This window comes from Bos grunniens, chromosome 24 (genome assembly GCF_055505025.1).
Source record: "Bos grunniens cultivar Pamir isolate PY7600 chromosome 24, Bosgru_T2T1.0, whole genome shotgun sequence".
NCBI lineage: Eukaryota > Metazoa > Chordata > Mammalia > Artiodactyla > Bovidae > Bos > Bos grunniens.
The window spans coordinates 23,166,999-23,238,508 of record NC_141188.1 but is presented as its reverse complement, the minus strand read 5'-3'; the positions used below and the strand labels follow the sequence as shown (position 1 = coordinate 23,238,508).

General features: G+C 46.7%; 1 protein-coding gene and 1 long non-coding RNA gene across 6 annotated transcripts; one reads left to right on the top strand and one right to left on the bottom strand.

Annotated features, from left to right (window-relative positions):
- Positions 1 to 29,008: 29,008 nt before the first annotated feature.
- On the bottom strand, positions 29,009 to 54,077 carry INO80C (INO80 complex subunit C). 4 transcript variants are annotated; one of them, XM_086372743.1, is made up of 6 exons: positions 53,856 to 54,045; positions 52,107 to 52,154; positions 38,610 to 38,720; positions 37,283 to 37,394; positions 36,286 to 36,353; positions 29,009 to 29,394 (listed from the first exon to the last, which is right to left on the bottom strand). In XM_086372743.1, the coding sequence occupies exons 3-6, from the start codon at positions 38,709 to 38,711 to the stop codon at positions 29,263 to 29,265; spliced, it is 414 nt and encodes a 137-aa protein (XP_086228869.1). In that variant the 5' UTR covers positions 38,712 to 38,720; positions 52,107 to 52,154; positions 53,856 to 54,045; the 3' UTR covers positions 29,009 to 29,262. The 4 variants fall into 4 exon arrangements, with proteins under 4 accessions (XP_086228869.1, XP_086228868.1, XP_086228871.1 ...); XM_086372742.1 differs by lacking the exon at positions 52,107 to 52,154 and having other exon boundaries at positions 53,856 to 54,077; XM_086372745.1 differs by lacking the exon at positions 53,856 to 54,045 and having other exon boundaries at positions 51,876 to 52,154.
- Positions 54,078 to 54,219: 142 nt separating this feature from the next.
- On the top strand, positions 54,220 to 64,719 carry LOC147345937 (uncharacterized). Of its 2 annotated transcripts, XR_015153743.1 has the most exons (3): positions 54,220 to 54,381; positions 57,302 to 57,541; positions 61,505 to 64,719. It is a non-coding gene; the product is annotated as an uncharacterized LOC147345937 (long non-coding RNA). The 2 variants fall into 2 exon arrangements; XR_015153742.1 differs by having other exon boundaries at positions 57,302 to 62,030.
- Positions 64,720 to 71,510: the final 6,791 nt, after the last annotated feature.

Sequence of the window (71,510 nt, the reverse complement as noted above, 5' to 3'; positions counted from 1 at the left end):
CGCATGAGGTGGCCAAAGTACTGGAGTTTCAGCTTTAGCATCATTCCTTCCAAAGAAATCCCAGGGCTGATCTCCTTCAGAATGGACTGGTTGGATCTCCTTGCAGTCCAAGGGACTCTCAAGAGTCTTCTCCAACACCGCAGTTCAAAAGCATCAATTCTTCGGATCTCAGCCTTCTTCACAGTCCAACTCTCACATCCATACATGACCACAGGAAAAACCATAGCCTTGACTAGACGAACCTTTGTTGGCAAAGTAATGTCTCTGCTTTTTTTTTTTTTTAGAGGCAAAGGATATTTTGCCTTTATTCAGAAAGCCGGCAGACCAATAAAATGGCAGACTAATGTCTCAAAATGCCAGCTTATTTTATAGAGCAGAGATGGGGGAATGTGAAGAAATTAAGTAAAAAGGGCAGAATAGTTAAGGAAAGGTAGTGAGAAAGTAAAGTAAAAAGGGCCATCAGAATTACAAAATGTCTCTGTGAAGGGCTAGCCTATGGACTCTGCTTTTGAATATGCTATCTAGGTTGGTCATAACTTTCCTTCCAAGGAGTAAGCGTCTTTTAATTTCATGGCTGCAGTCACCATCTGCAGTGATTTTGGAGCCCAGAAAAATAAAGTCTGACACTGTTTCCACTGTTTCCCCATCTATTTCCTATGAAGTGATGGGACCGGATGCCATGATCTTTGTTTTCTGAATGTTGAGCTTTAAGCCAACTTTTTCACTCTCCACTTTCACTTTCATCAAGAGGCTTTTGAGTTCCTCTTCACTTTCTGCCATAAGGGTGGTGTCATCTGCATATCTGAGGTTATTGACATTTCTCCCAGCAATCTTGATTCCAGCTTGTGTTTCTTCCAGTCCAGCGTTTCTCATGATGTACTCTGCATATAAGTTAAATAAACAGGGTGACAATATACAGCCTTGACATACTCCTTTTCCTATTTGGAACCAGTCTGTTGTTCCATGTCCAGTTCTAACTGTTGCTTCCTGACCTGCATACAAATTTCTCAAGAGGCAGATCAAGTGGTCTGGTATCCCCATCTCTTTCAGAATTTTCCACAGTTTATTGTGATCCACACAGTCAAAGGCTTTGGCATAGTCAATAAAGCAGAAATAGATGTTTTTCTGGAACTCTCTTGCTTTTTCCATGATCCAGCAGATGTTGGCAATTTGATCTCTGGTTCCTTTGCCTTTTCTAAAACCAGCTTGAACATCAGGAAGTTCACGGTTCACACATTGCTGAAGCCTGGCTTGGAGAATTTTGAGCATTACTTTACTAGCGTGTGAGATGAGTGCAATTGTGCGGTAGTTTGAGCATTCTTTGGCATTGCCTTTCTTTGGGATTGGAATGAAAACTGACCTTTTCCATTCCTGTGGCCACTGCTGAGTTTTCCAAATTTGCTGGCATATTGAGTGCAGCACTTTCACAGCATCATCTTTCAGGATTTGGAATAGCTCAACTGGAATTCTATCACCTCCATTAGTTTTGTTCATAGTGGTGCTTTCTAAGGCCCACTTGACTTCACATTCCAGGATGTCTGGCTCTAGGTCATCTAGATTGCATATTAATTGCATGTTTAAATTTTAAAGAAACTGGCATTCTATCCTGATCTATAAGCTTCCCTTCTCACACCCAAAACACCCAACACCTTTTATCCCTGCTTTGTTTCTATCTTTTCCACCGCACTTCTCTTTCTAATGTAACATTTGCTGTTGTTTATTTGCTCAGTCATGTCTGACTCTTTGCGACCCTGTGGACTGTAGCCCATCAGACTCCTCTGTCCATGAGTTTTCCCAGGCAAGAACACTGGAGTGGGTTACCATTTCCTTCTCCAGGGGATCTTCCCGACCTAGGGATGGAACCGGCATCTCCTGCATTGCAGGAGGATTTTTTAACAGCTGAGCCACCAGGGCTTCCCAGGTAGTATAATGGGCGTATTTATTTATTAGATGTATTGCATTTGATCTGTCTTACCCATCCCCTTCCCCACAGCGTCGTTCTGGGCCTGAGCAGACACAAGAAGCGCCCATGTGGGTAAAGACCTGAAGTCAGCTCTCTGGCCATCTCCACTGGGAAAGCTCACTAACATCTTGAGGGCATACAGAGGCCAGTGAGCCCACGAACCGCATAATGTGGCTGTGATGACGAGGCCGACTGGGTGGACGTTCCCCAGCTGAAGCAGTCCACTGGGTTTGCAAGCAAATCACATTGAACTCAAAAAACAAATTAGGGCTCTCCAGAAGTAAAACTTTCTTGCAGTCAAAGTTTTAACTCAGAAACTCTTGTTGATTTATGACCAGACCTGCAGTCCACACAGGCCCTGGCCCCCCCAGCTGCGCTTCTCGGCATCCCCAGTCCCAGGGGAAGGAGTCTTTCTGCAAATGAGCAGAAAGGAGTCTAGTTAGAAACATCAGAGAGCTCGAAAGGCAGGAGAAGCAAGACAGAACTATATTTCAGCCTGAAAAGTGAAAACCAAATATACAAAGCTGCCTGTGATGGCAGCGGGCCAGCTCAGCTGTGTAAGTGAACAGCAAAAACATTCCTCTGCCCTGTGGAAGCCCCTGGAAGAAGTCCAGAACCTTGTGTACTTAGCCGGACCGGGAGGTTGTTGTTATTATTATCATCACCACAAATTCATTTCATTCTTACTACATTGGTTTCTTTCATTTTGAACCTTAGCTTGACATCTGTACTGATCAAGTGAATGCTGGAAGAAATGATTAAGTTCTATTGTAAAATAATGATTTGGCTTGACTTGAAGTGCAAATGTTTATAGTGTTCTCATTAACACCAGATGATGTCAGCCTGACTATTGTGCCTCTTTCTCAAAAACACACGGGGCTGGAAAAAAAAAAAAAAAAAAACACCTCACAAACAATCCAAAATGAGTCCAGGCTCTCAAAGACTTTTCCTCCATAAATATCCTTCTACATGACTAGATTCATGAAGGGGTTGGGAGTGCAGCAGCTCTTGAGTTTTGGGAACTCGTGTCTCGGCATCCAAAGTGTCACCCGGAGAGGTGACTCTGGTGTCACTTGTCCACGAGCTGCCTCTGTCCCCTCCCTGCCTGGCTCTGCAGGATCTGACATCTCTGCTTTGATCCTGCAACTCCTAGTCCCCACTTTTCTTCCTGACCCTTTTCCTCCTCCATTTTATCCTTCCTTTTCTTCAGTCTCTTCCCCACTGCTGCTGCTGCTGCTGCTAAGTCGCTTCAGTCGTGTCCAACTCTGTGCAACCCCATGGACTGCAGCCCACCAGGCTCCCCCATCCCTGGGATTCTCCAGGCAAGAACACCGGAGTGGGTTGCTATTTCCTTCTCCAATGCATGAAAGTGAAAAGTGAAAGTGAAGTCGTTCAGTCGTGTCCGACTCTTCGAGACCCCATGGACTTCAGCCTACCAAGCTCCTTCATCCATGGGATTTTCCAAGCAAGAGTATTGGAGTGGGGTGCCATCGCCTTCTCTGCTCTTCCCCCCAGTATAGGTTAAATCAACTCAGTTAACCAACTGACCCAACTCGGCCTCAGCCCCGGTGTCTATAATGGAAATACAGCTGCAGATAATTTGCCTTCATCACCTGGGAACTGCGACTCCGCAGTTGCCCTGGGCAATAGGAAGGAGGTATGGAGGCCCTGGGCATGGCTTGTGCCAGGGGGCAGTCCTCAGTGTTCTTCTCCAAGCAGACCAGCCTGCCCCTGCCCAAGCCCACCCCCTGAAAGTTCCACCTGGTCACCCCGAGCTTGGGTCCCCAAGGGACTGTGGAAACCACAGGAGACAAGCACTGTGGTCTCCTGACAGTGTCCTGGGGGTGGAGGAGGGGTTCTGAGGAAGGTATTATTGCAGGCTGCAACGTGATCTCTAGGGAAGATTATCAGCTTGTGGGAGAAAAGCAAAACTCATCTCCAGAGAGTCTCCAAAGACCAAAATATAAATTCTCAGTGAACACAGCAAGTGATGGAAAGGAGAATAGGCAAGTGCCTGCCCAGGCCTGCAGCGGTAGGTCAGGGAACCACAGGAAGGACCACTGTCCTCAGAGTCAGAGGCCCCAGGGCCTGGATCCATGGATCAGGCTATACTGGGGCAATCTCATGGCGGCTCCTGTATTAGTCTGCCCAGGCTGCCATAACAGAAACTCAGCATGTGGATGACTTACACACAAGAAATTTATTTTGTCACAGTTCTGGAGGCCAGTTATCCAAGGTCAAAGTCCAGCAGGGCCAGTTTCTGGTGAGGGCTCTCTTCCTGGCTTACAGACAGCCACCTTCCTGCTGTGACCTCACATGGCCCTTCCTCGGTGCATGCACACAGAAACCACTCTCTAGTGTGTCTCCGTATAGGAAACCAGTCCTGTGGGATCAGGACCCACCCTCTTGACCTCATGTAACCTTAATACCTTCCCATAGGCCCCATCTCTGAATACAATCACATGACAGGTTAGGATTTCAACATATGAATTTGGGGTGGGGGGCAGTCACAGATCAGTTCACAGCCGCACCCAAGGAACTGGTGTCTCACTTTGCTACCTGGAGGGAGGTCAGGACTCCCCAGCATCAGCTTGGCTCATGTCTGCTCAGGAAGCGTGTCTGCTGCTCTGGGTAGGGGCTGGGGCCCTAACGGGATCAGCATGCCCTGACTGGCCTGTCAAGACAGAAGCTCAACTGACAAGCGGGGAAAGTTATGGTGCATGAGTTCCTTCCAAACTGAGCTAAAGTGCAGATGCAGGAGCTGTGTGCTGGTCCCCAGCTGAGAGAGCTGGATGGGAGGGAGGCGCGAGCCATGGTGCATCTCAGACAGCAGACTGGCCTGCTTGTGAGAAGCCAGGCGTCCCCTCCCCACTTCCCACGCGCATACAAGGAGGATATACAGTGAGCGCTGGGCACCCATGGGGTTGTGTGCTGTTTGCACGTGCTCATATGGGTGGAGCCCCGAGAAGGAGGGAGGAGCTCTCAGCAGGAAAGGGCGCGAGGAGACTCCCCACCTTCCTGTGTGCCTCCAGAAGCCAGCCCTTGGATTAGCCGGCCCCCTGGGGTAGCCGGCCCCTGGGGTAGCCGGTCCCCGGAGTAGCTGGTCCCTGGGTTGGCCACCCCGCAGCCATCTCTCTCTGGCACTATGCCTTCCTGGTATTTGTCTCTAAATCTAGACTCTAAAAGAGTCATCAAGTGCCTTGTGACAAAAATTAGAGGCCTGCTGCCCTTGCCCCTCTGCAGCCAGCTCTCCCAGCCACAGGAGCGGACCTCTGCTTCCACCCCTGGCGGGACAGGGGCAAGAGGAGTCACACAAGGGAGAAGGTCACGGTATTTTAAAAGGAGATTAAAAATTACATAGCTGGAGGCCACAAATAGGCATCAGGATGCTCCCATTTAGTGTTGGCAGCCCTAATGTGTGTTATATAAGGCAGAGCTGGGCCCTAAATGACCTGTTACTTGGAATATGCTATTGCCAACAGGATAATATTTGGAAATGTCCTTTTCCCCCATGTGGAAGTGGACATGTTAGTCTCAGTCATGTCTGACTCTTTGCGACCCCATGGACTGTGGCCCTGCAGGCTCCTCTGTCCATAGAATTCTCCAGGCAAGAATACTGGAGAGGGTTGCCATTCCCTTCTCCATGGGGGTCTTCCAACCCAGGGATCGAACTGCATTGCAAGCAGATTCTTCACCATCTGAGCCACCAGGGAGGCCCCTTGCATCCATGTAACAGGTATCCGTAGAACCTGCAGCTGCACTGGGCCAGAACATCACTAGAGATGCATCAGTAAGCCAATCAGACAGAGTTCCATCCATGGAATTCACATTTAAGCAGGAGGAAATAGACCATGAGCCGCTAATAGAGTAAATCAGTAAATTGCGCTGTGTACCAGATGTCAGATAGGTGTCAAAGAAGGAAAAAAAGAAAGAAAATGAGAGAAGGGCAGTAACAGGATGGGTAGAGCAGGTTACAACTGTGGTCAGAGAAGGCTTCGTGGGGGAAGGGACGTTGAGAAAAGGCAGAAGAGCAGGAGTGGGTCAAGTCGAAACTGGGGCAAGAGCCTTCCCACCACAGAGAAGAACCAGTGCAAAGGCCCTGAGGCAGATAAGACAAGCAAGAGTTCATGGGTGACGTTTTCAGGGACCCACAAGCAGAGTGGAGAGACGAAAGATGCCCACAGGGATCAGGGTCCTCCTCCAAGTCATCTTCAGGAAGTCCCCTCAACTCTGGTTCTCTGAGCCCCAGGCCAGGAGACCAGCACTTCATGAAAATGGGCTTTATTGCACCAGGTGCCGCATTCAGTCTCCAGGCTGGATTCCAGCTTCCTATCTTTGGTCCTGAGCATCATTTTCTCAGTGGCTCATCCCCTCTCCATCACGGTGGTGCTCTGCCTTTGTGTCTGTTTTACCCTTCACTCCCCTTTGAGGGTCTTGGTTCACACTCTTCTAGCTACGCCCTGCTTGGCTGCCTTCAACCCCATCTCTAGGAAAGGTCTCTAGACTCAATCCAGATCCTTGAATTTTTCACTTCAGAAACTAGAAAATGCACTCTCACCCCTGGGTTCCTTCTGGACCCAGAGTTAGTGTCAAGATCATCCATCCCTCACAGGGCATTAGATTGAATGTTTCACTAGATATTTTCAAGGCCTGGTATTCCTTGACCCTAAGAGAAATATCTAAAAATATAATACACTCCTTATGGCCTTAGAAACTGATGTCCTTAGAAACTGACGTAGTAGACACATTTCATCCTTTCTGCAAACTGCAGTCATAATTTACATTACACAGTATAGAATCCTAACATTTTGGAATTGCTCTTAGGGAATATTTGTTGTCCTTGTCTACAGACAAGCAAAGGGATTATCAGATTATATGTGTGCGGGTCCCAGTAGAGACCCTAAAACATACCTGCTTGCAGAAGCCTATGCTTTCCGCTTGTGTTTTGTTTTTGCCCTTGTCATTTGGTTCTTACAAAAGCAGAGTGAAGACCTCAGCTCTCTCTGCCTCTGAACAGCATCATCCAGCAAAACTCATTACTGATTCCAAGAGGCTATATTCTCTCCACCAGTGTTCTTCCCCCATAGTCACCTTTCTTTGCTCTTGCCAAAACTCCCCGAAGTACACTTGCAGTCACACCTTGTATTGTCCCCTGGGTTTCCCGCCTATAGAGATTTTCCTTTCAATTACTCTCTGTTGGAGAAACCACAGAGCATTCTGAACCTCTGTGTGTGTCCTCTGTATTTGAGGAGCCAGGACATAACTAGGCCCTCAGCAGAACTAACTCGAAACCATTCCTGACGTTCCCGTCGGAGTAGCCCCAATATTTCATCACTTCTCGGGGCCTAAACTCACAGGCGCCACTGAAAAAACTTTTCAAGTCCCACAGCAAAACCATACAGTGTTACATTCTTTAAGTGGGATTGGTCCTGACACATAGCTCTGCTGTAAAAGTAGATATCTGCAAACACTCTGAGGCTTAAAAGGACCGAATTTTACTTCTTGCTCATTCTCCAGGCATGCCGTGATCAGCTGGGGCTCTGCTGTGCTCTGCGTCACTCACTCAGAAAAGCAGGCTGACAGCCTCCTCAACTTGGAGCGTTACTGTAGTTGGGACAGAATGTATTTGTTTCCTGGAATATGGAAGTTGCTCAGTCTGCCTCTTTGTGACCCCATGGACTATACAGTCCATGGAATTCTCCAGGTCAGAATACTGGAGTAGGTAGCCTTTCCCTTTTCCAGGAGATCTTCCCAACCCAGGGATTGAACCCAGGTCTCCCGCATTGCAGGCAGATTGTTCACCAGCTAAGCCACCAGGGAAGCCCAAGAATACTGGAGTGGGTAGCCTATCCCTTCTCCAGCAGATCTTCCTGACTCAGGAATCAAACCGGGGTCTCCTGCACTGCAGGCGGATTCTTTACCAACTGAGCTATCAGAGAATTGCTGCTATAACCAGCTACCAGAAACTTAAGTGGCTGAAAGCAATGCAAATTTGTCTTACAGCGATGAAGGTCATAGTTTGAAATGGGTCTCACTGGGCTAAAAATCAAGGGGTTGGTAGGACTGTTTATCTTCCCAAAACTCTAGGAGGACAAGCATCTTCTTCCTTCCCTTCCAGCTCCTCAAGGCTTCCTGTGCGCTTTCCTCTGTCTTCTGAGTCAGCAGTGGGGCATTTTCAAGTCTGTTACCTCAACCCCATCATCACATCTTCTCCCATTCTGCCTCTCCTGCCTCCCTCTTGTCAGGATCCTGTGATTACATTGTGATAATCTCCTTATCTCATAATCCTTACCTTAATCACACTTGCAAGGTCTTTTCTGTCCTGTGAGGTAACATATTCACACGTCTCAGGCATTCTTTACCCTGGTAGTCAGTGGTCACGAATCCGCCTCAATGCAGGAGACACAGGAGCCGAGAGTTTGATCCCTGAGCCAGGAAGATCCCCTGGAGAAGAGAATAGCAACCCACTCCGGTATTCTTGCCTGGAGAATCCCATGGACAGAGGAGTCTGGCAGGCTGCAGTCCATGGGGTTGCACAGTCAGACAGGACTGAAGGGACTGAGCACAGCACACTTACAGGCACTAAGAGGACAGCTTTGGGGGGAGGGGCATTATTCAACTTACCATACAGAGGGCAGTGACCATGTCCAGTCACACATAAACTTTAATGCGTTACCCAGAAAGTCACATTTCACATTTAATTGGTCAATCAAGTCACATGGCCACATGTCACTTCAGTGAGGCAGGAAGTACAATCACTCCTGTATTAATATATAGAATGAGGGAATAGGAATAAATACCCTGAATTTTATTTTAGGATTATGATGAATGAGAAGGCAAAAGGCCTTCATTACCATGGTAAGAGCAAAATAAATCTACATGAGTGAAGAATCATTTGGTGAATAGGTTGTAGATGCAAGGAAGCCCTGATTCACTGAATTTCAGGTAGGAATGAACCCCTCCCCCAACTTTTGAACCAATAGCCCCAGCTGAGGCAGACACCTAGTCTGGTGTCGGAGATAGAAAAGCAGAACTGTAATAGAGGAAGACGATGTGGGCAGGAGGCAGCCAAGCTTTAAATGACTGAACAAAAGAAAAAAAAAAATATAAACCCACAGCCCCAAGAACTGAGCAAGTCATAAGCAAAATGAATATAAAAAAGTCACACCCAGTCACTTTGTAGTCAAAGTGCTGATTACAAATTAAAGGAAAAAAAAAAAATCTCAACAGGAGCCAGAAGAAAAAAGACACATGATACACATACACAATTAAGCTGTACATCTCATCAGAAATAGTGAAGGCCAAAAGATAAAGGAACAAGATCTTTTAAGTGTTGAAAGAAAAATGCCTGCAATTTAGAATTATAAACTATACTAAAATATCCTGTAAAATTAAAGCAAGATAAAAGCATTTTTTCAATAAATAAGAGCTGAGTCATCTCTAGCAAATTCACACTACAGGAAATGCTAAACAATTTCCTTGAGGCTGATAGAAAATAACACCAGATTGAGTAGGGTAACAAGAGAGAAAACAAACATTTCAAACAATAGGAATAAAGAGGGGCTATCACTAGCAAATACTAAGTTAGATTAAAAGGAAAAAATTTCTTGAAAAACACAATTTACCAAAACTGACACAGGAAGAAATAGAAAATCTGATGTTGATTTAAAAAATTGAATGTGCAATTAAAAACCTTTTGTAAAGAAAACTTCAGTCAAAGATGGTTTCACTGGTAAATTCTATCAAACTTGTAAGGAAGAAATTATGCCAACTATACACAAACTGTTTCAGAGAATAGAGGAGAAAATCATTTCTCAATTTTTAAAAATTTTGGCCAGCCAGCTCTAATACCAAAACCAGACAAAGACATTACAAGAAGAGAAAGCCACAGACCAATATTCCTCTTGAACATAGACACAAACATCCTTAACAAAATATTAGCAAACTGAACCCAGCATTTTTTAAAGGATAATACAGCATGACCAAAAACTAGGATTTTTCCTCCCAGGAATGTAAGTTTATTTATTTTTTAAATATTAATCAATATAATTCATCATATTATCAGAATAAAATGGAAAAATCATATGACTGACTCAGTAGATACAGGAAAAGGGGTCTAAAAAATTCAATATCTATTCATAATAAAAACTCTCAGCATACTAGGAACAAAAGAAAACTCAGCCTGATGTGCGTGCGTGCTGTTGTCTCAGTCGTGTCCGACTCTTTGTAGCCTGCCAGGCTCCTCTGTCCATGGATTCTCCAGGCAAGAATACTGGAGTGGGTTGCCATGCCCGCCTCCAGGGAATCTTCCTGACTCAGGGATCGAACCCATGTCTCTCGAGTCACCTGCACTGGCAGGAGGGTTCTTTACCACTATCGCCACCAGAAGTCCTATACCTAACACCATACATAGTGATGAAATATTGGAATTTTCACATTAAGAGGGGAAGCAAGGCAAAGCTGTCCACTCTCACCACTTCTCTTCAACATGGCACTGGAGATGGCTATTCACTGGGACAATGGGGCAAAAAAATAACAGGCATATAAACTGGAAAGAAAGAATTAAAGCTGTCAAGAACTAGTGAGTGAATTTGGCAAGGTCAAATTAATAATTTAATAATAAGCTACTAATAAATAATAAACCTGTACACCACAATAAATTAATAATAAACTAATTTGACAAGGTCAGACATAAATTCTAGTTTTATATGGTGCAAAAATTTAAAAATGAAATTAAATATACCATTTGACAAAATGGGTCAGATTGAGGGATGTTGGAATTATGTTTATGAGGGTATTGGAATCATGTTTATGATGGTAATAATGAATGATCTGAAAATAAAACGAAGAAAGCAATTTCATTAAAGTAGCATAAAATGGAATAACATACTTAGAAATAAATTTAACCAAGGAGGCAAAAGACTTGCAGGCTGAAAACTACAAAACATTGTTGAAAGAAAGGAAAAACTTAAATAAGGAAAGATATCTCATTTTCATGTATTGGAAGACTTAATATTGTTGAGATAACTGTACTCCCCAAAAGCAACATAGTTTCAATGCAATCCCTATTAAAATCCCAATGGCATTTTCTTTTTTTACAGGAATAGAAATGCAGCTGAATGTTTAGATGGTTCTTAAGGAATTCCAACTCACTAAAATAATCTTGAAAATAGTCAAGTCGCTGGACCCACATTTCCTGGTTTCAAAACCTCATGAAAAGCCATTGAAATAAAAAGTGTTGCTCTGACGTGAGAATAGATATGCACACCAATGGATGGAGTAGAGAGTTCAGAAATAAACCCTTGCATGTATGGTCAGTTGATTTTCAACAAGGGTCAGGACACTTTAATGTGGAAAGGACAGGCTTTTTAACAATTGTTGTTTAGTCACTAAGTCATGTCTGATTTTGCAACCCCATGGACCGTAGCCCACCAGGCTCCTCTGTCCATGGGATTTTCCAGGCAAGAATACTGGAGTGGGTTGCCTTTTCCTCCTCCAGGCAATCTTCCCAACCCAGGGATTGAACCTGCATCTCCTGCATTGGCAGGCGGATTCTTTACCGCTGAGCCACCAGGGAAGCCCTTTTAACAGTTAGTGACAGAAAAACCGTATATCCAAATACAAAGGAATAAAGTTGGGCCTTTACCTCACATCATATACAAAATTTAATTCAAAATGGATTAAAGGCCTAAATGTCAGAGGTGAAACTTTACAACTCTTAGAAGAGAACATATAGGAAATGTTTCATGATGCTGGATTTGGCAGTGATTTCTTGGATATGACACCAAAACACAGGCAACAACAACAAAAGAGATAAAGTGAACTTCATCAACATTCTGTAAGTTCTGTGCCCCAAAGAACATTATCAAGAGAGGAAAAATGCCATCTACAGAATGGGAGGAAATGTTTGCAAATCATATATCTGATAAAAGTCTAGCAACCTGAATATCTAAAGAACTTTATAACTCAACAACAAAAAGATAAGAAGCCAAATTTTCAAATGGGCAAAGGAATTGAACAGATGTTTCCCAACAAAGGTATACAGTTGGCCAATGGGCGAATGAAGAAGTGCTCAGCATCATTAGTCATTAGAGCAACGCAAACCAAAACCACAATGAGGTATCACTTCACACCCACTAGGATGGCTAAATAATTTTTTACAAAAGCCTATGTGCAGCAAAAAAAAAAGAGAACCTGTACACCGCAATGAAGACTTAGCTCAGCCAAAAAAAAAAAAAAAAAAAAATGACATGGAGGAATCTTAAATGCATATTAGTAAGTGAAACAAGCCAACCTGGAAAAGGCTACATAATGCATGTGAGTCCATCTGTATGACATTCTAGCAAAGGCAAAACTGTGGAGACATTGAAAAAGACCAGTGGTTGCCAGGGGTTGTGGGGGAGGGGAGGGGCAAATAGAGAGTCCAGAGGGGTTTTAGGGCATCGAAGATACTCTGTGTGATACCATAATGATGGATACATGTCATTTATCTAAACCCCAACATCATCCTCAAAATAATTAATTCAAGATGATAACAAATCTAAATAAAAAAGGGAACCAAAATGCGTTTAGCAGAGAGCATAGGAAAATATCTTCATGACCTCAAGGTAGGCAAAGATTTCTAAGGACACACACACACACAAAACCCCACTAACTGTACAAGAAAAATAGTGATCAATAAAAGCAAAATTTAAGCTCAGTTCATTGAAAGATACCATTCAGAGAATGAAAAGACTGAACAGCTCTGGTGACAACCACAGACTGGTTAGTGGCAGAGGGCCCCAGCCACTTCTACCAGCTTCCCACTCTCCTGCCCCAAAGTCTTGGACCTTTGAAAGAGCTTGTCAAGCCCTACCCATCTTTTCTCTCTCTTAGATGGATAGGTGGACAGCTTGTGAAGTTTGCATCTGGCCCTGACCAATTCAAGAGCTTTCTTGCCTAACTGTGAAGCCTACATCTCCAGTAACATTTCTGCAAATGCCAATCAGCCATGGTTTTCTCAACCTCCTTTTTAATATTCAATTGGTAGCCAAGTGGCACAAAAGGCCTGAAGAATTACATTTTTAATATCATGATGGAAGTGACAGTTCTGAGACTGCTTGCACCTTACCTCAGCTTGCTCAGGAAGCATCTTGTGTAGACTTTATACTGTGAAGACTAAAGGCATTTCATATCTGTAGCCCTTCACAAAGCACAATTACGTAAAATTGCGCACAAGCTCCGCAACACACAGGGATTATAACCGTCATTTTCTGATGAGCACATTGAGGTTTCTGAGAATTCCTGTAACCTGTCCTTCCCCTGTCTAGTAAGTAAAGGTGTGAAGCTCAGACCCCGACCCTCAGCCTCCAAGTCTAGACATTTCACTTCCTTGTCAGGCCTGGCACTGAGACATGGCAGAAATAGTCTCACTCACTCTGCTTGATCACCATAGGAGTGAATCTGTGTGTAAACATTTGGCAGAATTTACAGAACAGTGGTGGAACCAAGCAGACAATTTGCCTCTCTCAGGATGACCTTGTGTCGTGTGAGCAGCCAACCTGGAGCTGCCGAAGGCTTTGGGCAACTGAAGATTTTGTTTGGGTAAGCAGTGCTAAGAACTCCAAGTATGAGCAGACCAGTCAGATTTTACTTAAACTGGGACTCCTTTGATCACTAGTTACCAGCAGAGGTGGAGAAGGAAATGGCAACCCATTCCAGTACTCTTGCCTGGAGAATCCCATGGATGGAGGAGCCTGGTGGGCTACAGTCCATGGGGTCGCAAATAGTCGGACACGACTGAGCGACTTCCCTTCCCTTTCCCTTTACCAGTGGAGGGGACGTGAGCAAACTGCTCAAAAGACAAGAGAGCTGAAAAGATGGCAGGTAAAACAAAACCAGCAGATGCTGGGATTTCAGTGGTGGGGCAGGACTGTATGACAGGCTTCATGGTACATACTACAGTTTTCAAAGGCATTTGCCAGCCCATTTATTTTCTATTTTGCAGAGCCTTTCATAACTTGATCTCATGGTGGTATCATAATGTGTTTTGTGCCACACATAGGCAAGCAGCTCAGTCGCTCAGTCATGTTTGACTCTTTGCGACTCCATGGACTGCAGCATGCCAGGCTTCCCCGTCCATCGCCAATTTCTGGAGCTTGCTCAAACTCATGTCCATCAAGTTGGTGATGCCATCCAGTCATCTCCTCCTCTGTTGCCTTCTTCTCCTCCTGCCTTCAATTTTTCCCAGCTTCGGGGTCTTTTCCAATGAGTCAGTTCTTCACATCAGGTGGCCAAAGTATTGGAATTTCAGCTTCAACATCAGTCCTTCCAATGAATATTCAGGACTGATTTCCTTTAGGATTGACTGGTTTGATCTCCTTGCTGTCCAAGGGACTCTCAAGCAAACCAAGGCACTAATACTATGTTCGAGATATTTCTTCAGAGAACAAGAAAAGTCTCTCCCCAAATTTCTACTTGATAACACCTCTCTCCCCTTCTCAAATCCTCTCATTCTCCATAAGACAACATCAGCAAAAAAAAATATATGATGGATGAAATCAGAATAACATGCTTTCATAACTTCACAAATTGCTCCAAGAAAGAAGAGAACAGATTTCAAATTTGCACAATAAGATATGGAATCATCTTATTGGGATGTAAGCCACCTAGCTATTACTGGAAATTACTGCTTCGTTATCACAGTTTCTACAAGGTAGAATGTGGTGGAGTCAGGAAGCATTCTGAGTCATTTCCAAAAATACTTTTAAGAGAAGTTTGCAAATAGTACTATTTTTTATGGGAGGAACAATTTTGCCAACAGTTTCTTTTCAAGTCTTACCAAGTAATATATTACTTTCTGAATCAGAAATAAGTCTAACCAGAATTTTTAAAGGACATAGTAATAATAGTTCTTTTGGAGTGTATAGTAGATACTTAAAATAGAAGTAAAGAAAGCTAAGGGCTTCCCTGGTGGCTCAGAGGTAAAGAATCTGCCTACCAATGCAGAAGATGCAGGTTTGAACCCTGGGTCAGGAAGATCCCCTGGAGAAGGAAATGGCAGCCCACTCCTGTTTTCTTGCCTGGGAAATCCCATGAGTAGGCTAAGTAGGGCAGAGTAGGCTGGCAGGCTACTGTCCATGGGGTCATAAAACAGTCGAATACAACTTGGCGACTAAACAAAAAATAAGGCTAAAGTGGGTGAGTTTTCATTTAGTACTAGTGATACGTTCAGTTCAGTTCAGTCTCTCAGTCTTGTCTGACTTTGCGGCCCCATGGACTGCAGTACACCAGGCTTCCCTGTCCATCACCAACTCCCGGAGCTTGCTCAAACTCATGCCCATTGAGTCGGTGATGCCATCCAAACACTCAACCTTGTCATCCCCTTCTCCTGCCTTCAATCATTCCCAGTATCAGGGTCTTTTCCAATGAGTCAGCTCTTCCCATCAGGTGGCCAAAGTATTGCTGTTTCAGCTTCAGCATCAGTCCTTCCAATGAATATTCAGGACTGATTTACTTTAGGATGGACTGGTTGGATCTCTTTGCAGTTCAAGGGACTCTCAAGAGTCTTCTCCAACACCACAGTTCAAAAGCATCAATTCTTTGGCGCTCAGCTTTCTTTATGGTCCAACTCTCACATCCATACGTGACTACTGGAAAAACCATACCTTTGATACAGGCATGATAAAGTGATACTTTATCATGGCTATAGTTTGAAAGGCAGCATTTAGGATCTGTAAGTAAGATTTACTTTAGTAATAAAGGATTCAGCAGCTGCTGCTGTATTAGGGGTTGTATAATGACTTTTCAAAAAAGCCTTTGTTTTTTTTAAATGAACTTTTTCTTTTAGAACAGTCTTAGATTCACATAAAAAATGCAAAGATCGTACATGGAGTTCCCACACAGCCACACCCTGTTTCCCTGATTGTTAACTTTGTATGTTATACCTTTATATATTTGCTAGAATTAATGAACCTATATTGATGAATTATTATTAACTAAACCCCATATTCACAAGGCTTCCCTGGTGGCTCAGACAGTAAAGCGTCTGCCTACAATGCAGGAGACCCAGGTTTGATCCCTGGGTTGGGAATATTCTCTGGAGAAGGAAATGGCAACCCACTCCAGTACTCTTGCCTGGAAAATCCCATGGATGGAGGAGCCTGGTAGGCTACTGTCTATGGGGTCAAAAAGAGTCAGACATGACTGAATGACTTCACTTTCACTTTCACTTTCAAACCCCATATAAGAGCCAAACCATTGGAAAAGACCGGGATGCTGGGCAAGACTGAAAGCAAAAGGAGAGGAAGGCGACAGAGGATGAGATGGTTAGATAGCATCATCAGCTCAATGGACATGAATTTGAACAAACTTAAGAGAGATAGTGAAGGACAGGGAAGCCTGGTGCGCTGCAGTCCATGGGGTTGCAAAGAGTCAGACACGACTTAGTGACTGAACAGCAAAACCTTATTCAGGTTTCCCTAATTTTTTGCTTAATGTCCTTTTCTGCTCCAGGATCCCATTTAGGACACCATGTTACATTTCATCCTCATGTCTCCTTTGGCTCCTCCTGACTGTGACAATTTCTCAGACTTCCTTTGTTTTTAATGACCTTGACAGTTTTGAGGAATGCTGGGTAAGTTATTTTGGAGACTGTTGCTCAGTTGGGATTTGTCTGAGGTTTTGCTCATAATTAGACTGAACTTATTGGGTTTTGGAAGGAAGATGACAGAGGTGAAGTGTTATTCTCATCACGTACATCAAGATGTACACTACCAACATGACTTACTACCATGGGTGTTAACATGTTGATGTTTTCTTTTACTGGGGAAGCAGGGAACTTGCTGAAGGATGGGCCAGAACTCGAAACTCCAGGCATTTGTAGGAGAGGTTGAAGGGGAAGGGGCCTGAGTGTCAGAGTTCATGACAGAAGGAAAAAAACAGAGAAACCTGACAAAGCAGGGACCTATGGGTGGTTTGCATGCATGCTAAGTCGCTACAGTCGTGTCCAACTCTTTGTGACCCTATGGACAGTGGCCCTCCAGGCTCCTATGTCCATGGGATTCTCCAGCAAGAATACTGGAGTGGGTTGCCATGCCCTCCTCCAGGGGATCTTCCTGACCCAGAGATCGAACCTGTGTCTCTTTTGTCTCCTGCACTGGCAGGTGGGTTCCTTACCACTAGCACCACCTGGGAAGCCCCCCTAAGTGGTTTAAACTGCCTACTAATGAGAGCACTTCCTAGGGAGAAGAAGTTGCACCCTGTGCCTGGTCTCACCAGCGGTCTGGTGAGTGGATGCCCAAGAAGGATTTTGATCATGCTGCAAAGAAGCCCCGGAATCCTCTGTGTGGAGTTGGAGGGTAGACAGGGAAGGAGAGGTGGTTCAGGTGGGAGTAATTTACGAACAAGGGTATTTGTTTAGCAGGCAGAGGCCATGTTTAAAATGGGAGCCCACTAAAGGGAGTAAATTAAGGCACAAGCATTACAAAGATGTGGCACAAACCTGGCTGGTAGGAGAAACAGGCCTGAGATTTGAATCCAAGGGTTAGAAGGCGCAGAGCAGGGGGACATCTGAGGGCAGGCTAAAAGGGTCTAGGGCAGCTCAGGGGCTGCAGGGCTGGAAGGTGGAGCCAGCGAGTCTGTAAGGAAGCTGTGGGCACGGCACACCAGGCCTCAGCCACGCTTCCCTCCCTTTGTCCACTGCAGCTGGGTGATGGATGGTTCCATCACCCTCCAGGACTCTGCCTGGCAGGCCAGCCAGAATTCTCCTGGGCCCTGGGCTTGTGCCTGTGCTCCCGATTGGAAGGTCCCCCAGGCTGCTCCAGGATGTCCCCTACGTGCCCCATCCTGTCCTCCTTATCACAGCTGCAGGCGGCCTGAGCGGCATTCCTCTTGCCTGAGTCACGGCCCCAGGCCCCTGGCTGCCTTTCCTTCAGCTTGGCCTAGGGGCCAGCCCCTGTCCATCCCACCTTGTTGCTTGTCCCTTTACTTGTCAAGAATACTGCAGATGTATTCTTACTGCCTATATGGAATGGCAGTTATTAGCCAAAGCAAATCTCCCATACTTAAGGTAGCCCTTTTCCCTTCTGCCTCCTTCTCAAGATCTAGCCTATCCCATCCCTATTGGGCCCCACCCCTGATCATAGCATTATCTGTATTGTTGTTAATAACCTAGGTTTCCTTGACTGTTACAGCGCCATTTGATCAGAAGTCTGTTTTTAGCTTTGGTTGGTGCACGCTATCCACCCGCTGTCGACTTCTGAATTTCTGAGGTGAGAGATCCCATACAGGCCATCAGTGTATGTGAACTCAGCTGTGTCCGACTTTTGTGACCCCATGGACTGTAGCCTACCAGGCTCCTCTGTCCGTGGGATTTTCCTGGCAAGAATACTGAAGTGGGTTGTCATTTCCTACTCCAGGGGATCTTCCTGACCCAGGGATCAAACCTGTATCTCTTGCGTCTCCTGCATTGGCAGGTGGATTCTTTACCACTGAGCCATCAGAGAAGTCCTCTGACCCTCTCCTCCTTGCTTATTGATGTCTTATCTCCCTGACCACCTTGAACCCTCCTACAACAGGGGCCTTCCATTCCCCACGGGAGCGGATGAATGAATGAAAAGGGAACAAGCATGATGTTGCCTAATGTGTAAACCAAGTGATTTTGAATTTGTTGAATTAACTGGAAAATTTGAGACCAGCTGGATCTTATTTTTCTAGATAATTGGCAGACCCCTGGAATCCTGCCATATTGAATTTCAAGTTGAAAATATCTCTAATACCCCCTAATTTGGGGCTAAATTTTGTGCTAATTACTAGATTGTAGATAAGCAACAAGGTATTATGGTGGTTTTAGAAAATGTATGGAAGGAAAACTTAAAATTGAAAGCATTCTCTCCATGGCCATTGATGTTTTTACCCAGAAATGACAGTGAGACTGCCTATTATCACCACAGCACAGCTGATGTCAGGGGCTATTTATTCTGAGCATAACCTTCTCATGTTTGAGAATTATTCTATAAACACTGAATGCCCATTATGTATCAGGCAAGATGAGTAGGAATTTCTAGTCATTTTTCCCTAAAAGGAAATATTTCCTAGTGTATTTATTTCTTCAATCCCCATGGTTTAGTCAATAGATGTTTACCAAGCTCTACCATGTGTCAGATGCTCTCAGTGTCAGCCTTCATGCCCTGAAAGGGCTCAACCTATGGGCTGCCAGGACTCCAAGGGGCACTTGTGGGGGGTGGGGGCAGGGAAGGCACAAGGAAGTTTTCTGGTGGAGGTAACTGCTAAGCTGAGTGCAGAGGGATAAGGGAACTCTCTAAGCCATAGGGTAGGACTTCCCAACCTCCAGGATCTTACATCTGAAGATCTGAGGTGGAGCTGATGCAATAATAATAGAAATCAAATGGACAATAAGTGTTACATGCTTGAATCATCCCGAAACCATCTCCAACCCTGGTGCCTGGAAAAACTGGCACAGTCCCTGGTCCCCAAACTACTGGGGACCACTGCCATAGGGGGCAAGAAATGAGCTCCCCATGTTGTGGGAAATGAAGTGTGGTGTTGGACTCCACTTTTTTGAAAGGAGACACTAGGCCGGAAATTCAAGTGAGAATTAAGAAGCACTCTTTCATATCTGGGTCACAGCTCTGAGGAGAAGCCAGGATGCCAGTCTCCATCCCTCCATCAGGCTCTGCTCCTTGAGAAGGGGTGAGGCTTGGTGAGTGGCGATTCCAGAGAAGCCAGGGCACATCCTCCCAGACCCCTTTCTTCTTCCCAGCAGCCCCACGACCAGCTCAGACCATGACTCCCACGCAGCCCTGGGCAGATAGCCCAATGTCCCTGGGCCTCAGTTTCCACCACAATTAAAATGGAAGCAGTGATGCTCTCCTATTAGGAGCTATTTCTGGGTTCTTCTTCCAACTCTCATAAAATGCAAACCATGCTAGGCACCTAAATGAGTTCATGCTGGTCTCAGCATTGTGCATATGGTGACAGGAAGCCTCTGCCGGCGGTGAGGGGTGTGTAGACAGAAGGGGTTGGGCCCTTCCTTACAGAAAGGACCTGAGCCTAGGACGGGAGGTGAAAGGAAACAGTGCCAGCCTTGGAGCTCTGTTGCTGGCCCTACCAGTCCCTGTTGACTCTGATTTATAAGACAGAACAGAAGCTATAGTTTCTGGAATAATCCTGGGTCACAGACTTTTCAGAAAAGGAAGGCACCTCACCTCTCATCACTCCTACCCACCCACCCTTGATTTAATCAAGATGAACTGTTCTTTTTCATGAGATTCAGTGACTGAGACAGGAACAAAACAACAGTTTAAATAAATATCCTATCCGGCGAAGCCATAGAGCATTTTCAGCCTAGCTGGTGGTTTTCACTCAATCACTTATGAAGCATATGAGTCTCAGAAGCCTCACTGCCCGGTGTGGTGATGCCCGTGGAGGGTAGTTTAGAAGGCATGTGTTCACCCAGTCTCCTTTAGAGAAAGTGTGTTGGTCAGAGTTCTCCAGAGACACAGAGCCAGTGGGATATGTGTATATACATGTAGAGAGAGATTGATTTTAAGGAATTGACTCATATGATTGGGCTTCCCTGGTGGCTCAGCTGGTCAAGAATCCGCCTGCAATGCGGGAGACCTGGGTTCAATCCCTGGGTTTGGAAGATCCCCTGGAGAAGGGAACGGTTACCTATTCCAGTATTCTGGCCTGGCGAATTCCATGGACTGTATAGTCCATAGGGTCGCAAAGAGTCAGACACGACTGAGCGACTTTCACTTTCACATGATTGTGGGGCTGGCCATTCTGCAATTTTTTTTTTTTTTTTTCATTCTGCTATTTGAAGGGCAGGCCCGCAGGCTGGAGACCCAAGGAAGAGCTGAGCTTGCAACTTGACTCCAAAGGCAGCCTGGAGGCAGAATTCTCTTCCATGATTGCTTTCTTTTTCTCTTAAGGCCTTCAACTGATTGGATGAATCCCACCCATATTATGAAGAGTAAAGTGCTTTATCCAATGTTCACTGGTTTAAATGCTAATCTCGTCTGAAAAATATCCTCACAGGGACATCTAGACTGCTGTTTGACTAAATATCTGGGCGCTATGCTTGAGAGCGTTGCAGGTGGCTCAGTGCTAAAGAATCTGCCCACCAATTCAGGAGATACAGGAGACATGGGTTCGCTCCCTGGGTTGGGAAGATCCACTGGAGGAGGAAATGGCAACCCATGCCAGTATTCTTGCCTGGAAAATTCCATGGACGGAGGAGCCTGGCAGGGCTACACGCCATGGGGTCGCAAAGAGTTAGATACGACTGAGCGTGCACACACAGACACACCCATGGCTGAGGCATGTTACACAGAGAGCTAACCACCACAGAACAGTCCTGGCCTGGTCATTTTGGCGTTCTGGTGGTACACCCAGGCAGTCTCTGTGCTCCGTTTCATCCTCCTCAGGTAGCTCCAGGCCAATCTTTTCCTGCCAGAGGACGCAGGGCTAAAAGGACTCTGCATGTGGATAGAGGAGCCTGGCTCACTGCCCCCGCTGACTCCCAGTAGCTGAGCAGTTTCTTGTCTTGGATTTCAGATTCCTCGGTGTAAAGTGGGCATGCTTCTCTACTGGCCTCACAGGATTGTCATGGGCATTAAATGGAAATAACATTTGCACTCTGTTAGGTACAGTCTTTGTGTTGTGAGAAAGAGCCAGCATTCCCCGCCTTGGAGCAGAGGGTGGGGGCAGAGAGGGTCCTACGTCATCCAGGTGGTGAGGGGGGCTTTCCTTGTGGACCAAGGCAGCCTGGGAAGGAGCGCCCAACCTCCAGGACGAACCTGAGTTCTGCGGGAAAGTGAATTCTCCCCACCCAGAGCTCCTAAATTGAGGTGGTTTTTTTTTTGCTCTTTTAAAATTACTTTGTGTTCTCTCCAAAAATTCCTAAATTTCCTAACTTCCTCTCCTTCATCACTCCTTCCCCCAAATCCACTCCCTTCTCCAAAGGAGGCAGCTGTTAACTTGTTGGCATAAATCATTTCACACTTTCTCATTTATTTATTTGCTGTTGTTACTATAAAAACGGAGTTTGGGGGCTTCCCTGGTGGTCCAGTGGCTAAGACTGTGCTCCCAGGGCACGGGGCCCAGGTTCCATTCTTGGTCAGGGAGCTAGATCCCACATACTGAAAATAAGAGTTCACTTGCAGCAGCTAAAGCTCCTGCATGCCGCAACTAAGACCCAGCACAGCCAAAAATAAATCATTTTCTTTAAATGGGGTTTGTCTATGGCTTTGTGATTTTTAAAATTCACTTAGCAATATACCATGCATGGTTTCTCATATCTGACTCTTTGTATGTGTACATACTCAGTGGTAACTGCCTCTTTGCCACCCCATGGACTATAGCCCACCAGGCTCCTCTGTCCATGGGATTCTCCAGGCAAGAATACCGGCATGGGTTGCCATGCCCTTCTCCAGGGGATCTTCCTGACCCAGGGACTGAACTCACGTCTCCTGCATTGCAGGCAGATGCTTTACTGCTGAGATACTGGGGAAGCCCATGTGTAGTGGGTTCCCCACCCTCTTCTCATTACATTAGAGAAAAAAGATAAAAAAGGGGGGAGGAAGTAAATTAAATAAAAAGGCTTTTTACAAAATAAAGGAGTAACCTCGCTGTAGACCCAAGACATCAGATTTCTGAGAGTGTCCGGAGTGTTCTCTGCAGAGGGCCCTGGCTGGGCAGTTCTACTGCCAAGGCTGCCTTTGCCCCCCAGACCCACTGTGCACCCCCAGTCCCCACGGACACCTTCCTTCCCTGGAGTCCCGCCTTGCCCTCCTTCTCTGACCCTGTACCCACATTTGCCACTGAGGCCAAGGCACAGGTTGGCCGCCTGCCACTCCATAAGCCTAGAAAGAACAGCATCAAATTTCAGACAGAATGGTAACGAGTGGGCACAAATATTAATACTTAGGTTGTTGTCTCTTTAACAGAAACTTCCAGGGGGGCAAGCAAAGCATTGGGGGGAATTTTGCTAGTGGGAGCTTTGGGGACACATTTTCAAGGTCTGGTGTTGAAAACACCAGAAGCTCTCTTATCTTTATCTCTCGCTAGCAGTTTCCTCCCCAGTTGTTATTAGGGGAGATATCAGTCACCAAGGCCTCAGCTGGATCCCATAAAAAAAAAGCCCCTGCAATATTCTACATTGCAAAAGCCCAGGCTGTGCCCTCCGAGTTCACTGGGAAGACCCAAGACTCTGAGGTCCGGGGCCAGTGGCGCTGACTCATCTTCCTGGCCCCAGCGGAGGAAAGCGGCATGTTTGGGGCACAGTGTGTGCCTGTCAGCCATCAGCATCCTGTTGGCCAGGAAAACGCTGCCTCTTCCCAGGAAAGCCTTTGTCTGCAGCTGGAACAGAATCACCAGTGGACAGAGGCCACCGAGTCATGGAAGAAAACCGGGCTGAATCCAGGGCTCTGTGTCTGTAGTGGGAAGAGGGATGCCTGTAGTTTCCCACCGAATCCTAAAACAAGTAGGCAACTTGGCCCTTCTTTTTTTTTTCTTTAATTGGCTGCACCACATGACATGTGTAACCTTAGTTCCCTGACCAGGGATCGAACCAAATCCCCCTACATTGGAAGGCAGATTCTTAACCACTGGAAGGAATGAAGTTCCTGAAGGATTGCCAGGGAAGTCCCCCTTTTTTTTTGTTTTTAAGGGTTTCCTGGTCCAGTATTACAACACACTTATTTACTTAGTTACTTACACCTTCCCTTGCTCCATTAAAAAGCTAAACCAGCTTATAAAAACACACAGAATAAAGGATAGAAGAAGTGACCAAGATAGGCAATGAAGAGAACAAGGAAAAGAGTGATGGAGGTAATAATAGGATGAAGACACAGGAATGAATTTCAGATGAGGCCGTTCAGTTACTGCAAGCGGGCTGCAAATTTGGGTCCAAGAGTCCCAGCAGCCAAAGAAAAGAGACAGAATAATCAGGCACAGAGTGTACACATCAACAAGTCAGGAAAAGATCCACCTTTTGAATGCAGAGACCAGGGGGAGGTGAGGACCACCATTCACGCTAGCTGGGCATGTGGGCCAGGGGCTGAGTTAAATGCTCTTTTTAAAAAAAAATTTTTTTTTATTTGGCTGTGCTGGGTGTGAGTTGTGGCGCTTGGGACCCTCGATCTTTGTTGCGGCATGCAGGCTCTTCGGGTGTGGCATCTGACATCTAGTTCCCTGACCAGGGTTTGAACCCAGGCCCCCTTGCCTTGGGATCATGGAGTCTTAGCCAGTGGACCACTAGGGGAAATCCCTGAGTTAAATGCTTGTCTGACATCTTCTCATTTGATCTGGTAACCGTGTCGGGTGAATGACAGTGATAACGAAACTGAGAATTTGAGAATAAGTTAGTAATTTGCCCAAGACCAGAGAGTTAGTCAACTGTAGAAATGAGATTCAAACCCAGACTATGAGGCTCCCCCCCAAGGCAGTGGGGGGCCCTGGGGTATTTCTGCAGCAGATGCAATAGAGATTTTGGTAGGACTGTGTCTCCTCACCTCTTTCAGTACAATTCCTAAATATAGGCACAGAGGCATAAATGCCGTTAAATTCTGTGGAAGCAGTGCCTTCAACTCAAACAGTTTGTTCAGGTGCTTAGTTCTCTGATGATTTAATTCCCATCTCTGTATAGATGTACAAACATTGCAGAGCCTACCAGAAAGTATATCAACAGTTATTTTCTCGAACCACAGTCATTTTAACATATCCCAAACCCACTCTAGTATATTTTATTTACTCCCTGGAAGAAATTAGAAGCTGATGTCTTTAGTTTCTCCACTCCCACGCCTGCCCCTACATGGGAAATACTCTCACAGCCTTCCAGGCTAACAGAACCCACAACGAAGACCTCTGTTAACAACGTCTTGAGGACAGCTTCCTCTGACTTGTGATTCTTTTCTTACAACCCATCTTTTGTGAGATGCTTTGAGAACTGGGTATTCCCTCTATTCAAGACCATACAACATTTAGCAGAGTTTCTCAAACTTTCAGTTTGCATAAGCCCCTTTATGCTCATGCAGACCACCAATTTAGGTAAAAAAAAATCATCACAATTTTTAGTAATAAAAATGTCATTCTTAAAAAAACCTTTTCATTATAAAGAAATTCAAACACCTATGAAAGCTGAATAGTATAATGAACCTCTGTGTACCTACCACTCAGCTTCAACAGTTACTGACTCCCGGCCAATCTTCTTTCAACACTATTCCCATCCCCTTCCTGTCTCCTGAATTATCCTGAAGCAAATCCCACTTAGCACATCATTCCATCCATAAATATTTCAGCATGTGTTTCTAAAAGATATGAATCCTTTCTTTTAACATTACAAGACCATAATCACAACTCAAAATATTCATAAGAGTTCCTAAAAACTATTCAGTATCAAATTTCCAATTGTCTCAAAAGACCTTTTTGTTGTTGTTTGAACCAGAATCCAAATAAGGCCTGGACATTCCTATCAGATAAGACATTATTTTAAATATTACTAATCGTTTCTTACACTTGTAAGAGGACAACATTTTCAGTCCCTCCCCAGGGTATCTGTCCTCTTTGTTCTGGTTTCTTTACCCTGTACTCCCCCAGTTTATTTCCTTCCTTTTTAGCTTTGCTAAGACCCCCAATTCACAGTTATAGGTTGCTGGGTACAGCATCTGGTGCTGATGTTGCTTTCTGATGGCCCTGGATTCAGAAGGCACAGATATCTCACTGATGGTACTTTTGGCCCAATTACAAACCACATTCAAAATCCAGAATGACGCATGCTTTTACCTGGGAGATGGGTACCCCTCATCCACACAGACTGCCCTCAGCTCTGGAAAGCATCTGCCCAACATTCCAGGTCATTCTAAACTGTGTCCACTAATAGATGACTTTCTTCTCCTCTCAAAGACAAGTGTCAGATACCAGGAAGAGTCAAACTTAGAGCAGACTGGACCTCAGGCTGGTTTTATGAAAACAACCTGGTTTCTCAGCTACCTGTTTTCTCTTTTAAAGGACTGAGTTCATCCTTTGGACACTACAGGCCAGCGCCAGAACTGACAAGGTATCTCAGACTGATCACCAATGGATGTGCCGCGACGCACAAAGTCCCGTGTCATCCAAAGATGTGGAAAGGCCCTCCGCGGGCAGAGAGGTGGGGTCAGATTGTTGGAAAAAGCAGTTAAAAGGACACCAAGAACGTCCAGGCAAGAGGCGAGGTTGGGTAGGAACGGGGCTGATAGGCGAGAAAGGAGTAGTGTGAGAAAAGGATCAGAGATTGGGTCCAAAGTGAACATGAGGAATAAATATAGAAGAGGGAGGAATCTTCAGTGACATTCAAGTTTCTGACTCCAGGGCTGGTTGTTGTTCAGTGGCTCAGTCATGTCCAACTCTTTGCGACCCATGAATCGCAGCACTCCAGGCTTCCCTGTCCATCACCAACTCCCGGAGCTTGCTCAAACTCATGTCCATCAAATTGGTGATGCCATCCAACCATCTCATCCTCTGTCGTCCCCTTCTCCTCCCGCCTTCAATCTTTTCCAGCATCAGGGTCTTTTCCAATGAGTCAGCTCTTTGCATCAGGTGGCCAAAGTATTGGAGCTTCAGCTTCAGCATCAGGCCTTCCAAAGAATATTAAGGATTGATTTCCTTGAAGATTGACTGGGAATCATGAACAGACACACCCACATACATAAGAACCCCCTTCCAAACTGCTCATGGGCCTGGGGTATACAGAGACGGCTGATCTGTGAATCAGAAAACATATCTCATGGGAAATACTCTCTTTATAGTTGCCGCAAGAGTCTCATCACTGACTGCACAACAGACTCATCCAGGGAGTTTAAAATAAACACCATGCCCAGCCCTCCTCCTGTATTACCTACCTCCGGCTTAGAACAGCTGAATGCCAACCTCTGTGTACTTTGACCCCTGCCCACTGCAGAGGTGATGCTATCATACAGCGGGACTGAGAACACTGGACCAGGTGTGCACAGCGAGGGCACCAAGTTACCTGCCTGTTCAGAACTGCTAGGAGGACTCCTTGGAGCTGCTCACAGCCCGAAGCTTAGTTTGGCTCAGCCTGGATCCCCGTTGCTTGGGGTGAGAGAAGTGACCTGACCTTCAGAACTCAGCTCTCTGGCCAAAATAAGGGCTGGCAAGGAAGACCTGGCAGGGGAACAGGAAAGAAGGGAGCCAGGTGTCCGGCATACGTGCTTCCCCTCTGGCTGCGGAAGGCGGCGGTCTCACCCTCCTGTGCCTCACAGTCACAGTGGAATACGGGTCAAATGCAGATGCCCGCGCTCCACTCCCTGCACTGGTTAGAAGTCTAGTGTGTAGCCCAGGAATCTGCATTTAACGGGTCCCAGGTGACTTCCAGAGAGCGGGTGGCACACCTCCACTGCCCATCCCCAACCTTGAGAAGCCCACAGGGGTCTGTGGCCCCCACCATGGACATGTGCCCGGTGGGGGCTCTCTTTTTTCCTGGACATGGCCCAGGAGAGTCTGAAGTCAGGATTGAGGTAGCGGCCAGCAAGCAGGGTTAAAAATGATTAGAACTGCCATTTCTAGACATGGTTAGAACTGGATAGTGGGCCACTAACCAAATGGGGGCCCTTCCTGGAAAAGAAGTGCACCTGCCCCAGGCGTTCTGCGTGTCACAGACGGTGGAAGTGGGGCAGGAAGGTCCCGTGACTCACTGGCTCCTTGATTTCAACAGAAATGTGAGTTTCCCAGGGCGAGTGCAGGAACCCAGGGAGCAGCCTCTGGCCTTGCAGAGAACTTCTGTGTCGGCAGTGGGTTTCAAAGTGCGGCTTCTGGGTCAGCAACATCAGTCTCGTTAGTTAGAAATGAAGATTCTCAGGCCCCACCCCTGATCTATGGCTCAGACACCCTGCTGGGGGCGGGTGTCTGAGTTACGCTGAGGCCTCAGATGGTTTTGTTAGTGCTTAGTGCCTCAGCGAAGCCTTGAGTGCTTCAGGGCCCACAGGCTTAGGAAAGGTCCCCGCTCTCCTGGCCGTCAGCCAGTCCCTTTTCATGGGGGAGAGGGAAGCACACAGCACCCCTCCCACCCCCTCGCCCCGCCCAGCTACGGGGCAGGGGCTGAATGACACAGGATTCCAGGCAGCTGCCGCTGGCCCTGCAGGCAGCCCCCAGCCGACTCTCGACCTTGTTTTCCCTTTCTCTCATCCAATACTTTGGCCACCTAATGCGAAGGGCCAACTCATTGGAAAAGACCAGATGCTGGAAAAGATGGAGGGCAGGAGAGGGGGCTGAAAGAGGATGAGATGGTTGGATGGCATCACCGACTTGATGGACATGAGTTTGAGCAAACTCTGAGAGTTGGTGATGGACAGGGAAGCCTGGCGTGCTGAGGTCCATGCGGCTGCAAAGAGTTGGACACAATTTAGCAACTGAAAAACACCACCACCCAGAGGGGCTTTCCCTAAGAAAGAAAAGGAACTTGGGGACCTAATCTCCAAAGCAGAGCCAGCCCCAAGGCCTGGTTCCACTCTCCCCTCCCCAGAGACTTGCAGGAATGGGGCTCAGAGGGGCTCAAAGCCCATCTCCTCCAGGCCCAGACTGCTTTCCTCTCGGAGGAGGGGAAGCGGGTGGCTTCCCGTGCCCAGACAGACGCCCCCATGGAAGGGGTTACAAGGGTCACACCCCATACCTCCAGAAATAGGCCAGAGCTAGTGTTTCAGTCAGCTCAGGCTGCTCTAAATGCCACAAACCGTCAGTGGCTTACCTAACAGGTTCTGGAGGCTGAGAAGCGAGGCTGATTCAGAGACCAAGGCCCAAGGGAAGGACCAAGCCAGGGCAAAGGGGTGAGCTCCTCTGTGCTTTCTCCTCCAGCCCCAGTTCTGGACCTCTTCCAAGCATTCTGATCAGAGACAGAGATGAACGTGCTCAAAGCGGGGATCACAGGGATCAGGGATAATCCAGCCTTACCGTCAGGATGCATCGTAGAGTCTTTAAACGTGTTATAAGAGACTCCATAGCTTTGAAGCCAAAATTCGAGGACTTACTTGGGTTAAACTAAAAGCACAATTTTCTTTCTTGTCAAACAACTTTATTTGAGGCAACAACTGAAGTATAATTTAATTCAACAGGAAATATCACACTTGGAGGGAAAACAGAAAAAAAAAAAAAAACCCTCCTTCAATGAAAGCCAAACATTCTTTCCAAGGCACAGCACTGACATTTCCAGATTGACAGCAGGAGTTTGTTTCCATAAAACAAAATCTTGAGCCCAAAGTCTGCCTTGGGAAATGGTTTTCCACCTCATCTCTGTTTCTCCAGGCTCAGGGAACGATGCTCGTGGCTTTCCTCAGGGCCAGGTAGCCTGTGACCACGTCGGACGGCAGCCGTCGAATGTAGGAGAACTCTTCGATGGTGCTGAAGCGCAGCTTGCTCTGCGGGTCCGTGTAGTTGGCCTGGGTGAGAAAACAGGCAGAGAGAAGGGCAGAGAGGTGTTGTTGGCAGTGAGATTCAAGTTCAAGTTAAAAATTAGTTTTCTGGTTTTTACTCAAAGTGCAATCAATGTATCTTCATCATGTCTGACTCTGTCACCAAGAAAGCCAAATCACTCACTGTGGGAAAGACACGTTAATCTCCCCAGACTTGAGAGATGCTTCAGGGTACGGACAGGAAAGAAGGGGAATAACCACAGCAGACACCTGGGGAATCTTCTGCTTGGCGCCTCAGGGCGGCAGGCACCCGTCCAGACGGCACCCGCCCCCACTCCACCTACTCCAGGCGCGCTCCTCTCCTGGTCCCCCCACCCCAGGCCTCTCCCAAGGCCCCCCACCTGGTTCCCCCACCCCAGGCCTCTCCCAAGGCCCCCAAGGGCTCCCCTGCAGGGCTGGGATGGCCACCCCACCCTCTTCCACTGGAAGGGACTGCCATCAACACCCGCAGCCAGGGGCATCGTCACAACCTGCAATTCTGATCATGTCTTTTCTCATGAAATCTCTCAACGGCTCTTCTCTCTGCTCTCAGGACAAAGGCGCAAGGCCACAGCATGGCTCCTCAGACACTGCCTAGAACCGCCCCCTTCCCGAGCCTCTTCCTCAGCCACGTGTACCCCACTCTCTGGTTCCAGCTACCCTGGCTCTGACACCCTCCTTCCTGTCCTGCCCATTCGCCCTTTCCTTGCTCAGCAATCACCTTCAGGGCTCAGCCCCCAAAGTCATATCATCTGGGAAGCCTTATCTGCCCCTGTAGGCGGGTCAGGACCCCACCCTGGGGTTCACCTCAGCACCTCTGTCTCCGGTGGAATGCATATCTCTGCTGCTTTTACGTTTATTATCTGTGTGACTCTGACTGAAGTCTAGGCTGTGAGGCTCCATGAGGCCAGAACCCCGTGGTCTGCTTATCACTGGATCCCAGCTGCACTGTCTCCTGGCGCGATGCAGAGCACACAGTGGGCCTACGGTGAGTGCTTGTCCCATAAAAGAGGGATGAGTGGGTGAATGAACAAATGAACGACCAGCACAAGCACGGAAAAGAGAAGTTGTTTCCGCTGACATATCACATTTCTCTTTTGGCCTGTTCTCCCCATATGCAAAGTGGAGAAAATACTCACTTACTGTCTACCTCAGGGCACACGGCTCCTATAGACTTTGAAACAGAAAACACGAGGGTGAGTCATTTGGAATTCCTTTAAGAAATTAGAAAAGATGCCACTAACATCTAGATAGATAGCAGCCAATTACTCAAGTGTGGATCATCTGTGCCAGCGCCGGTCGACTGCGTGGACCCAGACGCCCAGCGATGCAATGATTTCAGGAGGGAGAGAGGCTGGGTGAAGAGGCAACAAGCTGAAGAGACTGAGTCATGAGTTTCTCAATCTCTAAAAAGTCTCAGTTCTACCACAGGGAGCTTCCTAAAGTGTTTAAGGTCTGCATATCAGGAAACTGAGATTATCCCTAAAAAGCTAAGATTAATTAAAGCTCTATACAAAACAAACCTTTGATCCTTTGGCTTAATCCAGCGACTGCCTCTCTGTACAATGTTTCCTTCAGTGATGCTCGTGTAAAGGAAGGCTTAACTAGAAAAACAGCAGCGGGTCCCTTCAGAGGGACCATGAGGCAGTGAGATGCACTGACTGGCAGGGGAGGCTGCCCTGCAGTTCCCAGCAGAGGTGCCGGCGAATGCATCTGGCTTTGATCATCTGGCCTTCGCGGATGAACCAGCCCTGGCCTGCCTCCATCTCTGTGGCTGCCTCACTCCCAACATCAAGCTGTGCCTTGCCGGCCCGCCCAAGTTCAGACCTTACTGCCAGGAAGGCTGCTGAATCGATACTGCGGGACTCAGGGCACCGCTGCACCGACAGGAAGGTCAATGTAAACTTGCACAGACCGGACCTGACCGAGTGTTCTGAACAGAGGGAAGGAGGCCGGGGACCCCCCAGAGATGAACGAGCAGGGAGCTGGACTCCTGTGGTCTGTCCTCCTCTGGACTCCATCCCTCCAGCCTGAATGAAGCCAAGGCCCCCTCCTCAGAGGGCAGGCAGCAAGTGGCTTTATCGCCTCCCTTGTTGCAGGGAGCTGGGCAGTGAATGCTGGCCCCCACTTCCCCCAGGGCTGAAGCACTTTCCACAGCCTTGTAACCAGGGCTCAACACAGGTGTGACCCTGTGGGCCTTCTGGCCAGGCCCCTACACAGGGAAACAGCCCCTCACCGGAACAGACGTGTCAGTGTAAACACAAGCCTGGCTTTATTTTTTAATTACATAAGTTTAATTTATACAAGTAGCAGGTGAACATATTCTTCTCTTAACAAAAAAAGAAAGAAAAACATTGTCAATAAGACTACAGTCTCCTTTTACAAGTCTAACTGCCTGCCAAGCAGAAGACTGGGTTTGATCCCTGGACTGGGAAGATCCCCAAAGAAATGGCAACCCACTCCAATGTTCTTGCCTGGGCAATCCCATCAACAGAGGAGCCTGGGGGGCTACAGTCCATGGAGCTGCAAAGAGCTGGACATGATTTAGTGGCCAAACAACAACAAGTCCTTTATCTTCCCCTGTAGAAATCACTGCTAGGTGGGCACCTTTCCAGACTTTATATACACATACTCTTACACACACACACACACACACACACACACGCACATATGCCAGAGAAGCGCCCGGTGACTGGGTGTTTATTCTTACTTGGTAGTACCGTGCACTTACACTGCTTTGTACCACATCTTAAAAGTTTATCCATGTTTTTACCTATACATCAACCTCACAGAACAGGATGAACCCCTACCCCACATTGAATGCGTGCTTAGTCACTTCAGTCATGTCCGACTCTTTGTGACCCTATGGACTGTGTAGCCCACCAGGCTTCTCTGTCCATGGGATTCTCCAGGCAAGAAATACTGGAGTGGGTTGCCATGCCCTCCTCCAGGGAATTTTCCCGACCCAGGAGTTGAACTGCAACTCTTCCTGCATTGGCAGGTGGGTTCTTTACCACTAGCGCCACCTGGGAAGTGCCCCCCACCCCGCCCACCCCACCCCGGTTGACCTTTATGTTGCTTTCAATGTTTTGCTTGCACGTTTTCTCATGAGCATTTCTGCATGAAGCTCCTTGTACACACTATTTCTCTAAGGCACTGGCTGGAAGAGAAGTTGTTACATTGTAGGCCTCTACTTTCCTGTCTCCCTCAGTTCAGTTCAGTCACTCAGTCATGTCTGACTCTTTGCGACCCCACGAATCACAGCACTCCAGGCCTCCCTGTCCATCACCAACTCCCGGAGTTCACTCAGACTCACGTCCATCAAGTCAGTGATGCCATCCAGCCATCTCATCCTCTGTCGTCCCCTTCTCCTCTTGCCCCCAATCCCTCCCAGCATCAGAGTCTTTTCCAATGCGTCAACTCTTCACATGAGGTGGCCAAAGTACTGGAGTTTCAGCTTTAGCATCATTCCTTCCAAAGAAATCCCAGGGCTGATCTCCTTCAGAATGGACTGGTTGGATCTCCTTGCAGTCCAAGGGACTCTCAAGAGTCTTCTCCAACACCACAGTTCAAAAGCATCAATTCTTCGGAGCTCAGCCTTCTTCACAGTCCAACTCTCACATCCATACATGACCACAGGAAAAACCATAGCCTTGACTAGACGGACCTTTGTTGGCAAAGTAATGTCTCTGCTTTTGAATATGCTATCTAGGTTGGACATAACTTTCCTCCCAAGGAGTAAGCGTCTTTTAATTTCATGACTGCAGTCACCATCTGCAGTGATTTTGGAGCCGCAAAAAATAAAGTCTGACACTGTTTCCACTGTTTCCCATCTATTTCCCATGAAGTGATGGGACCAGATGCCATGATCTTCATTTTCTGAATGTTGAGCTTTAAGCCAACTTTTTCACTCTCCACTTTCACTTTCATCAAGAGGCTTTTTTTAGTTCCTCTTCACTTTCTGCCATAAGGGTGGTGTCATCTGCATATCTGAGGTTATTGATATTTCTCCCGGCAATCTTAATTCCAGCTTGTGCTTCTTCCAGCCCAGCGTTTCTCATGATGTACTCTTCATGGAAGTTAAATAAGCAGGGTGACAATATACAGCCTTGATGTACTCCTTTTCCTATTTGGAACCAGTCTGTTGTTCCATGTCCAGTTCTAACTGTTGCTTCCTGACCTGCATACAGATTTCTCAAGAGGCAGGTCAGGTGGTCTGGTATTTCCATCTCTTTCAGAATTTCCCACAGTTTATTGTGATCCACACAGTCAAAGGCTTTGGCATAGTCAAGAAAGCAGAAATAGATGTTTTTCTGGAACTCTCTTGCTTTTTCCATGATCTAGCAGATGTTGGCAATTTGATCTCTGGTTCCTCTGCCTTTTCTAAAACCAGCTTGAACATCAGGAAGTTCACGGTTCACATATTGCTGAAGCCTGGCTTGGAGAATTTTGAGCATTACTTTACTAGCGTGTGAGATGAGTGCAACTGAGCGGTACTTTGAGCATTCTTTGGCATTGCCTTTCTTTGGGATCAGAATGAAAACTGACCTTTACCATTTGTTTTCCTAAGAATATGCACGAATGTAATTCCCATCTCAAAACAACCATATAGGAGGATGTCCATTTCTGTATGTTGGTGGCAAGGCATAGAAGCCAATGTCTTCATTTCTCCCCTATTCAATGGGTCTTTTTTCTAACTATCAGTGAAACCGAACATCTATTTATCAGTTTCAGTGAAACTTAACATCTGCATTTCATCCTTGTAATTGTCTATTCATAATCTTTTTAATTGATTCTTCTATGGGATTGCTCCCTTCTCCAGGGGATCTTCCTGACCCAGGGATCAAACCTGAAATTGCAGGCAGATTCTTTACCATCTGAGCCACCAGGGAAGCCCCTCAGTGATTTGGTAGAGTTCTTTGTATATTCAGAATGTGTTAATTCTTACATACAGTAGGGCAAAAGGTTATGTATAACATGACAAGTCCTTTACCAATGGCATAAAGGGGCCTGGAACAATGCTTTTCAACATGAACAAAATTCCCTGGTGGCTCATACAGTAAAGTATCTGCCTACAGTACGGGAGACCCGGGTTCGATCCCTGGGTCAGGAAGATCCTCTGGAGAAGGAAATGGCAACCCACTCCAGTACTCTTGCCTGGAAAATCCTATGGACAGAGGAGCACGGTAGGCTACAGTCCAAGGGGTCTCAAAGAGTTGGACACGACTGAACGACTTCACCTTCAATGTGTAAAAACCACTGTTATTAGCAGATGAGCTGCCTGGAAACGGTGACGATAAAGCTATGATCTAAGGGGCCACCCTCCAAGTCATAAACCATGGCTGCTACAAGCTCAGCACAAAATGGAACAGGGGAAAATTTCCACTTTGGGCCAGAACAGAATAACTGGTGCGAGACTAGTTCTCCTTCCATAAACAGCTACTAAAATGGGTCAAATATACAAGGCAACTATTCTCTGGCAGGAGACAAGAGATAGCCTAAAACTACATTTCTCTCAAATGGAAGCTCCCTCAGGGGACCTTTCGGAAGAGACACACGCCCATGAACGGATGAAAGGAAGAGCCCACCAGACACAACCCCCACACACCGCTCCCTTCCCCCACCCCCCACACTGCTGCTCTCCCTGTTTCTTAGGCTCATTATACTTAAGGTCTGTGTTAATAAGTCTGAAGAGTATATGCTCCTCTCTGGAAGAAAAGCTAAAAACATACAACTAATCCAGAGAGGAAAACTAATAAAAAAAAAAAATCTTTCCTAGTGTAAAATGTGTATCATTAATTTAGTTTGTTACAGAGGTTGGAGTCATATATTTTCATAAAAAAGTAAAGAATTTAAATGAGGTATATGGGCTTCAAAAAATGAAGTGTCTCATTATTTCCACAGTTATGAGAAGAAGCCCACCTTCCAAATCTAATAATAATGAAAAAGCATGACAAAGTTCTAAAAACTTCTATACTTCATCCACATTCTGAAAATAAGGAAACAAGATTCTCTGGGGTACACCGAGGTTCATGGACTTGCCCAAGTCCCACTCATCGAACCACACTGCTGGTTTTCAAACTGTGTCCCCTAGAAGTACCACAGGGGTCCCTGTGGTGGGGAGTGGGCAGAAGGACAGAGGACCAGACCCACATGGGGCCACAGTGAGCAGGTGGGCTCCAGGGCATTCTGTAAAAGCTTTCATTTGGAAAAGGGATTCTGATGCTTAAAAATAAATATGAAAACCACTATCTTCACTGTAGTGCCTCTTTAGAAAAGTTTACATTTTTTTTTTTTTTAAGTACAATCATCTCTAAGATGCAGGGAATTTTTTTAACTTTAGCCAACAAAAAAAAAAATGTTTCTTTCATGTTATCTCATATAGTTAACAAGGAGAGGAAAGGAAAGTAATACCCAGGTCTCTTGCTTTCTGGAGCAACACCTGCTCCAGGCTGCCCACATGGATGCCCCAGGTTGCTGCTGCTGCCTTTTAGTTGCTAAGTCATGTTCAACTCTTTGCAACCCCATGGACTGTAGCCCACCAGGCTCCTCTGTCCATGGGATTCTCCAGACAAGAATACTCAGAGTGAGGTTGCCATGTCCTTCTCTCGGGGATCTTCCCGACCCAGGGATAGAACCCGTGTCTCCTGCGTGGCAGGCAGATTCTTTACCACCAAGCCACCTGGGAAGTCCCAGCTCTTGGTCGCTGCCGCTCTTAAATAACTGCATAAACGCTTCTGTACAAACCCATCACCTGTTCCCAGTACACGAGCCCCAGGCAGGACCAGTGTCACTATTCAACACTGTCTAAATAGAGGGGACAGTGAAATCTCCTTTTCGGCTCAGTGTTATATGACATAGAGGTGTGATGATACTCACAAGAAGACCTGAAACATCAGAATACTTCTTAGCTGGTTTAAAGGATGGAGGAGCATCAATACTGAAGTCTGGAAAAAAAAAAACAAGAAGCTAACTGAACTGGCTTTAAAGCATTCAGATCCCTTCCCCTTTTTCCCTAAAAATATTGCTTGATAATATTCCCAAACTTTCTACCATGTGACTAAGTGCTCAGAGAATTCTCTGGGGAAATAATACAGGATGCCATAGGCCAAGCACAGGCTTCAAGTATGGCTCTGCCTTGTCCCCAGGGACCCTCCACTCTAGCAGAACCACCAGAAAGCTCATCGGCCCACCAGCTGCTTTCACAGTCTCTGGCTACACAGGCTGATGGTGATGAGGTGTCAACAACCCACTAATTGGATCTGAGCATCCGGACACCGGAATGTCCACACCCAGGCATCTGACTAGCTCATTTGTCATCAGTCTGAGTCACCCCCACGAAACACACGCCGTGGGGCAGGAGATGGAAGGAACTTTGAACCTGTACTTTCCACTAAAGTGGAGCAGAACATACAACAGACATTCGGAAATACTGTAGTATAAAGCATTAACTCTGAAAAACACTGGCTTGGAGAGTAAAACAGAGCGGGCCTTTAAGCTGGTGGTGAGAAACCCTCCTAAAGCTTGGGCAACATTTTACTTGGAAACACATTTTAAGAGTAGACTTTTGAATAAGCAGTTTGTCTAACAGCAACACCCATATCATCATATCTAGACCTGCTTCTCCAGATTGAAATGTTAACAGTGACACTAAAAACCACACATCCATGACAACGCCAATACACACAGATTCAACACAGAGTATAAAGCTATGAGGAAACACACACATAATCTTCCTATATTGATACCACTGTAAAATTCCTAAGCTAGAAAATGTTTCTCCATGAACGCAAACATGGTAAGATAATGCAGGTTTGTTATAAGAAGGTTCCTAGGCTGAACATTGTGAACACATAGGAGGGTCTAGACAGCTCACAGTTGGGATCATTCAGTTGCCATGGCAATGCCCTTTCAGAAGCCAGGATCTGTTTCAGGTTCTTCCAGGTTCTGTTCTTCTTGCCAGCCACTGCACCACCATGGCCAGAATGCTCGAGGCGCAAGCGTGGATTAGAAGAAACAAAAATCAATGGAGACGATCATTTCAGAATCTGACATTTATGCTTATTCATAACTGTAATAAACCTTTCATTCAATCAACAGTCAGTGTACCCTAAGGCTTTAAAAAAACATATTACACCATATACCTTAAGCTTACTTATAAAAAAACACAGCTTTTGGATTTTTAAAATGCATGAGTTAGTCGCTGATGGAACAGAAATAAAGGGTTATTCTTTTAATATGTACATAGAAAATCACATCCTTTATTGGGTCTAACTTTATGGAATTCACTCATGAATTTCTCACTACTTTAAAGTAAGTTTACTACAAAGTTAGATTTAAACACATGACCACATCTCTCAATTCCCTTCTGAGGGCCAGTCTCCACCTTGTAAATTACTGGGGCTCCAGGAAAACCCAAAGAAGCCTCCCTCATGACACGGCAAGCTTTCTGGAAATTTTTTTTCTTTTTTGTCTTGTGAAGATAAAATGGAAAGAACACAAAAGTTACAGGCACTATTAATGCTGAATTTTCAAAGGTAATTAGTGAAAAATAAACTGTAATGGTATAATCAGAATCATGGAATTTATCCTACCCCTCAAGAACAAAAGAAAGAGGCACCTATATCTACTTGATAGCACAAGACCTTAGATGTACCTAAAGAAACTAGTGAGGCGCATTCCTCCTATAATTACTGCACACCTCATCTAAATCTCACGAAAAAAGGAAGGCGAGCAATCATCCTGGAAATGACACCCTAAAAACAGTATCACTGAATGAATTCCACAAAATCCTTGGGAACTGGGAGAGCCACAGGAAGGGCTGTCCTGCCCCCAGACCTCAAACCACAGTCCCCGGCGGAGGGCGTGGTGACTTAGACTGAAGGAGAAAGGCCACCAGCGCTGCCCGGGCTCCAGACCGACCGAGTGAGATCAGAGGCCGAGGCATGGTGGTTTGGTTTTTTATTTATAAAACAAATTCGATGCTTCTGGGGCTCAGAGCATAGTGAACCCACCTGACGGTGCAGGAGACCTGGGTTCAATCCCTGGGTCGGGAGGAAACCCTGGAGAAGGGAATAGCAACCCACTCCAGTATTCTTGCCTGGAGGATTCCACGGTCAGAGGAGCCTGGTGGGCTACAGTCCATGGTGTCGCAAAGAGTAAGACATGACTGATCAGTGGACACTTTCACTTTAGATGCTTACCACAAAGTTGGGATCCTTAAATGGCAATGGTTTGGCAGCTTTCTCCATGGGTCCTGTGCTAAAATCAGAGGGCACCATCTTATTCTCAGTCACACCATCCATGCTGATACCCTTAAAACAAAATAAGAATAGTATGGGGTCAGTGTCCTTTAGCTGAGCTTCCTAACTCAGCTCTCAACAAGATCTAAGATGACAGCACCAGACACAGGAGAGCAGACAGGGTGCCCGGAGCCCCAGCCGGGGATCTGCATGGGGTGGGGTCGGGGGAGAACCTGCCAGGCTGGGATCTGCACCTGTCTGTGCATAGGCCACAGTGGAGGCAGCCGGGGGACCCCAGCTACCAGACGTCCTGGCTCCTCTGTGTGCCAAGCACAGGTGTCCTACCACTACAAGGTGAAAACTGAGGCTCAGGCGGACAGGTCCAAGGCCCCACAGTAACTGCCTCTGGATTCAATCCAGCTGGGGCCAATGCCAAAGCCCCACCATCCCTGTGACTCCACGTGGCCCCTGCTCCTACTGATCTTGTTAAATTATGTCTTGAAACATTAAGACCGAAAAGATCCAGTCCCTTGAAGGGTCTCCAATCAGAGAACCCAAGCTGGTGCTGGCACGCTTCAGGGCACAACAGAATGCATTGTGAGCATTCTGAGCGAGGAGAGGAGAGGAGGCAGGAGGCCTCGGTTCAGCTGGCTGCAGCAGAGAGCGCCCTGACAAGCAGGCTCCCGGACTTTAAAACAAAATGCCTTTTAAGCTAAGAATCAAGAAGAAAAAAAACAACAAGCCAAAGCAAGAAATCACTTCTGATTTGTATTGCAATTTCCAATCTTCCCAGACTGCAATAAACTGTTTTTTAATGGATACACAATTTATACACAGTGAAAGGCGCAGATCTTAAGTGTAGGTTTCATGAGTTTTGCCAAATGTTTCCATTTGTGTAACCCAGGTCCCTGTGGAGACAGACTTTTTCCATCTTTCTCAGAAAGTTCCCTCAGGCCTCCTCCTGGTCAGTATCTTCCACCTTCATGGTCCACCATTGTTCTGAATCCCACGTTACTTTGGCCCGTTCTAGAACTTTATGAGTGAAATCCGACAGCATGTGCTGTCTGCTGTGTTTGGCTTCCCAGCATGGAGTTTCTGAGGTTTATCCATGTCACAGCATGGACTGGTGGTTTGTTGCACAGAATTTGTATACTGCTCTTAAGGTGGTATTCCCCTGAATAGGATGTACACAGTGTGTTTACCCATTTTCTTGCTGATGAAATGTAGGTTGCTTTCAGCCTTCAGCTATTATAAATAAAGCTGCTGCCAACGTTCTGTACAAGCCTCTGCATGGATGTATGTCTTTACTTCTCCTGGGTAAACATCTACATGTGGGATGGTCAGGTTACACGGTAAGCACGTGTTTCTAAGAAACCAACTAGTGTGTGCGTGTGTAGTCGCTCTGTCCTGTCCCGTTCTTTGTGACCCTTTGGCCTGTGACCTGCCAGCCTTCTCTGTCCATTGGGTTTTTTCAGGCGAGAGTCCTGGGGTGGGTTGCCATTTTCCTCCTCTAGGGGATCTTCCCAACCCAGGGATAAGAAACTGACATACCACTTTCCCAAACGGGCTGCCCTCTTTCACACTCCTAGCAGCAGAGTGCGAGAGTTCTGGTTGTATGTATAGATCCCACCCCTACCTGCCCCCCTAAAATGGCCTCCATGTGGGGGAAGGCGGGAGGGAGAGATGGGGACCACTCACTCTGTTGCAACAGCCCCCTGAAGGGCTTCTCCTCAGACACTTCCCAGACTCCTCTCCAGGGTCTCCCCTCCCATCCCCCCTCCCCCGACCCTGGGCCTGTGCATGACCCCTCTGCTATCCGGACGGCCCCTCCCCTCATCCGTCCCCCCATTCATAGCTTCTCCTAACTTTTCTCCTCTCCAAGATCTGCTCAGATGTCCACTCTCTAAGAACTAAGATCCCTCCGATTCCTCATCCTTTCCCCACCATATGTAGCCATAGTTCTCTCTCTTTCTTCTCCTTTCCACCCCTCCCTCCCACAGTCCTTCCTTTATCTGGCCCTTCCTCAGTTGTGGGGTTCAGAGGAGGCCTGAGGCCCACTCCATTCTCTGCAGCATGCTCAGCGACACACTGTTAAGATGTAAGTTTGATGTCTGTCCCCTGCTGACAGCTGCCCAGGGCTTCCCACCACCCTTGGGATCAGACACAAATGCCGGCCTCCTTTCCAGCCTCCCCTCTCTCTCCCCCTCCCTCCTGTAATTTGTATTTTCTGGTCCCCAAACCCATGGAGTCATTTTCTGCCAGCATAAATGGTCTTCAGTGTTTTCCATTTTTTATTTATGCTTCATAAAAATTTCCGTCGGGATTAGCTCATGTCAGTTTTAATTTTACAAGAAAGATAAGATCTAGCATTTTGTATGTAACTAACTTCCATTACCCTTGTGATTTTTCCTTCATGGTCCTAAAATTTCTGTGGGTATTAATATATGTGTCCTGGGAGACCCAATTTGATGGAGCTTTGGTTTTTTCCCATCACATTTAATCAGTAACCAACATTACCTTGCGCAGTTTTGGCCAGTTGTCAATGCTATTTTGTGTTGACTATTGGTAAGAGTAATATCATAAATTGGATACATAATTAACAGTTGTATTTAACTCTTGGTTAGTCAATGAAGGGCTTCCCAGGTGGTTTGAGTGGTAAAGAACCTGCCTGCCAATGCAGAAGACATGAGAGACCTGGGTTCAATTCCTGGGTTGGGAAGATCCCCTGGAGTAGGAAATGGCAACCCACTCCAATATTCTTGCCTGGAGAATCCCATGGACAGAGGAGCCTGGTGGGCTTCAGTCCATAGGGTTGCAGAGGGTCAGACATGACTGAAGCGACTTAGCATGCAAGTAGTCAATGAAACGATAGCAGCTTTGTGAAACAGGCAGGGAACAACAGACTGGAACAAGGAGACACAGAGGAGAGAGGTGAACAGATGAGGAGAGGGGCCGATCTGAGACTGAGAAGACACAGGGGCCTGAACATCCGGCTTCACCATCTGGCCCAGTCTTCCATGCCTGCGTCTAACCCAGCACCTAGCACAGAGAAGCACCAAATAATCACTGGCTGATTAACTGATTGGAGTTAAGGAACAAGACAATGCAGCATAACTCTGTCAGCATCCGTTTTTGAGATATATATGTTCAGGGGTTTGTCGTAAGGAATCGCCTCTGGATGGCAAGCAGCAGCCAAACCCAAAGAAACACAGGAAGGCTAATTCAGAAATGACTGGGTTTGGTTACCCGTGGGTGCAAGGGAACAGGGTGGAAGTAAGAGAGGAGTAAACATCTCCAAGTATAGCTGTCCGTAGTTTTGACCTTTTGAGGCATGTTCAGTTCAGTCGCTCAGTCGTGTCCGACTCTTTGCGACCCCATGAACTGCAGCACGCCAGGCCTCCCTGTCCATCACCATCTCCCAGAGCTCATTCAAACTCACATCCATTGAGTCGGTCATGCCATCCAGCCATCTCATCCTCTGTCGTCCCCTTCTCCTCCTGTCCCCAATCCCTCCCAGCATCAGTCTTTTCCAGTGAGTCAACGCTTTGCATGAGGTGGCCAAAGTACTGGAGTTTCAGCTTTAGCATCATTCCTTCCAAAGAACACCCAGGGCTGATCTCCTTTAGAATGTTAAAGTTTCACATACAAATAGATGGACAAATCCAACAAGCATGGGGCAGCAGATAGAAAAAATGGAATGCACACAAGAAACCAAAACAACCTGAGGTTTGAGTGAATAACACAGACACACTAAAAGGGAGGAAGGGAGAAATAACGTTAGTGATATGAACACAGTATTCCAAAAATATAACTCAAGGTGAGAGGCAAAAAGAACCATGAACAATTGGGAGGTTTGTTTCTCCCAGGAGTACAGGTTAATGGTTCTGAAACTACTTAATATGCGTTCTAAGATGAGGCAAATAAGGACTGAGGGACAGCTAGAATGAACCGCCTGCTACTGGACTGAAATCACAGGTTAGCGATATAAATTCATGGGTTTAACATATAGATAGAAAGATAAACATGGAAATGGGAACTTCCCTGGTGGTCCAGTGGTTTAGAATCCACCTTCCGATGCACGGGACGTGAGTTCGATCCCTGGTCAGGGAACTAAGATCCCGAATTCCACAGAGTGACTCAGCCCACAGGCCATGACTAGAGAGTCCGCGAGCTGCAACTCCTGAAACCTGCCTGCTCTAGGGCCCATGCTGTGCAACAAGAGAAGCCTGCACATCACCACTAGAGAAAGTCCACATGCTGAAATGAAGACCCAGGGCAGCCAGATTTTTTTTTTAAATAATAATAATAATAAAGAAATGGATACAGGAGCATGGGGGACGGTCATACACACACTCACACACATGAGCCCCTACATTTCCTAATTGCTTCCAATGAGATGGCTAGAAACAATGAACATGTCAACCGCAAATCGGCTTGCCAAGGGCATTTGCCATCTCTGCCTCTGTGGAGGACTGAACCCCGTGCTGCTGCGGCTGCACATGCCCTGAAGGGAGTTCAGGGTGGAGAACAGCAGCGAGGCCCTCTGTGCTCCAGGAGGACTGGTGGACAGCTCCTTGCTGCTACTGCTAAGTCACTTCAGTCGTGTCCGACTCTGTGCGACCCCATAGACAGCAGCTCCTTAGATACGTATTTTCAGGAACTGAGTTCACGGTCCCAATCCTTGCACCTCCTATCTACAAAAGCACTAAATCCCTTCATGGTGACATCAGCTCCTCTTGACTAGAGGAAAACCTTTTGTAAGATAAGCGTTTGATTGCATGGAACTCTTCACCAAAATCTTATTTATCAACCTTCCCCCACTACCTCTCTGGAGCAGTTTCTCCGAGCTCTTTGAGGTGCTGTCTCCTGGGCTGCGGTCCTCATTTTGCCCCAAATAAAGCTTAACTCACAACTCTCACATTGCGCACCTTCTATTGGTCAACACACAACAGGCACACCAGTGCTCAGATCCTGGTTTCCAGGTTTTGTTCTCCAAGAACAAGTGATCTATGAAGAAACAGCTGATTCCAGGACTGGGGCAAGAAAGTACAGCATGAGTTTTTGGTGCCAGAAGGTAAGAAATCACTTGTATCAGTTTGCTAGGGCTGTGTAACAAAATATTAATACCACAGACTGGGTGGTTTAAATAAGAGAAATTTAGTTTATTAAGGTTCTAGAGACTAGAAGTTCAAGATCAAGATGTCAGCAGGGCTGGGTTTTCCTGAGACTGATCTCTTTGATTTGTGGGTGACTGTCTTCTGACTGTGTATACACGCCCCTATGACAGCCTCCCTCTTATGAGGACACCAGTCAAATCGGATTAGGGCTCCACCCTTATGACCTCATTTAACCTTAACTACTAATGGCCCTATTTCCAAATATAGTAACTTTCTGAGGCATGCTGGGGGTTAGGCTTTTAACAAATAAATCTTGAATGAACACAGTTCAGTCCATCATGGCACTCAAAAAATGACAGAGGTAAAGTAAAAGACACAAGAGTCAGTTTGAAGAGGTTCCCACTAGGCAAACCTGGACAATTTGCTCAACATCATTAGTCATTAGGGAAATATATCAAAACCACAATGAGATATTACTCCATACCCACCAGGATGGCTCTACTCAGAGGCATAATAACATGTGTTGGTGAAGATGTGGAGAAACTGGAACCCTCACACACTGCTCGTGAGCTGTACAAAGGTGCAGTTACTTGGAAGAACGTCTAGTGGGTCCTCAAAAGTTAAACACAGAATTATCATATGACCTAATAATTCCAGTCCTAGGTACTTAGCTAAGAGAATTAAAAACAAATGTTTATGCAAAAACTCATACATAAATATTCATAGAAGCATTATTTATAATAACCCAAAAGTACAAACAACCTAAATATCCATCAACCAATGAGCGCATAAACAAAATGAGGTTCATCCATACAGTGGAATATTCTACAGTTGTAAGAAGGAATGAAGTACTAATACATGGTACGACATGGATAAACCCGAGTATATTATGCTAACTGAAAGAAGCCAGACACAGAAGGCCACCTATTGTATGGTTGCATTTAGCTGAGGCACCTAGAGTAGTCAAACTCACAGAGATAGAGAGTAGGCCAGGGGTTGTCAGGAGCTGGCAGGACAGGGGACCGGGGAGTGCTGCTAATGGGCAGGCGCTGCTTTTGGGGGTCACGACACCAGCGAGGAGCAGGCCGGTGGGTGTGGACTGCCAGGACACAGGGCCTATAGGGCGGCCCATGTTAAGGGAGAGAGAGAAAAACAACTCTAAGAACTACATGGTGAGCATCAGGTCAGACCAGAAAAGCCCAGCCAGCCGGGGCCAACTCGAGAAAAACAGGTGGAATGTGAAAGAGGTATCCTGGGGCCAGATCCACTTTAAGATTCAGCTTCACTGAGTTTTTCATAAAGAAAATGACTGCTTACATAATGCTGTTTCCACCAGGGAGAAAAGAAACCAACGGAACTGCTCAGAAGCAAAGAGGAGATACTTGAGGGCAATGAAGAACCAGGCCCAGAAGGCTCTGCTGGTGATTCCAGAACCATCCACAGAACATGCCTGGCTCGCAGGGCACCGTCCTCAGCAGGGGCATCAGCTTTTTCTTCTGAACCAGAAGTGTGTGTGCGTGTGTGCTAAGCTGCATCAGTCCTGCCTGACTCTGTGTGACCCCGTGGACTGTAGCCTGCCAGGTTCCTCTGTCCGTGGATTCTCCAGGCAAGACTACTGGAGTGGGATGCCATGCCCTCCTCCAGGGGTCTTCCCAACCCAAGGATCAAACCCGAGTCTCTTATATCTCCTGCATTGGCAGCGGGGTTCATTACCTAGGAAGCCCCCGACTCCTAAGTGGGGAGGCTCAGAGGTGCTGGGTGCACAGGGAAATCCTGGGAGGGAACACAGAACAGCCCTTTGATAAGGGTTGTTTGCTCCCAGGTCCTCGGAGGCCCAGGAGGACGTGGCAGGAATGCCTCGCTGGACCTGGACTGCTGAGGAACGCAGGTGCTTTGCAGCCCACGTGAGTTGGGAGGGCAGGGACCCCACCTGGAGACAGACAGCAGCCAGAGGGAGGGAGGCAGTGGGAGGAGAGGCCTGCTGCGCGGGCTGCTCCAGCAGTAGGAAGGGATTGACGAGGCCGCGCTCTAGCCCTGACCCCAGCACCAACCGAGCCCTCCTGTTTGTCTGATCACCTTTTCCTCGCCGCTTCCCCGTCCGCAGGCCAGACCTCCAGCAGCTGAGGCGGGGACAGGAAAGGACACCATCCTGACACCAAATGGGCCACCGTTGACCCGGAGCCACTTCCTGACCCTGAAACAACGACTGCTGGCTTCCCTCTCTGAGCAGGTGCAAAGAACACGTGGCTCTGGGCCCAGGGCTGGGTGCTCTGCTTTTCTTTCCCCTTTAAACCCACCCTCTGTGGTACTCCACCCTCGGTCTTCCCTTCCCCTGGGCTTCTGCCAAGCTGGACGCCTGGGTCTGTTAGTGACGAGATGAGAGGGAGAGACCTTCTGTCCAGAGGAGGATCGAGTCCGGGAGGCAGGGCTGCAATTAATATGTGACTGCTAAGTCGCTTCAGTCATGTCCGACTCTTTGTGACCCCATAGACGGTGGCCTACCAGGCTTCCCCGTCCCTGGGACTCTCAAGGCAAGAACACTGGAGTGGGTTGCCATTTCCTTTGCTAAGAGACTTTAGGAGCTGAACGGTTGAAGACATGACCGCCCTGCGATCAGGAAAGAAGTGACGCCTGGCCCTAAGGGGTGTCTACTCTGCAACACAGAAAGAGCTAAAAAGACCCTGATGCTGGGAAAGATTGAGGGCAGGAGCAGAAGGGGACGACAGAGGACATGAGTTTGAGCAAGCTCTGGGAGTTGGTGATGGACATGGAAGCCTGGTGTGCTATAGTCCATGGGGTCGCAGAGTTGGACACGACTGAGCGACTGAACTGAAGTCCCAAGGAAGAGAAACCCAACCCGCCAACAAAGGAACACCTGACAACCCCTACGTGACTCCAGAATCAGCCAGGCCTCAGCTTGCCTGCCTGGAGATCCCAGTCACACAGCTTCGTGTCTCCAGGGCAGCTCGCAGGGTCCTGACTCCAACCGAAGGGTAACTGGGGCCTTCTCTCTGGTTACACAGAGAGAGACAAATGTCCTTTGTCTATCATGTAAGAACCCAACACCCAGTTACATCTATCTAATAGTAACCTAGATTCAAACACCTGAGCCTAGTCTACAACGCAGGGCTACTGTAGGGTTATTACTTGAAACAGCAAAAATGTGAGATGTAATCTAACATCCAATCAAGTCAATTAAGTTAGAGCACTTAATTCCTTGTGAAGACTATCAACACAGAGAAAGGGCCAGGAAACAATGCTAAGTGGAAGGCAGGGCCCACAATGTTATACACCAAATATGGTTTATGAAAACCTGTATCTACACGTAGGAAACACAAATGATCATAGTTGTGGGGGAAGAAGACTGGCTGGTGTTTTATGGCCACTTTAAAAATAGAAAAAAGAAAACTAAAAATATGGTTTGTTTGAAAGGTGAGGTAGAATGATCGCTTGCTTAAATGAATAAAGCAAGCCAGGATAGTGTTCTCCAGCTGCCTCCAATGGCAGAAGAGTCTACTGTCCCCTGTACTCTGCACTAGCCTTCTAAAGAAGCAACTGTTGCCTCTCAGCTTACATGATGTTATGATAACTGCGTCACCATCATACATCAGCCGATTAGGTAACCTATTAGTCTGTAGGTCAATTAGGTTTCTCTGTAGATTTTATTAACCTGAATAGCCACTTGGAAAATATAAACTGCCCTGTATTCATAGAGAAGGACTTGCGGACACAGAGGGAGGAGAGGGTGGAACAAATTGAGAGAGTATCATTGACATATATATAGACTACCATGGGGCTTCCCTGGTGGCTTGGTGTTAAAGAAACTGCCCGCAATGCAAGAGACTTGGGTTGGATCCCTGGATCAGAAAGATCCCCTGGAGAAGGGAATGGCAATCCACTCCAGTATTCTTTCCTGGAGAATCTCATGGACAGAGGAGCCTGGCAGGCTACAGTCCTTGGGGCCACAAACAGTCAGACATGACTGAGTGACTAACACACATACACACATAGACTGCTGCTGCTGCTGCTGCTGCTGCTGCTAAGTCGCTTCAGTAGGGTCCGACTCTGTGTGACCCCATAGACAGCCTCCCACCAGGCTCCCCTGTCCCTGGGATTCTCCAGGCAAGAACACTCGAGTGGGTTGCCATTTCCTTCTCAAATGCATGAAAATGAAAAGTAAAAGTGAAGTCGTTCAGTCGTGTCCAGCTCTTTGCGACCCCATGGACTGCAGCCTACCAGGCTCCTCTGTCCATGGGATTTTCTAGGCAAGAGTACTGGAGTGGGGTGTCATTGCCTTCTCCGACACATAGACTACCATATGTAAAATAGATAGCTAGTGGGAATTTGCTGTATAACAAAGGGAGCTCAGCTCAGGTGCTCTGTGATGACCTAGAGGGGTGGGATAGGGGTAGGAGTGGGAGGGAAGCTCAAGAGGGAGGAGATGTATGTATACTTATAGCTGATTAAAAAGCATGTTAAAAAGCAGAGATATTACTTGGTCGACAGAAGTCCGTCTAATCAAAGCTATGATTTTTTCAGTAGTCATGTATGGATGTGACAGTTGGACCATAAAGAAGGTTGAGAGCCAAAGAACTGATGCTTTCAAATTGTGGTGCTGGAGAAGACTCTTGAGAATTCCCTGGACTGCAAGGAGATCAAACCAGTCAATCCTAAAGGAAATCACCCCTGAATATTCATTGGAAGGACTGATGCTGAAGCTGAAGCTCCAGTACTTTGGCCACTTGATGCAAAGAGCAGACTCATTGGAAAAGACCCTGATGCTAGGAAAGATTGAGGGCAGGAGGAAAAGGGGGCGGCAGAAGATGAAATGGTTATATAGCATCACTGAATCAATGGACATGAAGTTAAACAAACCCCAGGAGACAGTGAAGGACAGGGGAGCCTGGCGTGCTGCAGTCCATGGGGTTGCAAAGATTCGGACACAACTTAGTGACTTAACAACAAATAGCTGATTCGCGTTGTTGTACACCAGAAACTAAGGCAATATTGTAAAGCAACTCTCCTCCAATTTAAAAAAATGCCCTGTATTGATCTAATAAAATCTTCCCCCCACCCCAAAGCATTCTCTGCACCTGGGATATGGTTATATTAGAGATCTAATTGTATCTTCTCAGATGTAGAGCAGTAAGAGTGATGTTAAGACAGGCAGTCAAGAAAAAGAATGTAGATTCTGGGTAGTCCATTTGTATCTCAATACCGACTCTATCACTTGTCAGCTGTGTGACCACAGAAAAGTTACTTAACCTCTCTATGCGTCTGTCTTTTTATCTGTAGAATAACAATTCTCAGAGGGTTGTTCTGAGAATTAAATGAGACAGCAATTAGAAAGTACTTAGAACAGTACTTGGTATACATAGTAAAGTGAAAGTGAAGTTGCTCAGTCGTGCCCGACTTTTTGCGACCCCATGGACTGCAGCCTACCAGGCTCCTCCGTCCATGGGATTTTCCAGGCAAGAGTACTGGAGTGGGGTGCCATTGCCTTCTCCAGGGTATACACAGTAAGTGCCCAATAAATATAACTATTATTATTTATCACGATTGCTTTCACTTTAGCACAGTGTATCTGTTTTTCAACCCAACTTAACACTAGTCATTTTCAAAGTATCAGGACCAAAATGGGTGGGAGGTGGCACTTTCCAAATTATAATGTAAGTAATCAATAAATATGTTAGTTACACTGAAAATCTAAATCCAAAAAGAAGACTTGTAGTTTTGTACAGATGTACTACTTAGCAAGCACAAACACTAATGATTTCTGCTGAACTAAAGATTCATCTTGATGAACTAATAAAACAAAATTGTTTTAGTACTCAAAGTATTTAATATCACTTTACACGGCTGACATAAATGAGACATCTATAAATGCTTTGCTCCAAATACTTTCAGGTCAAAAATATTCCCTTCAACCCCTGAGGATTTCCAAGCAGTAAGCCCTTTATATTTCATCCATTCATTCAATTTTACTTCAGAAAAAGCATGCACCTTCTGGAAAAGTAAAACCCACCTTAAGAATCCATCAAGTTATTTTCACTAATTTCAAAAAGCACTCTAATGTCTATGTGAGTGTCCTTTGTAAATTTTTAAATCCCATGAAAGGTTAACAGACACTGTTTTTTTAATTTTTTTGTAAGACACAAAATAGCTGAAATGACTGAAGTAGGGAAATTTAAGATACTGAAAGATCTGTAAAGTCCCTTTTAACTCAATAACTATGATCATTTATATAGAAAAACACTCATTTCCCATTGATGACACTTTGAGCATCCTGACACTTGGGCATAGCTCCAAGTCTGGAAGGCCTTCCCTAGTCAAACTGTCCACTCCTCAAAGGCCGCCTCTAGTCCCTCTTCTCTCTACTTCTCCTTCTCTGGTGACCATCTCTGGCTCTGAGTCTTCATCTTCCTGTGTCCCACCACTAAGGCACCAATACCAGAAAAGACCCATAACTGGCTTTGGGACATGGTTAGAAATGATGAGATTTTCCCATTTCAGATATGTGACAGGCAGAATTCAGAGATGGCCCTTAAGATTCCAGGTCTCTGGTGTATACACACCTTGACCCCATTTTTACGCAAATGCTAATGTATGTACCACTGTGAAGCGATCTGTGATATATTGAAGGGAAATGCAACACATATCTTATATTTGAAATAAAATTAAGGTCTCAGGTCAGCTGATCTTAAAGGAGACTATCCTGGTGGGCCTGCCCTAATCACATATGCTCTTTAAAGCTGGGCTCAGAGTCAGAGACAAGAGAAGTCAGAGATGTTTGAGGAGTAAGAGGGATTAGACACAAAAGAGATTCTCAACAGTTGGCTTCAAAGACGGAGGAGACAGTGCGTCAAGGAACTTGGACGGGGACGAACTGACAGCCAGGAGACAGGGACTTCAGTCCTACCACTGCAAAGAACTGAATTCTGCCAACGATCTCAGTAAGGCTCAAAAAAGATCCTCCCTCAGAGCATCCACCCAACAAACCAGCCCAGCCGACACTTTGATTTCAGGGACCAGGGAACCAAACCTATCTCGTTGTGCCTGGACTTATGACCTACAAAACCAGGAACTGATAAACCAGTGTTATCTAAGCCACAGAATTTGTGGTCATCTGTTATGATAGCAGAAGAAAACTACTACAATATATGTAGGTCATTCTCTCCTCCTGGAAGGATTTTGGGAGGGCAGAGACAAGCGATAATCCACTGAAATAACTTAAGCTTACTGCTGGAGACAGAACAGATATAAATACTTGCTGACTGAACTCAACAGAAACATAACCGAAGGCTGAGGACAATTTAGGAAGATGCCAGGCAGCCCTCAGGGCAGCACTGTGCTAATGCCTGCATTTACTGCGGACCAGGGAATGAGGACGCAATGTTATGTTGGTGGTGGTGGTGGTTTAATTGCTCAGGCGTGTCTGACTCTTTGTGACCCCATGGACTGTAGCCCACCAGGCTCCTCTGTCCATGGGGATTGTCCAGGCAAGAATACTGGAGTGGGTTGCCATGCCCTCCAGCAGGGGATCTTTCCAACCCAGGGACTGAACCCATCTCCTGCCTTGCAGGCAGATTCTTTACTACTGAGCCATTTGGGAAGCCCTGGTGCTATGTTAGAACAGGGGGGAAATCTAAGACTTCTGGAGATAGAAGACAATTTTTTTTTTCCTTCGTGAGATGCTGAGGGTGGGAGTCAGGTAACTGGCTATCCACCTCATTAGTTAAACACCAGCTGGGGAGAAGTGAACAAAGAAGTCACTATTCCTGGGAATGCCCTTCTCTTTCCAGCCCAAAAAAGGGCTGAGGCTGCTGAGATGGAGGGGACTCACAGGAAGAACCTAGGCAGCCCTTCCCATTACTGAGAGTTCTAAGACCAGCAAGGTTGCGATGTCCACCCAGTGGGGTTACTGGAAATCCCCCCATTCAGAAGGCATTCATCCACTTTCTGAAGCTTGCTGTGGTGGTGGGAGTTGATGAGCAGTGCTACCTTGGGTCAAGACAATCATTCCTCTCAATAGGTACTGACTACATTCTTTGGTCTTGGCACAGCTGGATATCAAAATGCACTGAGCACAATACTGGGAGAAAGTACTCACAATGCATATATCTGGCAGAGAACTCCGTGCGTGCTAGTGCATGCATGCTAAGTCACTTCAGTCGTGTCTGACTCTTTGCAACCCCTTGGACTGTAACCCACCAGGCTCCTCTGTCCATGGGATTCTCCAGGCAAGAACACTGGAGTGGACTGCCATTTCTTCTTCCAGCCAAGAATACGTAAAGAATTCTTATACTTTAGTTCCCTGGTGGCTCAGTGGTAAAGAACCCACTTGTCAACGCAGAAGGCTTGGGTTGGATTCCTGGGTCAGGAAGATCCCCTGGAGAAGGAAATGGGGAAACACTGTTTCACAGAGAAATCCAAACACACACAAAAGAATATGCTCTGTAAGAAAAGAAACGGTGTTAGTCACTCAGGAGTGTCCAACTCTTTGTGACCCATGGACTGCAGCTCACCAGGCTCCTCAGTCCATGGGATACTCCAGGTGAGAATACTGGAGTGGGTTGCCATGCCCTCCTCCAGGGGATTTTCTCAACCCAGGGGTCGAACCCAGGTCTCCTGCGTTGCAGGAGATTCTTCACCGTCTGAGCCACCAGGGAAGCCCTATGCTCTGTATGATTCCATTTATATTCTGCTCAAAAAGACAAAGTCAGTCTATGGTGGGAGAGGTCAGAGTAGCAATTACCTCCAGTTGGGAGGGAAGAGAGTACCAACTGGAAAGGTCACCAAGGAATATTCAGGGGCTCTTAGAAATGCTCTCTATCCTAATCTGGATGGTGGCCACATAGGTGGGTACATATGTAAAGTCACTGGTCTCTACTCTTGCAGGTCACTGTATGCAAATCATACACAAATATTTTAAAAGGAAAAAAGTGCACTGCTGCTAAGTCACTTCAGTCGTGTCCAACGCTGTGCGACCCCATAGAAGGCAGCCCACCAGGCTCCGCCGTTCCTGGGATTCTCCAGGCAAGAACACTGGAGTGGATTGCCATTTCCTTCTCCAATGCATGAAAGTGAAAAGTGAAAGTGAAGTCGCTCAGTCGTGTCCGACCCTCAGCGACCGCATGGACTGCAGCATACTAGGCTCCTCCGTCTATGGGATTTTCCAGGCAAGAGTACTGGAGTGGGGTGCCATTGCCTTCTCCGAAAAAGTGCGCTACCAATTACCAATGGAGAAAACCATAGACAGCTAATATCGCTAGACTATCCTTCTGGGTGAAGGATGCTACACCTTGTGTTGGAGAGTACAAAGTAACACACTCCATCTTTGCTCTCTCACGGCTTTAAATAAAATACAGGAGCCAAGAAAAACACTTATCTAACCAAGCTACTCTTGTGCTGCAAATGCTTTTCTGGAATCGTGGAGCCCGGATCGCCCAGATGCGGTGAAGTCGTGCCAGGCGCTGTGCTCAAGATCTTTACGACCATGATCTCACTGAATCCTCATAACAACCCTATGAGGTAAGACCAAACCTACTCTGGGGCAGGGAAACTAAAGGTCAAAAAAGCACTTTCCCGAGGATGAGGGAAATCATCCGTAGCAATACATCTTTATATTCCTCCACACGGTTCATTAGGGCGCTCTGCACCTCACAGGTATCTGGTAAATGTCTGAAGAATGGAGCAAGGCGAGACACACGCGAACTTCTGCTTAACTGAAACTCACATTAAGGAGAAGTCCGGAGCCTCGCTCCAAACGAGACTTCGACGGGAAGAGGTGGCCCTACGATTAAGGCAATAACAGCCTCCCCACCTCCCCTGTTCTAGACAATGCAACGCGGATGGTTATTTAATCAAAACCCACGTAGCCAAAGTAAGAGGGTGCGGAGAAGTTTCACTCGCACCAGAGACCGCATCTACGAAAGAGGTGTGACTGTACGGCCCCGCCCACAAGAAACGCCCAGCCTCGCTGAGCCCCACCCACTCGGGCCCGCGCATGTGCCCTCGAGCCCCTGGGATCGGGAAGGGGAAGGGAATGTGGGCTTCCGCGCACGCGCAGATTAGGCGAGTGACAGCTAACCTGCGCAAAGCCGGAGGCGGACACCTTTTTCTTCTTGCTGGCGCTGTAGCCCCCGGCGCTGCTGCCGTTGTGGGAAGGACTGGCCGGCCTCTTCTTGCTGTTCCGGGCTATCCCCGGAGTGGACGTGGTGGCCACAATGGGGATCTGAGCCGCCATTCCCACCCTGAGCCTTGCTCCTCCCCCCCTCCCCACTCGGGTCCCGGTGCAGGCCCTGGAACTTCCGGCCCGCTGTACTTCCGTCTCGATGGTTTGAAAACCCGGCCCGGACTCGGAGAGCGTGCGTTACTTGTCTCTGGGCCAGATCTAAAAGGCGGAGCTCGGAACAGTTTGTTCCTTCCGGGCGGGACGGCGTCTGCCACGGCCGAATGCAGCTCCTCCCGCGTTCTGACGCCGGGCACGTGCTAGGACGTCCCCAGGGATGGAGGAATAGACCATCCCACGATCTGTTCTGATTAAGTGGATTTTTAAAAAGTTAATCACCACGTTGTCTCTTCTCAGGTCAGAAGATTGATCCCTTTTGTTGCCTGTAAGTATACTTGTAAGTTTGTACTTGTAAGTATACAAGTCAGGGCATTGTCTGTGGACCAGTACTGCGACGCTCCTGGCTCTCCCCTTAGACGCAGCCTTGTTGCTCAGAAGTTTGTGTTTCGTGGTACCCAGATAAACTTGAAGGGTAGAGTGGCTGCTAACCTTGTAGGGGTCATCGACCCCACTGAGCATCTGAGCTCCCCCTCCACACCTCCTCGTGCAAGTGTACAGTTCAGTTCAGTCGCTTAGTCGTGTCCGACTCTTTGCGACCCCATGAACTGCAGCCTGCCAGGCCACCCTGTCCAACACCAACTCCCGGAGTCCACACAAACCTATGTCCATCGAGTTGGTGATGCCATCCAACCATCTCATTCTCTGTCATCCCCTTCTCCTCCTGTCCTCAATCTTTCCCAGAATCAGGGTCTTTTCAAATGAGTCAGCTCTGCTCATGAGGTGGCCAAGTATTGGAGTTTCAGCTTCAGCATCAGCCCTTCCAATGAACACCCAGGACTGGTGATCCATCCTTTAGGATGGACTGGTTGGATCTCCTTGCAGTCCAAGGGACTCTCAAGAGGCTTCTCCAACACCACAGTTCAAAAGCATCAATTCTTTGGTGCTCAGCTTTCTTTACAGTCCAACTCTCACATCCATACATGACCACTGGAAAAACTATAGCCTTGACTAGACCGACCTTTTTTGGCAAAGTAATGTCTCTGCTTTTTAATATGCTGTCTAGGTTGGTCATAACTTTCCTTCCAAGGAGTAAGCGGCTTTTAATTTCATGGCTGCAATCACCATCTGCAGTGATTTTGGAGCCCCACAAAATAAAGTCTGCCACTGTTTCCCCATCTATTTCCCATGCAGTAATGGGACCAGATGCCATGATCTTCGTTTTCTGAATGTTGAGCTTTAAGCCAACTTTTTCACTCTCCTCTTTCACTTTCATCAAGAGGCTCTTTAGTTCTTCTTTGCTTTCTGCCATAAGGGTGGTATCATTTGCATATCTGAGGTTATTGATATTTCTCCCAGCAATCTTGATTCCAGCTTGTGCTTCCTCCAGCCCAGCATTTCTCATGATGTACTCTGCACATAAGTTAAATAAAGTGAAAGTGAAGTCGTTCAGTCGTGTCCGACTCTTTGCGACCCCATGGACTGCAGCCTACCAGGCTCCTCTGTCCATGGGATTTTCCAGGCAAGAGTACTGGAATGGGTTGCCATTTCCTTCTCCAGACTATCTTCCTGACCCAGGAATCGAACCCAGGTTTCCTGCATTGTAAGCAAGACTCTTAGATGTACTCCTTTTTCTATTTGGAACCAGTCTGTTGGTCCATGTCCAGTTCTAACTGTTGCTTCCTGACCTGCATACAGGTTTCTCAAGAGGCAGGTCAGGTGGTCTGGTATTCCCATCTCTTTCAGAATTTTCCACAGTTTATTGTGATCCACACCAAGGCTTTGGCATATTCAATAAAGCAGAAATAGATGTTTTTCTGGAACTCTCTTGCTGTTCCGATGATCCAGCAGATATTGGCAATTTGATCTCTGGTTCCTCTGCCTTTTCTAAAACCAGCTTGAACATCAGGAAGTTCGCGGTTCACGTATTACTGAAGCCTGGCTTGGACAATTTTAAGCATTACTTTACTAGCGTGTGAAATGAGTGCAATTGTGCAGTAGTTTGAGCATTCTTTGGCATTGCCTTTCTTTGGGACTGGAATGAAAACTGACCTTTTCCAGTCCTGTGGCCACTGCTGAGTTTTCCAAATTTGCTGGCATATTGAGTGCAGCACTTTCACAGCATCATCTTTCAGGATTTGGAATAGCTCTACTGGTATTCCATCACCTCCACTAGCTTTGTTCGTAGCGATGCTTCCTAAGGCCCACTTGACTTCACATTCCAGGATGTCTGGCTGTAGGTGAGTGATCACACCATCGTGATTATCTGGGTCATGAAGATCTTCTTTGTACAGTTCTTCTGTGTATTCTTGCCACCTCTTCTTAATATCTTCTGCTTCTGTTAGGTCCATACCATTTCTGTCAAGTGTACAAGCAAACATTAAAAAGTTCACAGATCTGCTAAAACCTGTTTATAAACTTAAGTGGAACACCACCACCCCCCTGCCCCTCTCAGTTACTAGCCATGTACTACTTTATATGTCTTCAAAGTTTCGTGACATAAGTTACCTGGTTTATAATTGGTAGACTAATTTATTTGGCTTCTGCTGGAACACAAGCTGTATGAGGGGAAACCAGTTATGTTTTCCTCACTTTTCTTTCCCAGGTTCACAAGTACCTTGCAAGTCGTTGTTACATTATACGTATTTGTGTAATGAAGTAATTAAAAACTGAATGTAATGAAGTAATTAAAACTGAATGAAGTAATTAAAAACCTTGTAGTAACTCGTTGAAGCTGCTGTTTTCTGATAGAGGAAAGGGATATTGGTCAATCTGGATATTTGAAAGACATAGGCTGCAAAATGACTTAAAAGGTGAGAGAAAGAACAGTTAGGAAACTAGTAGTAATGTTACTGACATCTTTTCTCCTTTAGAGAAAAGAATAGCTTACCACTGTTGAAATGTTCCCTTGTGTGCTCCAATCTCCACCCCCTCTTCACCTAGATCTAGTCTTCCTCATTCCTTATTTCAGTAACTAACACCTCCAGCAGGCTTGTCACCTAAGCCAGAACCTAGGTAGTGATCCTGGCCTCCTGGGTCCATTCTCTTCTCATTCTGGGTAACTACCCCCTCACTTCTGTTCCTATCCTGGGGAATCCATTTACCCTCATCTGGATCCTTGCAACACACACACTCTTTTTGTTTTGTTTTGTTTTAACTTTTTTTTTTTTTAATTTTTATTTTATATTGGATTTACACTGTTATCTCACAAAGCCCCTTTATGTCAGTTTGAACTTTTGTCTTTTCAGATACCACCCTGACCGAAGACCACCCTTCATACTGGTTTCCAGAATGGTCTGACTAGATCACAGAGCTAATCACGTCACCTGTGTTCTTCAGTGGCCTTTTACTTTGGCATATAAGGTTCTTATGGAGGTGATGGAATTCCAGCTGAGCTTTTCAAATCCAAAAAGATGATGCTGTGAAAGTGCTGCACTCAACATGCCAGCAAATTTGGAAAATCAGCAGTGGCCACAGGACTGGAAAAGGTCAGTTTTCATTCCAGTCCCAAAGAAGGGCAGTGCTAAAGAATGTTCAAACTACCGCACAACTAAACTACCGTACTCATTTCACATGCTAGCAAAGTAATGCTCAAAATTCTCCAAGAAAGGCTTCAATAGTACATTAACTGAGAACTCCCAGATGTTCAAACTGGATTTAGAAAAGGCAGAGGAACCAGAGATCAAATTGCCACCATCCACTGGATCATAGAAAAAGCAAGAGAATTCCAGAAAAACGTCTGCTTCTTGACTATGTGGATCACAGCAAAGTGTAGAAAATTTTTAAAGAGATGGGAATACTAAACCACCTTACCTGCCCCAGAGAAACCTGTATGTGGGTCAAGAAGCAACAGTTAGAACCAGATATGGAACAACGGACTAGTTCCAAATTCAGAAAGGAGTACGTCAAGGCTGTATATTGTCACCCTGCTTATTTAACTTATATACAGAGTACATCATGTAAAATGCCAGGCTGGATGAAGCACAAGCTGGATTCAAGATTGCTGGGAGAAATATCAATAACCACAGATATGCAAATGATACCACCCTTATGGCAGAAAGCAAAGAAGAACGAAAGAAGGTCTTGATGAAAGTGAAAGAGGAGAGTGAAAAATTTGGCTTAAAGCTCAACATTCATAAAACTAAGATCATGGCATCTGGTCCCATCACTTCATGGCAAATAGATGGGGAAAAAGAGGAAACAGTGACAAACTTTATTTTCTTGGGCTCCAAAGTCACTGCAGATAGTGACTGCAGCCATGAAATTAAAAGATACTTACTCCTTGGAAGAAAAGTTATGACCAACCTAGACAGCATAGGGTTCAGGATGGGGAACACATGTATACTAATTAAATAAAAATTAAAAAAAAATAAATAAAATAAAAAGCAGAGACATTACTTTGCCAAAAAAGGTCCGTCTAGTCAAGTCATGTATGGTTTTTCCAGTGGTCATGTATGGATGTGACAGTTGGACCATAAAAAACGCTGAGTGCTGAAGAATTGATGCATTTGAACTGTGGTGTTGGAGAAGACTCTTGAGAGTCCCTCGGACTGCAAGGAGATCCAACCAGTCAATCTTAAAGGAAATCAGTCTGGAGTATTCACTGGAAGGACTGATGCTGAAGCTCCAATACTTTGGCCACCTGATGCAAAGAACCAACTCATTGGAAAAGACCCTGATGCTGGGAAAGATTGAATGCAGGAGGAGAAGAGGGTGACAGAGGACAAGATGATTGGATGGCATCACCGACTCCATGACATGAGTTTGTGCAAGCTCTGGGAGTTGGTGATGGACAGGGGAGCCTGGCTTGCTGTAGTCCATGGTGTTGCAAAGAGTCAGACACAACTGAACAACAACATACAGTTCCTAATAACTGCCTCTGCCCCCTTCTCTTGTTTCATACCGAACATTTAATTCTCTGTGCTCTGGGTGGGTCTAACTCTTGCGAAGAGTGTACATTCATTCTGATAATTCTTCATAGTTTCATTTCCACTATTTCCTAAGAATTCTGCAGTTCAGATGCTACTTCCAGTGAAAAGCTCCCTGCCACCTGATGCCCCTTCCATTTCCCTCCCCTGCCTTTTGCCCACCCTATGCATGCCTCCCAGAGGGCATCGAGCACAGTGTGCTCTGCTGGGCACCTTCCCATAATCCCCTAAATCATAAATGTTTACTGAGTTCAAACACCTATCCCCTGCTTCTGAGGAGTCAGACAAGTGGGTACCTCACCATCTGGCTTCCTAGCACAAAATTCAGTCCTGATTTTGTCTCCTCCTTTCTTCCTGAATTCCTTCCCCTGGGACTCTGAAACACCACCATCCTTTTTTTTTTTTCCCCTTTTTCCTAACCATGGATCCTTTCTTTGACAGTTTTTTTCTTTTACCAAATGGTTTCTAATCACACTATACTTTTTTCAAAATATAGGTTATATAGACATGCTCCCTGGACTTCCCAGGTGGCCCAAGTGGTAATGAATTTGCCTGCTCCAGAAGGCTCCAGAGACACTGGTGTGATCCCTGGGTTGGGAAGATCCCCTGGAGAAGGAAATAGCAACCTACGCAGGTATTCTTACCTGAAGAATCCCATGGACAGAGGAGCCTGTCAGGCTGCAGTCCTTGGGGTCGCAAAGAGTCAGACACAACTGAGCACACGTCCATCACACTAGATTTACTCCTCCTCCAGCAGGTAGGCTTTTAAAATTTCCCAGGTGATTCTAAAGGTCAGTCAGGTTTGGAATCAGCTCCTCCTGCTCAGTCCTTACTTACTAGTTCCTCACTGCTTGGTTAAAGGCCCTCTGCCCTCCACACTTTGTAGTCTCCCCAGACATTTCACCAATTCACAGGGGGTTCAGGTGCCATCTAAATGAAGATGACTTTCAGATCTACATCTTTTATCTGGGTCTTTCTACAAATATGCATATCCAGATATAAAATTCCCCACCTGGATATGAATTCATATTCAACAATGATGATGCCTACAGTCATCTCACAGTCAACATGGCAAAAACAGAATTTGTCTTCCTCCCTCCTCCTCCAAAGCACACTCCTCCCTACTGTTTCCTATCACAGTAAATGCCACCATTATCCACCAGTTGTTCAAACTGGAAACTGGACGTCATCCTGGACTCCTCCTCTTCGGCCACCTCTGAACTGTAACCCCATTCTAGCCACCATCGTCTCTCTCTGCTGCTGCTGCTGCTGCTAAGTCACTTCAGTCATGTCTGATTGTGTGTGACCCCATAGATGACAGCCCACCAGGCTCCACCATCCCCGGGAGTCTCCAGGCAAGAACACTGGAGTGGGTTGCCATTTCCTTCTCCAATGCATGAAAGTGAAAAGTGAAAGTGAAGTCACTCAGTCGTGTCTGACTCTTCGTGACCCCATGAACTGCAGCCTACCAGTCTCCTCCGTCCATGGGATTTTCCAGGCAAGAGTACTGGATCGGGTTGCCATTGCCTTCTCCGCCTCTCTCTCTAGGACTCCCATAATGCCTTGTATCTTTTGGATTCCTGTGGTCCCTCCAACCCAATCCCCGCATGCAATTCCACTTGACCTTTTGTACAGTACAGACGTGCCTGTGTTATCATGCCCTCTGCTTGAAACCCTTTGGTGGCTTCCCCTGGTCCCTAGAGTGAAGTCCAGTGTCCACAGCATGGATTAACAGGCCTTCAGGGAGGTACCCCCCTCTAACCTTGCCTCTCACCAGCTCCCTATCCTCCAGTCCAGTTTTCACGTTTTTCTCGGTTCCACCAATCAGCTGTATTCCCTCCTCCCTCAGGGCCTTCACCCACGTTGCTACTACATCTCCCTGGAAGTTGCTTTTCTCCCCATCCCACCCTCATTTCTTTCCACTCACCCTTCCTGTCTTGGCTGATGTTCTCTTATTTTAGCCCTCCCCATCTCCCTGGCTTGGTTAAAAGCTCTGTTCTGTGTTCCCATCACTGTTGATCATCCAGTATCTACGAAGCGGTTGTAATGTGTCCAGCCCTGAGGATGGAGCCAAGGACAAACAAAACAAGAGTACTCCCTGCTCTCAGGGAGCCCCCAGTCTAGCTGGGGAACAGACATTAGATTTGTCTTCTCAGCTGGACAGAAGCTGTCTGTGGCAGTGACTAGAGCTATCGAGGATCGAGTGGCTGAGCAGCAGGAGATGATGAGGAACAAGGAGAAGGAGAGAAATGCAGGCGCACAAACACTCAAGGGAGCAAAAAGCTTCAGGTTGGGAAGAAACCTGGCCCACGTCCACCTTGCAGAGCCATCACTGCACACCGTGGGCACCTGCAAGGGCTCCATGCCCTGCCATGGGTGTGGCTTCTGTGTGTGCTCAGTCATTGGCCGGGCTCCTCTGTCCGTGGGATTCTCCAGGCAAGAATACTGGAGTGGGTTGCCATTTCCTCCTCCAGGAGATCTTCCTGACCCAGAAACTGAACCTGTGTCTCCTTGCTTTGGCAGGCGGGTTCTTTACTGAGCTGCCTAGGAAGACCCTGGATGTGGCTCACACATGCTGGAGAGGAGATATGTGAACAGTGATGACCCGTATTCTGCTAGCTTTCATGTGGAGGCAGGGCCTCAGCCTTCCCTAAGTCCCCTCCCCAGTTTTTCTTGAGAACTTGCAGGCACATCTGCTGTAGCACGAGGCCTCTCTATGGACTTCCTCTGCAGCCTTCTTGCTGCTACCCGTGGCTCCCGTGTCCCTCACCGATGCCACCTTTCCTTTGGTGAAAGCTGCTGGTGCCCTCACTGTGACCGCCAATTAAGTATTTTTAGCCAGAGTCTCGATCCCAGTTAACACATAATTAAGAATAAATACAGTTGGGACTTCCTTAGTGGTCCAGTGGCTAAGACTCCACGCTCCCAAAGCAGGGGGCCTGGGCTGAATCCCTGGGCAGGGAACTAGATTCTGTGTGCCACAACTAAGACCTAGCACAGCCAAATTAGTAAATGTTAAATGAAAAGAATAAATACAATTGACCTTGAACAACGTGGGTTTGAACTGTGTGGGGCCACTTACACAAGGATTTTGGGGGTTTTTTTGGATAAATACATACTATAGTACTAAGGCCGAGCACTGAAGAATTGATGCTCTCGAACTGCAGTGCTGGAGAAGACCCTTGAGAGTCCCTTGAACAGCAAGGAGACCAAACCAATCAATCCTAAAGGAAATCAACCCTGAATATTCATTGGAACGACTGATGCTGAAGCTGAAACTCCAATACTTTGGCCACCTGATGTGAAGAGCCGACTCATTAGAAAAGACCCTGATGCTGGGAAAGACTGAGGGCAGGAGGAAAAGGGGACGACAGAGGATGAGATGGTTGGATAGCATCTCTGACTCGATGGACATGAGTTTGAGTAAACTCCAGGAGTTAGTGATGGACGGGGAGGCCTGGTATGCTGCCATTCACGGGGTCACAAAGAGTCGGACACGTCTTAGTAACTGAACAAGAAAACAATACAGTCTGGGCTGACTGAATCTACAGATGTGGAACCATGCATCTGGAGGGCTTCCTGTAAAGTTATATGCAGATTTTCAATGGCTCGTGGGTGGGCCGCCCCTCCCCCCAGCCCCCATGTTGTTCAAGGCTCAACTTGATGAGCTTTTAAGCTACTCCATCTCACCTGAGATATAATGTTATCTACTCAATCGTCTCATCAGTCTCAGGAAGAATGGTGTGTGTTGGGATCATGCTATAGGATGGAGGACACGGTGTCTGTCTTCTCTTGATAACTTGTGTAAAGTACAATGGGTGTTGCTCTCTGTATGATCAGTGGCTGCTCCAGTTGGTATGGGACTCCTTGACACAAATCTCGAAGCTGCAGTCAAGACCCTCAAAATCCCCAACTCCCAGCCACCAGGAGAGGAGCAGAGCGTGCAGTGCCTGTCCCAGACTATAGAGGTATGCAGGCCAAAATAGCCCAGGGCTACCAGAAGTCGATGGAGCCCCTCGGAGAGGGTCACAGTCTTATCTGGATTTGTTCTTTGGATGTCACCTCCCAGAAATCACCTCTGATCTCTCTGTTCCCACCTTTAAACCAAGTAAGATGTCCCTGAAGGACATGCTCCCAGCTGCCTGTTTCTTCCATCACAGGACACGTTGTGTAGTGTGGATTTTAGGCTCACTTGGGCAGAAACAGTTTCTTCTCCATCAGTTTTCGGAGCTTTGCACGCCCTGCAGTGATGATCTGCTGAGGGCCTTACTATACCAGCATGCTGCGGGCCTGCCCTAGTTACCATGTGCCCGTGGGCAGGCTGCACACAGCCCAACTCCGGATGCACCTTTTATGTCAGCTATGATATGATGGCAACCCCTCTAGTCGGGCATTGCACCTGTCACACAGTCACACCTGGCAGACCCAGGCTCATGCAGTCTCCTCTCTGAATTTTGACCTCAATAGGTAATATTGCTTTGCAAAGTCTGAATGAGAGAAAATAGTTTTAAGGGCTGCTGTGTTTACTGGTGGAGAAAGAATTGGCAACCTACTCCAGTACTCTTGCCTGGGAAATCCCATGGACAGAGGAGACTAGTGGGCTACAGTCCATGGGGTCACAAAGAGTTGGACATGACTCGGAGACTAAATAACAGCAACAACATGGTTTCTGGAATTACTCCTTAAACCCATTCATGTTATATAAACATGAATTTAACATTACAAATATGCCCCCAAATGCTGACATATGTCTCCCCCAATAGTGGGGTTCTTCCCTTTAATTTTGAGGGCTAGTGTCATGCTCCGGGGATAGTATTTTCTTATCCTGATCAGCCCCATACCCCTTCTCTGAGCACTGGTCCTGCCCTCGTCTCTTACCAGAGGCCCCACCCATTACTTAAAATGAATTACTTAGCATTTTAACGTTTACTCTTTGTGCATATTATATAGAGAGAAAACAATTGTGATTACTATAATTCTGTGTCTCTGAGGTTGCCTCCCTATTTTGCTCTCTGCAACCCTCAAATTTGCTAATCCCTGGGCTGTGGCAACACCTGCCTTCTTAATGTCAGCCAGCTTCAGTTTTCCCCATGTGTCATGGTTCCGAATTCTGCTGCGATGTTGTTGGTTTTTGTGTTTTCACTCACCCATGACATTTTGTTTCCACCAGCATCAGCTGTACTTATACTTTGAGGTAGCAGTGGAGACAGTCAGTCCAAAAGTTTTGGGGACAGTTGGTTGCGGAACAAAACAGTGATGATACAGAGGCCCAGAGCTGTTCATTTTCTAAGTTTGCAAAGAAATCCTCAGAAGACTCTAAGGAGCTGAGGTCTCCTCCCAGGTGTTGTTCATTCTACGTCCTCACAAGACCTTGCTTTTCCTGCTCCAAGGCTGGTGAACCGGCCAGCCCAGCTCCCAGAGTGTGCCCGGCTTGGAGACGGGGGCAGGGCCAGAAGATCCATGGCCAGCCGAGGAAGGGAGACCCATTCCGGGCAAAGGGCCAGCAGCAGCCACCTTTCTCCTTAGTGGGACACTGGGAGGCCCCAAGAGCTGTGGGGGCACAGAAGCCCCCACCCCCGCCTTGCCCAAGGAAGCCTGGCTAGCTGATGGGGTTTCCTCATCAACCCAATAATGGGTTGCCATTATTTGGAAGAGCAGAAATGGAACATGTGATGTCATTCATAGTTTTTTAGAAAACTATTCATTCTATAAAGTCTCGAACTACTTACAAGGCCCTATGATCAGTCTCATTATCTTTTCTTTTTAACTCTTACTGAAGCACACTTGAATGGGTGCTGACCAAGTCCAGCTGCCCTGGCCTCCCATCTGCTCGTCTCAGGGTTCCTGGACACCACCCCCCGCAACCTCACCCCAGTTCCTGAAGTGGCTGCTCTGAGTCCATCCCTGAATCTGAGTGCAAATGGCTCCTGACCTCTCACCTTAGCCCACATTTACCTTTGCAACTCTGACCCCATTGTGGAGCCATTTCTGAAATGGTCCATTTGATTCCCCACCTACTTGCGCTAAGGATCTGAACTTTTGTAAGGATTGGGAATCGTCAGTGTGAATGGAGCATCTGAATGTTTGAATGCCGCTCTAAGACAAGGAACTTCTCGTGAGTTGGAGCTGGTGTGTAAGGCGTTTTCCCTGTACAGAATGGCCCTGTACCAATACTCACTTGGAGTGCTCGCCTTCTGTTTTTCACTTCTGCCATTAAAGAGTTGGCTTTAGATTTCTCTCCTAGCACATCCATATGCTTAACAGATTGTCTCTTTTTAATATGCTGTGGACTAAAGTGACAGATCCCCAAAGGTGTTAGAGGTATGTCTAAAATCATCACAGATGCCCGTGCGGGAGGCCTTGGGGTGAGCATTCATGGACCAGGGCATGTGCTTTGGTGTATGGACTTTGAAGATTTCGTTTGGTGAATCAAGGACTTTTCCTTTTTTAAGTCTTGTAACTTTTTATGACTTCATCTCTAAAATGAGTTAGCCAATCCTGTTTATCTAAGTTTTCAGAGATTAAAATTAAAAAAAAAATTTTTATTAAAGCATAACTCACATACCAAAATTACTCAGATCATAAGTGTACAGCAAGATGAATTTTGGCAATCTGGTTCAAGAAGTAGAACATCATCAGTGCCTTAAAAGCCCTCTGTTTTATGCCCATTGCCAACCCCTTTTCCTCCCCACTACTCGAAGATTCAGTCATGCAGCTCTGCTTCGTTTTCATTGCTGTATAGTTTTCCATTGTGAGAATACACCACAATGTATCCGTCCCTCTCCTGGAAACTTAGGTGGTTTCCAGGCTTTGGGGGTTCTGTTGGATTACCCTGCTATGAACACTGTGCACATCTTTTGATGCACTCGTACACATTTCTGTCGGTAATGCCAAGAATGGAATTGCTGGGTCATAGGCTATGGCTTAATAAATCCCGCCAATAGTTTTGGTAAGTGATTGTACCAATTTACCTTCCCACTAGCAGCGAATTAGAGTTCCAATTACTCCAAATGATCAAGGAACTTTTCCTTGAATTTTACAATAAGTTACTGTGTTTGCCAAATAAATGCCCCTAGTAAGAGGAGAGGCAGTGGAGTGTGGCAGAAATCATGATAAAGGGAAACCTCAAGCAAAGTGTGAAATCATTCTGGACCATGAAGTCCTCATTTCTGAAGCAGAGCTAATCTCTAAGATCACTTTCATCTTTAACTCTCTTGGCTCATTTTCTGATTCTCTTAAGAAGTGCTTTGTTCATCATGTAGTTTCTGGCGTGGTGGACACTAAGCAACAGATGTATACATGTGGGCCATCAGTGTCTGGCTTCAAGTGCAGAGGCTGCCCTGGAGCAAGGATGCTGACTGCTGAAGGGTTTAGGAAGGGCGGGTGAAAGAAATTTGCAAGAAGAGTTCTTGGGTCCAGAGTGTTCTAGGCAGCAAGGCTGAGCTACCAGAACAAATGGTCCGAGTCCAAAAGGAGCCAAGGAAGAGGCAATGCTTGAGCCATTGCAGGCGAGTCATCTCACTGCTTGGCCACACAAACCCACCTCCTCTGTGCCCAGCCAGACAGGGAAGGTGACTGCCCACCTTCTGCTTCGATGCTCCACTGCATCAAAGTTTGGGCTCAGTCTTTGGCTTGATGGAGCCTTTGGCTGTGCTCAGACCCAAGCTGCAAAAGAGACTTGGAAAATGAGGACCTGGCATTTTCAGCTTCTGTAGAGGGAAGGGCGGAGAAGGCAATGGCACCCCACTCCAGTACTTTTGCCTGGAAAATCCCATGGATGGAGGAGCCTGGTGGCCTGCAGTCCATGGGGTTGCTAGAGTTGGACATGGCTGAGCGACTTCACTTTCACTTTTCACTTTCATGCATTGGAGAAGGAAATGGCAACCCACTCCAGTGTTCTTGCCTGGAGAATCCCAGGGACGGGGAAGCCTAGTGGGCTGCCGTCTATGGGGTCGCACAGAGTCAGATACGACTGAAGCAACTTAGCAGCAGCAGCAGCAGCAGAGGGAAGGGTGCCCTAAACCTGAGTGGTATTGCTAGGATATTGTTACTGATGGTAACTAGAGCTGGAGTGATGATCAGTTGTCACCCTTCCTGGATTTTTTTTTTTAATCACAACTAAAGAGGATTAAGACACTGTTTTATTCCTCATTGTTTTCTAAAGTTAAAGCTCCAGGATCTGCTCCTTAGATCCACTCCACAACTGCCACATGTTCAGAAGTGACACAGCTTCTCAAAACCATGCAAGGTATGTAGGAAGACTGACTGAATCAAATGGTGGCAGAATCAAGGCCCTACAGCTCCCCACTGTCAGAAGAAGCTGTCTAACAGGGCAAGTGTTTGTTCCCAGACCTGGAGCTCAATAGTTCACAATTCCTCAGTTAAAAGTTCGTCTCCTTCTAGTAGTCATGTATAGTTGGGCCATAAAGTCATGTGAGAGTTGGACCATAAAGAAGGCTGAGTGCAGAAGAATTGGTGCTTTTGAACTGTGGTGTTGGAGAAGACTCTTGAGAGTTCCTTGGACTGCAAGATCAAACCAATCAACCCTAAAGGAAATCAATCCTGAATATTCATTGGAAGGACTGATGCTGAAGCTGAAGCTCCAATACTTTGGGACCTGATGCAAAGAGCTGACTCATTGGAAAAGACTCTGATGCTAGGAAAGATGAGGGCAGTGGGAGAAGGGGACGACAGAGGATGAGATGGTTGGATGGCATCACCGACTCAATGGACATGAGTTTGAGCAAGCTCCAGGAGATGGTGAAGGACAGGGACGCCTGATGTGCTGCAGTCCATGGGGTCACAAAGAGTCAGACAGGACTTAACAAACCAACTCCTTCACACAAAGACTTGATCAGGTACTCATTCTGAGAGTGGTAGAGATGTGCTTTCTTCCCACTGGGCCCAGATGCACAGCTGCAAACTGACAAATGCACACATTCCAGTGTCTCCCTCCTTAGCCTCCTGCCCAGCCCTCCTGGCCACTCTCCTGTGGCTGGGCAGACCTGTAACAGGAGAGAAAGGGGCAGGGCACAACTTTTGAAAGAGTGACACAGCCCAAGGACACAACATAAGCTGATTAGAATCAAATAGGACAAGACTTGACCTTGATCCTGAATCAGCAAGTGAAATGACACACCCAGAGGTGCCATAACAGTTCCAAGGCACTCTACAGTCCAAGCAGTGGGTGGTGGCCCAGATCTTGGAAATCTCTGCCTTTTACCCAAAATAGTTGGAATAGTCCTCCCACTCATTAGCATGTGAAATTACCCAGCCTATAAAAACTAATACCTGAATGGTCTAGTGGTTTTCCCTGCCTTCTTCAATTTAAGTCTGAATTTGGCAATAAGGAGTTCATGATCTGAGCCACAGTCAGCTCCCTGTCTTGTTTTTGCTGACTGTATAGAGCTTCTCCATCTTTGGCTGCAAAGAATATAATCAATCTGATTTCGGTGTTCACCATCTGGTGATGTCCATGCCCTAACCCTAACCCTAACCCTAGTCTTCTCTTGTGTTGTTGGAAGAGGGTGTTTGCTATGACCAGTGTGTTCTCTTGGCAAAACTCTATTACCTTTGCCTTGCTTCATTCCATATTCCAAGGCCATATTTTTCTGTTACCCCAGGTGCTTCCTGACTTCGTACTTTTGCATTTCAGTCCCCTATAATGAAAAGGACATATTTTTTGGGTGTTAGTTCTAAAAGTTCTTGTAGGTCTTCATAGAACCGTTCAACTTCAGCTTCTTCAGTGTTACTGGTTGGGGCATAGGCTTGGATTACTGTGATATTGAATGGTTTGCCTTGGAAACGAACAGAGATCATTCTGTCGTTTTCAAGATTGCATCCAAGTACTGCATTTCGGACTCTTTTGTTGACTCACTCAATATGCCAGCAAATTTGGAAAACTCAGCAGTGGCCACAGGAATGGAAAAGGTCAGTTTTCATTCCAATCCCAAAGAAAGGCAATGCCAAAGAATGCTCAAACTACCGCACAATTGCACTCATCTCACATGCTGGTAAAGTAACGCTCAAAATTCTCCAAGCCAGGCTTCAGCAATATGTGAACCGTGAACTTCCTGATGTTCAAGCTGGTTTTACAAAAGGCAGAGGAACCAGAGATCAAATTGCCAACATCTGCTAGATCATGGAAAAAGCAAGAAAGTTCCAGAAAAACATCTATTTCTGCTTTCTTGACTATGCCAAAGCCTTTGACTGTGTGGATCACAATAAACTGTGGAAAATTCTTCAAGAGATGGGAATACAAGACCACCTGACCTGCCTCTTGAGAAACCTGTATGCAGGTCAGGAAGCAACAGTTAGAACTGGACATGAACCAACAGACTGGTGCCAAATAGGAAAAGGAGTACATCAAGGCTGTATATTGTCACCCTGCCTATTTAACTTCCATGCAGAGTACATCATGAGAAACGCTGTGCTGGAAGAAGCACAAGTTGGAATCAAGATTGCCAGGAGAAATATCAATAACCTCAGATATGCAGATGACACCACGCTTATGGCAGAAAGTGAAGAGGAACTAAAAAGCCTCTTGATGGAAGTGAGAGAGGAGATTGAAAAAGTTGGCTTAAAGCTCAACATTCAGAAAACGAAGATCATGGCATCCAGTCCCATCACTTCATGGGAAATAGATGGGGAAACAGTGGAAACAGTGTCAGACTTTACTTTTGGGGGCTCCAAAATCACTGCAGATGGTGACTGCAGCCATGAAATTAAAAGACGCTTACTCCTTGGAAGGAAAATTATGACCAACCTAGATAGCATATTCAAAAGCAGAGACATTACTTTGCCAAAAAAGGTCCATCTAGTCAAGGCTATGGTTTTTCCTGTGGTCATGTATGGATGTGAAAGTTGGACTGTGAAGAAAGCTGAGTGCCCAAGAATTGATGCTTTTGAACTGTGGTGTTGGAGAAGACTCTTGAGAGTCCCTTGGACTGCAAGGAGATCCAACCAGTCCATTCTGAAGGAGATCAGTCCTGGGATTTCTTTGAAAGAAATGATGCTAAAGCTGAAACTCCAATACTTTGGCCACCTCATGTGAAGAGTTGACGCATTGGAAAAGACTCTGATGATGGGAGAGATTAGGGGCAGGAGGAGAAGGGGATGACAGAGGATGAGATGGCTGGATGGCATAACTGACTTGATGGACATGAGTTTGAGTGAACTCTGGGAGTTGGTGATGGACATGGAGGCCTGGGGTGCTGCAGTTCATGGGGTCACAAAGAGTCGGATGTGACTGAGCAACTGAACTGAGCTGAGCTGATAAAAACTAACCTTGCCGCATTTCACAGCCACAGTCACCCTCTGCGATGGCACACACTCTGTCTGTGGAGTGTGCTTCTCTCTGTATTTGAATAAATCCACTTTTTACCTGTCACTTTGTCTCTCGCTGAATTCTTTCTGCGATGAGACATTAAGAACCTGATCTTCATTAGGCTCTGAAACCAGGTATGGTGGATTTTGGCTGGGTTTGAGTCCCAGCCACGTGGGTTCAAGTCCCAAGCAGGTTTTGGCTGGGTCTGAGTCCTAGTCACGTGGGTTCGAGCCTCAAACTGGTTTTAGGCTGGGTTTGAGTCCCAGTCTGGGGCGTGCTCCAGTCCATTGGGTTGCAAAGAGTCAGACATGACTGAGCGACTGAACTGACTGTGGCAAATGGTTTCAGACCAGCCGGCTTTTTTATCGCCTAGTCTGCCTCACCCTACCAGTAACAACTGTGAACTAGCCACACCTGTCCATCCTTTCTGCATCCTCACCCTTCCCCCACTCCTGGTGCTTCCTCTGGCAAGGTGGCCTCATCCTCTCCTGAGGTCTCCCCCCACCCCTGCTGCAGGGCAGGCAGCTAGTCAACTCAGTCTGAGAGGAGGAAACTCTGGTGCAGAAGACTAAGAGACTGTGACCTAAAATACCTCCTGGGCAGGAGCCCAGCCCTAGCCCTCCCCAGGCTCCTGGTGAGTCACATTAGGCGCCGCCTTTGTCCTGGGCTCTTTTAAAAGGCAGAAACTCCCAGAAGAGGTCAAGTGTTGAGTCATCGCCCCTGGTGTCTCACTGTAGGTTATTTTCATCAGATTACTTTCCTCTGAATTAGGAGGAGCCTCTAGAGGTTGGTTTCCCTTGTGGTTCAGATGGTAAAGAATCCGCCTGCAATGCAGGAGGCCCAGGTTTGATCCCTGAGTCAGGAAGATCTCTTGGAGAAGGAAATGGCAATCGACTCCAGTATTGCCCAAGAAATTCCATGGACAGAGGAGCCTGGTGGGCTACAGTCCTTGGGGTCTCAAAGAGTCGGACACGACTGAGTGACTACTTTCAACTTCACTCTTTAGGGGTGGAGGGAGCTTCTAAAGGTCAGTGAAGGGAGCCAAGCAGTAAGGAGGGGTTCTGATCTGATCCAGGGCTCTGGAGCCCCCTCCTCTCTTCCCACTGCCTTCAGGCCCCACCCCCACCCCCCAGGAGAAGAAGAGGCCCAGCCCAGCTGGGTGCCCCAGCGCTTAGGAGGCGAGGGCCCACACCTCTAGCCCCA

Coding starts and splice junctions, on each gene's coding strand:
- INO80C (XM_086372742.1), bottom strand. CDS start 54,011: ATGGCGGCTCAGATCCCCATTGTGGCCACCACGTCCACTCCGGGGATA. Junction 38,721..53,855: donor CCGCCTCCGGCTTTGCGCAG/GTTAGCTGTCAC, acceptor TTTTGTTTTAAG/GGTATCAGCATGGATGGTGT. Junction 29,395..36,285: donor CTGATGTTTCAGGTCTTCTT/GTGAGTATCATC, acceptor TTTCTCACCCAG/GCCAACTACACGGACCCGCA.